The following is a 72,089-nucleotide window of genomic DNA, read 5'->3' on the forward strand; positions in this document are numbered from 1 at the left end:
AATCAGTTATTTTCAGCTCTCAAGGCTGCTACACAGCCGCATCAAGCCAAGGTATACTGGCCCTCAAGGCCGTAGCGGGACTAATACTCAATTATCTGACCTGAGCCTTAACACGAGCATCCACTCTTCTCCTGTTGTTGAAAAGGAGGAGCCTATGCAAGTCAATAGGTCTCGGCTGACTCCTGCTAAATGGAGTTGGCACTTTCAGAACAAACTTTGCCTATATTGTGCCGCTCCAGAACACATGCTCAAGAATTTTCCTCTGCTTGCGGGAAACGCGAGACCTTAACTGAAGTTGGGACTATTCAGTTAGGGTTGGTCATAAAGCCATCCCAGTTCATGGATAGCTTATTATGAGTATCCTTTTCCCACAAGTCTAGGACAAAGAACCTAAAAGCCCTGGTGGATTCCGGTACTGCTGGAAATTTTATTTTGAAGTCCTTGGTAAAGGTGCTAGACATTCCAGTTATCCCTCTACCCAATAAATTGGCTCTTTCAGGGGTAGATGGCAACATAATTCTAGGGAGTCCATTTCCTCTGTTACCACACCAGTGTCCCTCAATGTTGGGTGTCTTCATCAGGGGATGTTGGAGTTTCTAGTCTTACCTAGGTCCTCCTACGGTTAGTATTAGGGTTACCTTGGTTAAAGCAACACAATCTTTCATTGAATTGGTCTAATATGGAAATTCTTGCCAGGGGTCCAAATTGCCTTCACCGATGTTTGTCTTGTGTACAGTACTTCCTATATGTACTCAGCAAGTTTCTTCCAAGATTCCTGTATCACAGCAATTAAAGGTATCCCCGGCTCTCTGCCTACTAAAGCCTTACCAGGATTTTTCTGATGCCTTTTGTGAACAGGTTGCAGACAAGTTACCTCCTCACCGTCTTGGAGATTGTTCTGTAGAAATTATTCCTGGAAAGCTGCCACCTCATGGCCGAGCTTACCGCTTTCCTTTCCGGAGACTGCAGCAATGTCCGAATACATTAAAGAGAATTTAGCCAAAGGGTTCATCAGACCATCCTCTTTGCCTACTGGAGCTGGATTTGTCTTTCTACAAAAGAAGGATGGAGGTCGCAGGCCCTGCATAGATTATCGTGGCATTAACGAAATCAAGGTAAAGAACCGGTATCCTCTTCCCCTCATCTCTGAACCTTTTGACAAAGTTTGTGGAGTTCACATTTTCACAAAACTGGACCTCCGCAGAGCATACAATTTAATCCGTATTAAAGCTGGGGATAAGTGGAAAACTGCATTTAATACCCGGGACGGGCACTTTGAATACCTAGTGATGTCCTTCGGGTTGAGTAACGCTCCTACAGTTTTCCATAGCTACGTGAACAAGATTTTCAGAGATGTTCTTTACAAGTTTCTCATAGTCTACCTAGACAACATTTTAGTTTTTTCAGAGGATCTACGATCACACCGAAGTTATGTACGAGAGGTTCTATCTCACCTTCGGAACCATAGTCTATATGGGAAACTTTCCAAGTGTCTGTCTGAGCAATCCTCTGTACCATTCCTGGGACATATTATCTCTGGGAAATCCTTGGAGATGAATCCAGACAAGCTGACTGCAATTTGGAACTGTCCTCAACCTAACTCTCTGATAGCTACCTAATGGTTTTTGGGATTTTCAAATGATTACAGGAGGTTTATTTCTAATTTCTCTTTGCTGGTTGCACCCATTACAGCACTCACAAGGAAAGGAGCTAATCCTTGCCATTGGACTCCCGCAGCCGTTCAAGCGTTCTAAGATTTGAAAACAGCTTTCTGTTCCGCTCCAATTCTCCACCAACCTCAGCTCGACAAACCGTTTACTCTGGAAGTGTACAGGACTTTTACATCCTTTAATTTTGAACCAGTTTCAGCACTCATCTCCTAAGATGCCTCAAGTTCAGACTCAAGAAGGTGTCGAGTCAGTAGTAGTGGGAGCAGTACTGTCTCAAATGGCTGAGGATGGGAAAAACCATCCATGTGGGTCCTTCTCACAAAAGTTTTCCACAGTAGAGATAAACTATACTATTGGTGACCAGGAGTTATTGGCAATGCGCTTGACACTGGAGGAATGGCGATATCTTCTGGAAGGGGCTAGATTCCCTATCACCATTATCACAGACCATAAGAACCTGGTATACTTACAAAATGCTCATCGTTTAAATGCCAGACTGGCCCATTGGTCTCTTTTTTTCACCAGATTCGATTTTAAACTCCAATACCGTCCTGGTGTTCTAAACAAAAGAGCTGATGCTTTGTCTCGGTCCTTCATGACCACTCAGAAAGAGGAGGATCAATCCCAAATCTATCCAATCCTGGATCCTCTCATGTTTGCACCCACTCAGCTGCTGACTCCTCCACCTGGCAAAATCTTTGTTGCTCCACAACTACGTAAGAGCTTACTAACTTGGGCTCATGCCTCATTCTTTGCTGGACATTCTGGTATTTACAAGACATACAAGTTTTTACAACAAACTTATTTGTGGCCTATCATAAGAAGTGATGTTCGAGACTTTATTTTGTCCTGTGTTAAATGTGTCCAGCACAAGGTACCTTGCAAAAAGATTGTTGGTCCATTACGTCCTTTACCAATTCCAGTTGCTCCTTGGACTCATGTATCAATGGACTTTATTACGGAGTTGCCACCATCCCAAGGCCATAATACAATTTGGGTAATTGTGGATTGCTTCTCAAAGATGGCTCACTTTGTTCTTCTGGTCAGTCTTCCTTCCGCTCCACAATTGTCAAAAACTTTTTGATCTTTAGATTGCATGGATTACCTAAGGAAATTGTCTCCGATCAGGGGGTACAGTTCTTAGCAAAATTTTGGAAGGCATTATGCGCTACCTGTGCCATTAAATTGAAATTTTCTTCTTCATATCATCCACAAACGAATGGTCAAGAGGGTGAACCAAGAGCTGGAGACCTTTATTAGACTTTGTGTCCTCTTCTCAGGAGATGACCTGTTGCCTTGGGCTGAATTTTCCCACAACTTTAGGTATGATATGTCTTCTGGTTCCACGCCATTTTTTACAGTCAATGGTAGACACCCTCGTGTGCCTGACTTCCAAAAGCTACCATCCATGGAGGTACCAGCCATGACTAATCTGACAAACTCATTTGCAGATTTATAGAAAAATATTCATTCGTCATTGAAGAAAGCATCAAGTAGTTACAAGAGGTTTGCAGATAAAAATGCCTTGCTGTTCCTCTTCTAAGAGTGGGGGATAGGGTATGGTTGTCATCCAAGAATATTCGCTTTAAAGTACCCAGTATGAAATTCGCCCCGCGGTTCATTGGTCCATACCGCATCCTCAAGATAATCAATCCTGTGGCGTATAAATTGGAACTTCCACCTCAGTTGAAGATTTCAAATACCTTTCATATTTCTCTTTTACATCATTTAATTTTGAATCAGTTTCAGCACTCATCTCCTAAGACGCCTCAAGTTCAGACTCAAGAAGGTATCGAGTTTGAAATAAATAATATTCTTGATTCTTGGTATCATTTTAATGGCCTCCAGTACCTCATTGACTGGAAGGGATATGGCCCCGAAGAAAGAGCATGGATCAAACCTTCAGATGTTCATGCTCCTCAGCTCATTGAAGCTTTTCATAGGAAATTTCCTGATAGACCTTGTGGGTGTCCAGAGTCCACCCTGAAAAGGGTCCTGTCAGGGTCCAGCCTAGGATCGGCCATTGCTCACCTCTGCGCCGGCTTCCCCTGACTTCTCGTGTGGTCAGACGTCAGGTGTGGCAGCGGGTGACACATTGAGATTTCTTCCTTAGGCACTGGTAGACTTACATGAGCGGCCCTGTCTCTTGGGTATTGTGGTTCCCATAGAGAAAAAGAAGGAAATTCCGCACAGGAAAATAATTATAAGATACAGTATATGAGAGAAACCAAAGATAAACACAATTAATGGGTAAATGACCCTACTATAAATGAATTTGGTGGTGCACCCCAGGAATAAGAAATACTCAAATACGTTCACCTTTTAATTACCCTTTACAGCACGATAATAAAGCAGACTCGCGGGGGCACTCTTATATGAAAATATTAAAACTTAACTTTTATTAATATATTGCATATTGCAAAGCCAATTACAAAACATACTCACAAAAACGTATATATATATGCCTTAAGGAATTAAATTTCCTAAGTATAATTAAAGGAATGTAATTCCAAGAGAGCGAAAAATCTCTATTCCCATAAAAATTTATGGGTGTAGTTCAAAGTCCGGTAGCTCCTTTCCCATGAAAAATCATAGGTAATAAGAGAATTTCGGCGAGATATCAAAATCAAAAATTAAATGGATATGTTTCATCAATATTCATACAATTTACAGGCTTATCCGGAGACGAAACATAACTACCAAATTCTGGCATCAGCAGAGTAAATAGCACATCGATTTGAGAATATCCAAATTCATGACAGCAACTCTATACAGGGCAATTCTATTAACACAACCACATCTATGGTATTTCCACTTTTATATACCTTCTCTCTACCTGCATTGAGTTTAAACCAATGTGCTGTATTATATATTGAAATCGTGATTTCTGCAGTTTAAACATTCATAAACACAATGTGGTATATTTGTATAATCCACCATGGATAAGTTAAATGAAAAATCACAGCGCAGCTAACACCGCGTCGCATCTGGTTTTCTGCAACTTGATTTAACATAGATTGCACAATGAGAGTACAATTGGGTGTTCTAGTGCTGAGAAAGAAAGTAAAGAATGCTTCTGCAGACTGGAAAGCGGCAGGGCATGCTGTTGTTTACAACATAGCAGCGTGTCCCCGACAGGTTACGGTGCTGTGAGAGAGCATGGAGAAGAGGAATGTCCATGACCACTGACTAGATGACAGCGGGGGGTGTGATGTGGTTAGAGCTTTCTGACGCCAGTTCGAGACCAGCCGTGCACGGCTGACACTCCCTCCTTCCTGTCCTGGACGTACATTTCGCCTGTCAGCTTTCTTAGCTCCCTACAGATCAGGTCCGGATCATTACTCAGCTTGGAGAAGAAATTACCCATTATTTTATGAGGAATCAAATGGGAGATTTTTGAGGACTCCAAACGACAGAAGACCAGAGAGAGAATGGATGCTTTATCCAAATTTGTACCTCTCCCCCAGGGTCAGAATACCACTCTCAAGTAGATTTGATCCACTTAGAGATCACGATGAAGGAAATAAAGTTCTTTTAACACCGGACCAGAAAAAGGAATGTAAAAAGATAAAACCAAGAAGGGGAAGACGGGGAACAATTTCTACTAGGGAGCATCACAAGAAACATAATAAAATTAGAAGAGAGAGAAACTATATGAAAAAATTAACAGATAATGAAGAAGTTATAGAACATAATAATGATCACCACAAACATAACCAAGACTTTATAGAATACACAAAGACTTACAACCTCAGTAACCATACTTTGACAGACTATGAGGAAAATGTGTTAAAAAAGGAACTTAAATATGCCCCTTCTAGTAAACCAGATAGAATTGAAGCATTTGTAGACCTACAGCGGTTTATAAGAAAATTACCTTTAAAAAAGTTTTTTCATGATCAGGAGAAAAACACATCTGAAGAAAACTTACCAGGAACATCGTTTAAATCTAAATTTATATTTTTTCCTGCACACAAGAAGGGGTGCTTCATTGAATCGTTTGAAAGGATGGTGAAAGAGGATACTGAGAATAACAATTTTAAAAGAGTCCAGAAACCAAATCTTTGTAAGAAAGAAAAAGAGGCACTACATAATCTGAAAAACAGTAACTTAATAGTAGTGAAACCAGCAGATAAAGGAGGAGCAGTGGTCATCCAAAATACTACCAATTACAAAAAAGAAATACAGAGGCAATTAAATGAGGAGAAAACATACAAAAGATTGAGAGGGAATCCAGCTGATAAGATAAATTAAAAATTACTTAAATTGTTGGACAAGTATGACAGAAAGAAAATTATTACAGAGAATGAACGATAATTTGTTATAATAGCCTATCCTTCTGTACCAGTTTTATACACACTCCCATAGGCCCATTGTAGCAGGAACAGAATCGATAACCTCCAATCTATCTCACTTTATTGATCATATCCTACAGCCACTGGTTAAAAAGACACCATCTTACTTAAGGGACTCTACAGAAGTTATTAACAAATTAAAAGACATTCAATGGGAATCTGGCTAAATTACATATTTTTTAGAACAGGAGAATTTTAGTGAAGATTTTAAAATGTTTGTTCGTGAGAGCATAGAATTCATTTTGTGCAATATTTTTTTTTAGTTTGATGATGAATATTATCTGCAACTTCATGGGACAACAATGGGCACCAGGTTTGCCCCAAGCTATGCCAATTTATTTATGGCCCAATGGGAATCTGAAATGGTATATGACAGCTCGGAACTTATGGCAGACCTGGTGCTATGGACTAGCTATATTAATTACATGCTCTTTGTCTGGAGAGGAAATCAATTATCTTTGGAAACATTTTGTAGAATACTAGATTTGGAAATCTTTATTGTAGATGAGATGATCCAAACAAAGACATATGTCTAACCAACAGACTGTAACTCCTTTATTCCATCTAATAGCAATCATCACACCCAATGGCTAGCATTGGTCCTGAGCAGTCAATTCCACAGAGTTAGGAAAAATTGCTCAAGATTGGAAGACTATCATGTACAAGGCACTATGTTGAAAGAACAATTTATGAAAAAAGGCTATGATCCAGTAAAATTGGAATAACCATATGAAAAATATGCAACTAGTAAAAGGGAAGATATTCTAGTTAAGAAAAACATGCAGAAGTAAGAAATTACTAGTACAGTATACCCTTTATTACAAAGTATAATAGTCAATATAAAGATCTCAAAAACATTATTAAGAAACATTGGGGACTACTAACGAAGGACTCTGTAATTAACAAATACCTTCCAGAAAGACCAAAATTTATATACCGGAAGGCCGATAATTTAATGCCGCAGATTGTGAAAAACACATTAGACACGGAAGGCATGAATAAGAAGAAATCTATTAAATCAAAAGGTTTTTTATCGTTGTGGCTCTTACATAATGTGGAGGAATTGCAAGAGTGACACCTCTACTATTACTACATATACTTCTGATGACAACAAAAGAGAAAATAAAATGAATGACTTTATAACATGCCACAGTAAGAACGTAATTTATTTATTACAATGTACATGTAAAAAACAATATGTTGGGAGAACCACTCGAAAGTTAAGAGACAGGATGGCAGAACACCACCGAAATATTAAGAAAGGGTCAATGACTCATGGTGTCTCAGCTCATTTTAAAGAAAAGCATGACTGCAAAATCTCTGATCTGATGTTTTTCTGTGGATCAAGTTAGCCTCTCAAAATTGGAGAAAACACAATATAGAAGAATGATTGGCGAAATTTGAAATGCGGACCATCTTTGATTTAGGAACTCTTGTCCCAAAGGGGTTAAATGTAGATTTTGAAACCAAGTGGTTCCTATAACCCATATTTATGTATAAGAGTCTTTCTTGTTATCGTACTTCTAGGTTAGCCTAGTTTGTTTGTTTTAAATTTATTATCTCCTTTTTAACATATTTTTATGATATTTTTAAATCAGGTATATTAATTACAATATTGTTAATTTACATGTGTATTTTGGGATTATGTGTATATCATTCCTAACATGTGATGTTTCCGTAAGGTGTATATGTATTAGCTAATTACACCATTAATTATATACAAACCTATGTAAATATTGCCACATGATAGAAGGGTGAGCCCAGCCACTATATGAGGAAGGAGGTTCTTCACCCATATATGTTTTGGAACGCACGGCCTATTGGTGTCCGGGACATGTGTATAATAGAAGCTTGGATGCCTTAGGATGAAAGGAAGATTAAGGTGTTAGAAAATTATTTTTATCAAATTATTTTTATCATTTTTAAATTTTTTAGTAATAGATATTGGTAGTGGTGGGTTATTATACCTATTTTATTTGGATTATTATATATTTGTTGGGAGATTGCTATATGACTAGAGGGTTATCCAAGCCTCTATATGAGGAAATAAACATTTGTCCCCTGTTTTATCTGTTTGGAATGCACGGCCATATTTGTTGCCCGGAGAGTAAGCGCAATAGAAGCCGGGACCCCTCAGGACGAAAGGAGGAGAGGAGCATCATATCTAGAGTGTGCTGGGTTATTTCTTCCCCCAGAGAATAGTGGAATCCTCCATCCTGTCCGTGGCATGTGTGCAGGGCCGCAACTAGGGGGGCTGGAGGTGCACGTGCAACGGGTGCACTGCTGCACCCGGCGCCAGTGTCCTCCAGCCCGGCGCTGCAGAGAGGCTCCAAGCCGGATGCCCACTGAGATGTTATTACCAGCGGGCACCCGGCTCCTTCTCTGCAGCGACGCAGTGTAGCCGGAGCCGGAGGCTGGAGTTCTCTCCTGAACTCCAGCTTCCGGCTCTCCCCACGGGCACTATGGGAGAGATATCATGATGTCTCCCCCATAGTTCCGAGGAGCAGCTGGGCGGACTGGACGCGGCGCTGGATGCAGGAGCAGGGCTCAAGGTAAGTATTTTTTTTTTAATAAGCTGCACTACAGGGGCATTATTATGGGGGCATGGACATTACCACAGGGGCATTACTATGGGGCATGGCCAATACAGGGGCATTACTGTAGGCACTATAGGGGCATGGGCACTACAGGGGCATTACCACAGAGGCATTACTATGGGGGCATGAGCACTACAGGGGCATTACTGTATGAGCACTCCAGAGGCATTACTATGGGACCATGGGCACTATAGGGGCATTACTATGGGGGCATGGACACTACAGAGGCATTACTGTATTGCACTACAGGGGTATTACTATGGGGACATGGGCACTACAGGGGCATTATTATGGGGGCATGGGAATTTCCACAGGGGCATTACTATGGGGGCATGGGAAATACAGGGGCATTACTGTATAGGCACTACAGGGGCATTACTAATGGGGCATAAGCACTACAGAGGCATTACCACAGGTACATTACTGTGGGGGCACTACAGGGGCATTGCTATGAAAGCATGGGCTCTACAGGGGCATTACCACAAGGGCATTAATATGGGGGCATGGGCACTACAGGGGCATTACTGTATGGTGGGTACTACAGGGGCAATACTATGGGGGTATTAACATATGGCCATTACTATGGGGGCATTACAATATGGGCACTACTACAGGGGCATTATCATATGGGCACTACTACAGGGGCACTGATGCAGGGGGGAATTACCAGGGGGGCGCCAAATTACTGCCTTGCCCCTGGTGACAAAAATCCTAGTTTCGGCCCTGCAAGTGTGGACCGCCACAAATGAGGAAGGAAACTCCTCACTTTTGGTGGAAGTGTATGCGTTCCATACGTGGAATGCAGATTATGAAATCCCCGCTATTAACTTCTTCTACACCTCTGAATAAACACTAATTTGGGGGTTTATCACCATTTATGTATATAGATAATGTAAGATGTATTTATTTCCACTATAGGATAAGGTGGAACCTGTATTTTTACTTTTTGGGCTTTACCCCGCCCCTAATCAAGAAGGAGGGATTAGCTAGGGCATTTAAGCTGGCCCTCTAGTCCCATTATTTACACCTTGATAAAGACTAAGGTCGAAATGCATTGGTGGATGGACTAGAGAACGCTTATACACCTGGATCTTAATTCCCTGTTAGCATGACAGTCCGGATCTGTTTTCACATTTCAGGTGATTGTATTTTGTTCCATCTACTCCATATGTATATGGTGACCATTATTTTATTGGATTTTAAGTGTTAATATTAATAAAGTCGTTGAAACCTGCTCTGTTCCTAACACAAATATTTCATATAAACTCGATATATGCTTCATGGAAATGAGGTGAATAAGAAAATATGTGGATGGAGAGATGCTACAGGGACTACATAAAGAAACTTTGATACGCTTACCACAGCATATCCTATTGTGAGTTGGGGTACGCCCATCATCTTGTCTACTATTGTTTATAGATTCCTGTATGGGTCTAGAATTCCATTGATTGAAAACTTAGTGCCATAAAAAGATAAAGAAACCTTTTTGTGTGGTATAAACTCCATTTCTTACGTGAGTATGGTTATTGACACATTGATGAATTAAAGTGGAGGATTGTTATTTAATATACGATCACATGTATATATGAGATATACTATACCATTGTTTTTTTCTTCTTTTTTCTTTTTCCCTCTCTTAAGGATATTTGATATGGAAATCGCAATTTGAAGATAAAGACTACCTACAGGATTAAAGTTCAATATTGGTCAGAGACACAGTTTGGAATCAACTGAAATAAGTGACTTTTATACCTCCTACTTATGTTGGTTTATGGGAACTCTTACTATTATATCATTGTGTGATTATAAGAATATTTAGTATAAAAGCTGTGCGCAGGAATGGGAGTACTTCACTTTTGTTTTATTGTACCCTTTTTGGAGGTGGATGACCTCCGTTTTTAGTACTCCCTAACTGCTGCCGCTAGTGTGCGCAGTAGACTCTGTGACACAGTCAGGATAGGGGTCCCTCTCCTGGGGTAGATGGACTCCCTCTATACACACAGCAGCTGTAGAAACAGGTTACAAGTCAGGGGTTCTCATACAAACTGGTTGGCGCCAGTCTTTATTGTGCCAAATGAATATAAACATAAACAAAACATAAACATAAGTCCTAGACCGGCTGGGCACTAGCTACACAGCAGATTCCCACTCTATAATAATGGTAGGGCCTATTGCCCTCACCATCAACAAAACACGTGCACAGTACTTACAAGGATTATCACCAAGTGTCTTTGAACAGGCTAGTCTGCCTGCTGTCCCAGGTGTGAGACACTCAGCCACAAACAAACCCAGCTTACATTAGCCATTTCCAGCTGTTACCAGGCTGAAAGGCCCAAAACGTGGAGTAGCCTGTGGATGGAGCCCTCCCTCTCCTCACATCCACACCCCCAGGACCCAAACTGGCTTTTACAAAAGCCGACACTCTGGTCTGCTTACAAAACAGACTTCTCCTGGGGTTTTTTCGAACACATAGGCCAAAAACCTAGGACAAATGTACCTGCCATTGACCACTTTACCAGTGCTTCTATCACAACTCCTTAATCTTTTTGTTTATAAGATTCTGTCTGTCTTATTGGCTGCTGTGCTAAAACAAACATGTGTAGTGCTGCGGACCACACATGCCCTCGACTGAGCGCCACAGCGCCAGGGCATGTTCCCTGCTCGATCCCCCCATGTTACGCCACTAATGTCCTGATAATTGTTTAACTACTCTGGTCCTGACTGTGTGCCCACTTGTTGAGTGCAACCTCAATGAGTGCTAATTTACTTCCTACTCTAGATTTTGAACAGTGATTTGATGTTCGATTTTGCATGTTCATGTACAAATGGAACACCAAATCCCACTTCAAAATGAACTTCAAAGCCCCAAATGAATAGAACTGCTTCATGCTTTCATTTTCAGCATGAACAGTTTGTTTTGACATAGATGCATGCCTGATAAAATGCCTGTTAAGTGTTAATTTTATTTAAAAAAATGATGAGGGGCCCCCCCCCCCAACCCTAAATACTCAACCAGCCCCAGACGTTTCTTAGCCAGTCCTGGTTGTGTAAGTACAGGGAAAAAATTGCATAGGGTTCCAAGTACTTAGCACAACCAGCACTAGGCTCTGATCCGGTCCTGGTTCTGGAATTACAGGGGGAAAAATGCATAGGGTTCCCCTATAATTTCCACACCCAGCTCTGGACCAGAAGTTCACAACCAGCACAGGAAGTCAATGGAGAGCCGCAGGGTTACTAAAGGTGATTCTGCGGTTCCCACCATTGACTTCAATGGACGGAGCCGTTCATTGGCAGGGGCTTCATTCGGGAGGTACCAACCATCGTGGTTGTTACCTAGTTCGTGGGTCTGGTATTCTAATTTTTTTATTTTACCAAGACCATGGATACCTACAGGGAGAAGGGGACCAGTCCAGGTAATGTAGGTGAGTATGTGTTAATGTGTATGTATACAGGGCTGCCATCACTACTGTCCTGGGCCCAGACATTATGACAGAGAAGGGGGGCCCAGCCTGCTCCTGCCACCTGCCCGCCGCAGCTACAGCCAGTCTAGGTGAAAGAGTCATACACCCACTGGCGCCACTACTGACCGCGTTAATGATGTATATGGGGCCCCCGGATGGTCCGCTCCCCAACCTGCCACTAATACTGAAAGGAGCCTGCCGTGAGAGTGATCCTGGTCATGCTGGCCGACGTCCGTCCCCTCTGCAGTGCCGCTGATGCACAATAAAGTTTATCCAACGTGTGTGACGTCATGACATCACCGCACATCACTGAAAGACTAGGAGAGAATAGCCACGGTGCCTGAGGAGCAGCAAGCAGGAACTCACGAAACAAGATAAGATTAATATGGTGGCTCAGGCCGGCAAAAGAGGCTGCAACACCAGTGTGAGAGTGAGGCAGAAGGGGGCTGGGAAGAAGAAACATCAGGGTGCAGGGCTGGATAGGTGGCTGTATATATATATATATATTATATATTTACATATATAGCTGTTTGGAGGCATGTCATTTGCACCTAGCAGTAACATGGCAGACACAGAAAGGGTTTGTAATGCCAGATGTCGGGATGCCTCCTGTCAGAATACCGACAGTGACATCCCGATGGTTGGTATCCTGACAGGGGTCGGGTATGTATACTTACCCTTCCCCTCCTAGCCCTCCCTTTTAGTAGCGTAACCCTCCCCACCCTGCACCCTCCCTGTTAGTGCCTAAACCTAACTGCCCCCCCTTCATGCCTAAAACTAACCCCCCCAGTGGAGACTAATCCTCCACACTAGGGGGTGCCTAACCCCCCCCAAAAAAACCTAACATTAATCCCGCTACGCTCCCTAAACCTAAAGCGCGGCTAAAGCTAAGGGCGCCCCGGGCTTACCTCGTTCAGGCTGGCATTCCAGCGTCAGGATTAAGACAGGCGTCGGAATTTTGATGCGTATCTTAAGTCCCTTGTCAGGATTCAGCTGTTGGTATTGAGACCAGCGGCATCACGGCGCCAGTCTCATAACTAAATCCCGGCAGGCACATATGCTGCATGGGCAGATGCAGTTGTATCTTGAAGTGCATCTAGCTGTGAATATCGATATACAGGGCTGTAAGGAGAGGTGGGACTAGCCGTACATACCGTCGGCTGCAGCTCGCACCCTCCTTTAGCGTTTGGTTTCTGCACTGTGTGTGTGTGTCGGGGGGGGAGCCCTGCCTGTTTGATCAGTCCCAGGCTCCACAATTTCTGATGGCAGCCCTTTCTGTATGTATTAAAACTAAACAGTCATGGTGTGTTTTTATTTTGTTAATTTAAACATTTCTTTACAGGTGAACTACAGGTACCAGCAGGCCCTTAATGTCGCGCATGCTGGTACTTGTGGTTCTCCAAGTACCAGCATGTGGGGGAGGCTTGCAGGGCCTGCAGTTCTCTTTTTTTACACTACATTTACACTATCAACCCACCACCAACCACCCAGGGGTGGCGGGGATAGCCCTGAGCTTTCAACCTAGGCCTGGTGTGCCCTGGAGAGGGGAACCTCTATATAGGGGGGGTCTCCAACTCCCCTGGCCTGGGCTGACCAGCGGTCAGGAGCAATGTTTTGGCTGGGGAACCTGGTGATAGTTTCCCTGGCTGTGACATTACCCTCCCCCCTCCGCTAGAAAGCGCCTGGTGTTGGTTGTGGAAATTACAGGGGAGCCCTTTGCATTTTTTCCCATGTAATTCCAGAACCAGGACCAAATCAGAGCCTGGTGCTGGTTGTGCTTGTTACAGGGGAACCCTATGCAATCTTTTCCCTGTACACAACCAGGAATGGCTATGGAAAGTCTGGGTTTGGTTGTGTATTTAGGGGGGGACCCCGCGTAATTTTTTTAATAAAAGTAACACTTAACAAGCTTTGGACAGTAAGATAAATGCATGCATCTCACTGATGTATGCATGTATCAGTGTCAATTCGACTGCTCATGCTAAAATCGCAAGCATAAAGCAGGTCTATTCATTTAGGGATTTGAAGTTCTATCTTGTGTTCGATTTCAAATTGAATAATAGTAAATTAGGGATTTGTGTGGTGGTCTATGTAAAAGTACCGATGTGTTTTCGATGCTCGATTTTGAGTCGGATTTGAGTGAAATTCGGTTTTATGTTCCATTTGACATTCTATTTTACCTTTTGTAAATCTCCAAATGCAAAATCAAATGAAAATCGAATGTGAAATCACAACAAAATCAAAATCGAACCTTTGTAAATATACCCCTAAGTCTACAAAACCAAAAGTGCATTCATTCAACAAGTAGGGGTCAATCCAATTAAATGAGAAGGGTACGAGTTGCCGTTTCAAAAAATGGCATTTTCAAAAAATGTCAACATGACACACCCCTTTATCGTCACTCTGAATATTCCTTTCCATATGCAACTTAACCCCAGTAGTGCCCCTTATACAGTGCCCTCAGTATGCAATGTCCCCAGTTGTGGTCCCTCTTATGCAGGCCCATAGTAGTGCCCCTTATACAGTACCCCCAGTAGTGGTCCCCCCTTAAGCAGCCCCCTATTAGTTCCCCTTATACAGTGTGAGGATCTGGTTTTGTTGTGGGCCCAGGTGGTAATAGGAGCAGACACTGAAGCAGATTTAAAAATAAGTTTTTAATGAGTGGCTTAACAGATATGAATGTGATAAAACAGAAAGTGGGGAAGGCAAAAGGAGGAGGCAGTGGGATAAGGCAGTGGAAGTCCAGCAGGGTAAGGAGCAGCTTAGGCGAAGCAGGCTTAGGCAGAGATCCAACAGGCAGGCGGACAAGCTCAGGAACTCTCTCTCAGCTTGCACTGAGAAACACGTTGCACTGCAATGCAAGGGAGCTCTGAACTCCCTTTTATACCCAGTGCCCAGCCGTGAGTGGTCAGAGAGTGACTATGTGACCCAGCGCCCATGCCAGAGCGGAACGGAATCACCGCCAGGCCTACCCAGCACAGAGTGACAATATGCCCACACAGGACTGCGCACAGCCAATGCTCCCCACCAGTCACCAGCACCACTACCAGATGCCCCCCGCCATAACATCCGCACACGTAACACCCGCCGACACCATGCCGAGAAACCCTGGTCGTGACATACAGTACCCCCAGTATGCAGTGCCCCCAGTAGTGGTCCCACTTATGCAGCCCCTCATTAGTTCCCCGTATTCAGTGCCCCCAGTAGTGGTCCCCCTTATGCAGGCCCCCAGCAGTGATCCCCCCTATCCAGTGTCCCCTATACAGGACCCCTGTAGTGGTCCTCCCTAATTAGTGCCCCCAGTAGTGGTTCCCTAGTAGTAAGCCCCTTATATAGTGCCCCCAGTAGTAGTTTCCCTCCCAGTAGTAGTCCCCAGTAGAGGTTCCCCTCCCGATGCAGTGCCCCCAGTAGTAGCCCCCCCCCAGTAATGGTGCCCCCAGTAGTAGCTCCACCCCCATAATGGTGTCCCCAGTAGAGTAGCTCTCCCCCCAGTAATGGTGTCCCCAGTAGTAGTAGCTCCCCTACAGGAATGGTGTCCCCAGTAGTAGTAGCCCCTGCCCCCCCAGTAGTGCAGATACACAAGTTACAAAAAAAAATAAAAATACACTTACCTGAATCCACGCTCCGGCTCCGGTCACTGCTCCCGCTGCACGTCAGTCCTCCCGGCCTTATGGGAGAGACGTCATGACATCATGACATCTCTCCCATTACCCACTGCATGAGCCAGAAGGCGGAGCTCATAAGTGAGCTCCAGCCCGACTCTTGCAGTGGGCGCTGCAGCAGTCAATGAGAGTCTGTCTGACTCATTGGCTGCTGATTCACACACACATCGCTGCCGCTCGGTGGTAATTGTGTGTGCAGTAACAGCAGCAGCCAATGAGAATCATCTGACTCTCATTGGCTGCTGGTTAACACACACATCACTGCCGCGCTGGTGGCGATGTGTGTGTTAGCACAGCCGGAGCCCGCCTCACACCCTCCTCCTGGCGCTATTGGGTAAGCGCCCAGGGGGAGGGAAGGGGCTCGGCTGTGCAGCACAGGACCGGCGCAGTGAAGCCTAGCTTCACAAGCCTCTTACATGCCCTCAGACCTCCCTCCACATGCCCCTTAACAATAAAAAATATTTTAAAACTGTGAATAAATGTAAGTGTTATCATCAGCAAAAAAGCCCTGATGATTATTTAAAAGGAAATGTTGCTTATCTGACATCATTAAGTTGATTATGTGGTGTTGAACATGGATGTGCGTCCGTTCCTCGCTGCCACTTCTAATCAGCAGCCTTTTTACAACATCCTACCAACAACATCCAGAAAAGTAGAATAGAAGAAATGGAGAAGTGGAAAACTAAGGGAGGAGAAGGTGTGCCATAAGAGGAGAGTGAATGGTGGGGGCAGATGGGAGAAGAAGGGGTCAAAGGGAAACATGCATGCCAAATCTAAGAGATAAGTCACACATAGGCATGTGGGGTAAGGGAAATCATGAGCATAAGAGGGCTGAGGCATACATGGGGCAGAGGCAGAGGCACACTTTGTAAATCTCCTCACCACCTTCTGTCTCACCAGCCAGCACCCCCTTCTGTCTCTCCAGCCAGCATCCCTTCTGTCTCTCCAGCCAACCACCTTCTGTCTCACCAGCCAGCACCCTCCTATCTCTCCAGCCAGCACCCTCCTGTCTCTCCAAATAGCACCTCCTTCTGTCTCACCAGCCAGCACCCCCTTCTGTCTCTCCAGCCAGCACCCCCTTCTGTCTCTTCAGCCAATACTCTCCTTCTGTCTCTCCAGCCAGCACCCCCTTCTGTCTCACCAGCCAACCACCTTCTGTCTCACCAGCCAGCACCCTCCTGTCTCTCCAGCCAGCACCCCCTTCTGTCTCACCAGCCAGCATCCCCTTCTGTCTCTCCAGCCAGCACCCCCTTCTGTCTATTCAGCCAATACTCTCCTTCTGTCTCTCTAGCCAGCACCCCCTTCTGTCTCTCCAGTCAGCCCCCTTCTGTTTCTCCAGCCAGGCCCCCTTTTGTCTCTCCAGCCAGCACTTCTTCTGTCTCTCCAGCTCCTGGACATCCAGTACCTTACAGACACTTACCTTCTCATGTCTTCTGCACTGCAGCTGGCTCCTCTGTCTGACAGCGGTGCTGTGCGTGTGATGCGCCTTGTCAGGTGTAACAGAGTTACACCTGTGGCCCTGATTCAACTCCCTGGCCAAGGGGTCAGCACCTGGTCAAGATTTAGATACACCCCTGCCCCAATGCTTCAAGTGCCTTTGTTCATTTTATGCCCCAAAGTAGTGCCTAATTAATGTTATTGCCAATAGCATTGCCTAGTTACTTTTATGCCCCATAGTAGTAGCCTAGTTCAATTTATTCACCATAGTAGTGTCCAAGTTTATAATGCCACCATTTTACAATATGCCACACCAGAGTGCTGCCAGTATACATTATGCCAAACAGTGTCCCCAGTTCACATTATGCAGCCTAGTGTCCTCAGTACATATTATGGCACACTGAGTGCCCCCAGTTCATATTATGCCACATTGTACTGCCTCCAGTTAATAGTATGCCACATTACTCACATAGGGCCTGATCCAGTACGGATCGCAACTGCGATCGCAATAGTGATTACGCACGCAGTCTCATTGCAAAGATATGCTAATGATTGCAATCACAATGCCATATGTAGCCCATATGCAGCCTAAAATAAGGACTCCCAGCAAAACCATCTGTAACATCGAGTACCATCACAGCCTCACGCACACTTGCACAAGGTCTGACCTTACTCAGAAGTTGCTAACCTCAATGCACGTAGTGAAAACCCAAGCTGCGCAGTGGCTAATTTATGCACGCCCCTTCGACAGCGTTTAAACGCACTGGCACGCCTGCGTTTTGCCGACCACCCTCCCATCACCATCCAAAATGTTGCTTCCTATCAATCACTCTGTGATGGGTCTGTGTAGTCACTGCGATCACAGTGGAGTGTTTGCGCACAGCACTGTGATGCCATCGAATGTGCAGAATGCAACAATCAGCCATTTGCGTGCGGAATTGCGATCGCTACTGCATCAGGCCCATAGTCCCCAGCTCACTTTACAATGGCTGTAATCAAGGAGAAAACCTACGAATATATTTACTAAACAGCAGGTTTGTAGAAGTGGGTGGAGTTGTTACCCATAGCAACCTATCAGATTCTAGCTATTATCTTCTAGAAGGTGCTAGATACATGATAAATAAAATCTGATTGGCTGCTATGGGCAGGAGCATATCTTTCTATTTGCCTACATGGGCCTTGCCAGGAGCGCATTGCCGACTAAATGATCTCCGGTCCCCTGTCACCAGTGCCCAGCAAATGATCCCTGGTTGTCTTCTGTCTCCTATGCTCTGCTCTTACCAGTGTCCTACAGGCGTGTAAATTGAATTACCCCCAGTGTGAGTATAGTAAATTTATTTTCTCTCAGTTTGAGGGATTTGCTGTGAAGTTTGTAGGTTATGGATACTTCCATGTTGGGGAATAGGACTTCATCTTTATGGACAGTCCTAATTCTTGTGTGGGTTCAGTTGTCATCCTAGTGAGTTTTAATGTGAAGTTGTTAAAAAGCATAGGCCCTCATTCAGAGCCGTACGCTATTTGCGGTCGTTCGTTTAAAAACAAGGGGTGGCTATTCAAATGATCCGTACGCACATTGCAGTCTGTTCACGCCTCTAAGTCTGAACGAGCGAGCAAAACATACGCTCGTTTATTTGTTAAAAACGCCCCCTGGCCGCACGCATCCTACGTCATGTCCGCTATTTATTAGATTAATCGAGTACATCGACCAGCGTATGAACTGCTCGCTATTCTTGTGGTTGGTGTTTGCTACCACAAATTTGCGTGCAGTTCGGGCTATAAAATAACCCAGTGACGTGGTCAATGACGCTGCTGTTTTAAATATACACACCCATAAAACGCCCGTTTTGACCTTTAAGCACGCCTGCGTTCGGATCTCCACTCCCCATTTTCAAGCACCTTCCCCTGTTACCACCCACATACGCCTCATTCTGTCACTCAAAATAGCCGGCACTCGCTATATAGCGTACAAAGGATTTTCGGCCGCACTGACTGGTTCGCGCATGCGTACTAAAAAGCGTACGCATGCGCAGATGTGCAAACATCGCTCGGAACGAGCGTACTGTTGTTAACGTGCGGCTCTGAATGAGGGCCATAATGCAGTATAGATAGACCTATTTGAATATATGTAAATTACTTTGCCCATAATGCATTTTGTTTGTTTTTGATGCTATGTTTTTAGTCTTTTCCTGTGTTTTTTTTGCATAAATTAATAAATAGTGGGTTGCAATAGAGTAAGTATATTCTCCCTATTTCTACAGGTGTGTTAATTAAACTATCCCCAGTGTGTGTTAGTTTTTTTCCAGTAAAAGCAGTCATCGGAGGGGGGTGCCAGTTCCTTGGTTTGCCAGGGGCGCTCGGACCCCTAGATACACCCCTGGCTATGGGAAACAACTGCACTTCTGAAAAACCCGCACTTTAGTAAATATCCCCCTTATTGTCTTACAGTATAAGCTCACTGATTAGCTCAGTTGTGCCTGTGAGGGTGAAACAAGAGGATGAGAGATGGATCATATCAGTGTGGAACTTTACTGAGAGGGAGAGATAGAGGGCCTGATTCAGCAAGGAATGTACAGGAGAGAACGCACGCACTTGGCCGATGTTTTCACACTGTGCATGCATATGCATCACAAAGCGCATGCGCGAACTAGCCAGTGCGATCGGGTTAAGGTACGCAGACTACACACAGTGTCTAGCAGACCCTACTGAAATTGATTGACAGGAAGTACTGTTTGTGGGTGGTGACGGGGGTTGGTCAGGCGAACGCAGGCGTTGTAACGCCGTTATAGGGGTGTGCATAATTAAGGCAGTGCGGCGGCATATGCAGCCATACCACAAGCTGTACACAGGAAGCGGACAAATTCCGGCGGCAGCTTAGGTCAACAACTAATATGCTAATGACTCCGATGGTTCTCGATGTTACCGATGTTTACGCTTTATTGCATACTGATCAGGCTGTGAGTAAAGGGAGATGGGGGGCTTAATATGCTGCTGGGCATCTGCATCTTGTGCTGCAGTCTCCGTGCGTATGCATTGATTAGCATATTCTCGCAGCGGACGGGTGCGTGTGTTCTGTCCTGTGCATTCCTTGCTGAATCAGGCCCAGAGTTCCCAGGGGAGTATTTATAATGGGTGCAGGGTGTGCGGGGCACATGGGCCCCTAGATCCAGGGGGGCCTGCCCCGCACACCTTGCACCCACATTATGCTTACCTCTCCGGAGTCCCATGTCGGCGCCGGTGTCAGCGCTGTAAAACCGCCTGGAAAATGGCTACCGCGGAAAATGACCTGCACATGCGCTATAGACTCTGAGCACACTTAAGTGCCCAGAGTCTATCAGTGCGGTGCAGCACTCAGTGGGCTGCCGCCCGCCGTTGTCAAAGGGGGGGGCCTGTAGCGGTGACTGCACACGGGCCCCCTCCTCTCATGAAATGCCCCTGAGAGACCTCCACCTATATGAGCACTCTTGAGTTTCTATTTTCCGACTGAGCAACTGGCCAGACACAATTAATTGCTTAGTGTGCAATTCCCTGAACTTGATAGACAACTATATGACCTGGGTCCTGGGCCCCCTAAACCTCTGGGTCCCATGGCAATTGCATCCCCTGCATCCACTATAACTATGTCAAATGGCGGAAAAAGGGACATAACTAGGGGTGTGCGACCGGTGTGGCCGCACAGAGTGCAGGGCTGAGGAGGACTGTGGGCTGGCTCCTGGCTGCAGGGGGCCTGGAATTGCACCCTGCAGCCAGCATCCCTGCAGCAATGCTTCCTGTAGCGTCTATTGGACACTAAAGGCAGGCACCTTGCCATAAGTATAGCTGCCTGGGGCATCTTGAAGATGCTCCGGGCACTGCTGCAGTTTCGGGTTGATGGCCCTGCCCCCTTATGCACAACGTCATGACATTGCGCGAAAAGGGGCGGGGCTGGCACAGGGCCCTGTTAGCCCTAGTTACGGCCCTGGCATAGGGATGACCATCGATGGGGTCTCGATTGATGGTTACTATCGATGGGTCCATTGGTGGTTACCATTGTTGGCACAAACACCATCTATGGTCTTCATGGCCACTGCTGCAGCGGGTGACAGTGGGCTGCGGGCCCAGAAAAAACAATGGCAGGGCTTAGTGTGCGCTGGGGGTGTGTGGCTAAGCTCTGTCCTATCCAGAAAAAAGAAATCGGTTCCCACCCATCCATCGATGAACCACTGGCTCTCTGCCATCGATGTTAAAACCATTCAACATCAGCCATAAAGCATGAATGATTTCAAATCGATGGCCATCCCTAGGCAGAAGAAGCATAGTGAAGTTAACATTTCATTTGCTCTTTCCCCACCTCCTTAATTGTGCTCTTTTGTCACTGATGTTATTGGCTACAAACTGCTTCTCAGTCATTGGACTGTCTGTGAATGAGAAGCAGTATCTAGCCAGGAACTTCAGAGCCTCATCAGCTTGGACCCCTGACATTTGTACTCTCTGGGGGTCGATTCAGTCCCGGATGCTAGGCTGCGTTCGCTCGTAGCTGACTGAGTTTCTCTTTCTGCGCATGCGTATGCATCGAATTCCGCGTGCGTGAGCCAGACATAGCGAGCGGGAAGCGATCGCATGCCAGCCTTTTTTTGTTCTCTAGGTTGAGTGACAGATAGTACCGTTTGTGGGTGGTGACAGGGGCTGGTCTTTGAAAACGGGGGAGTGGATTTGTGAACGCAGACATGCCTGTGCATTCTAACAGTGTTTAGTAGGTGTTCATAATTAACATGGAAGCATCATTGTACACGTCTCCTGGTTGTATTTCAACCTGCAGTGATCGCAGTGCTTGCAGCAGTGTAGGGTCGCTCTCAAGGGCTGCAAGCAGCTCCGATGGCTCTCGATGTTACTGATAAAACATACACTTCCTGGAGATGACGTGTGCTGCGAAGGAAAAGTGTGCGTCTTTAGACTGGCGTGTGTTCGCTCTGTCGTCACTCTCTAAGACATAGAGGTCATGCTTATGCCTTGCCGTGCAATCGCCTGCCTTGCCGTCACTTAGACGAATTTGCATACTCTGCGAATGTGCGTTCGCATCTAGCGAGCGGGTTTGAATCAGGCCCTCTGTACAACAGCCCTGCCTATCCCAGGTGAAAATTACCAATAACGCACTTTGGGGGTGATTCAGCTGTGGATGCAAGTGCTATCGCTGCTGCTAACATGTTAGCAGCTGCGATAGCAATATTATGTTAATGCAGCAGGTGGCGTCACACCTCCTGCATTCATTACTTATCTGAGATGCGTCCAAGGACGCAGCACCGGATAATCTGTGATCACAGCAGCTGGCTGACTGATCCATGGAGTCATGCAAGCCGATCACTGCATATGCAACAAAAAAGCCAGGAAATCTCCATCAGCTGACAGAGATTCTGGCCTCTTCCCTCTCCCCCAATGGCGGCGACATGCCTACGTTTTGGGAAACTGAGGCCGTCGCTGCCCCCTCCCTGCCCACAAATGGCAGCAGACTGTCAATCACTGACAGTCTGCTGCTGCTTTGCATGAGATCACAGGACCCGTACTGCACATGTGCAGTATTGGCTCTGCGCCTGTGCAGGATGGTTTAGAACCAGGGTTTCCCTCCATCAATGAAAAAGCATAACAAAATATATATATTTTTTTACATGGTGCAGGGACACAGAGCATAGCTCCGCCCCAACACCCGCTAAGCGACGCCCCCGGTTCTGATTGGCCCACGGGCCAATCAGTCATAAAACAGGGATGACCATCGGTTGGTGAGATTGAAAGATAAAATTGTGAGAGATAAAGTACTAACCAATCAGCTTCCAGTTTACATTTTGCAGGCTGTGTTTAAAAAATGATAGTTAGGAGCTAATTGGTTGGCAATTTATTTGTTACAATTTTATCTCTCTCTCAGCTTTGATACATAGGCACCTTAATGTTTAACAACATATTACATTGATGCTGCCAAACTGTGTTTAAAGCAAACATGTTTTATTACTAGGGAAATTATCCAGTCAAATAAAACTGAATTCTATTTATTTACCTGTGTGATTCTCCGGTCTGGGATTAGGTTACCTTCACCTCTCTGCCAGGGAAGAAAGAACCTGTTGTGTTTGAAGCAACCTACCCAAAATACCGGATAACAAAGGTGGGTGCCACAGATAGAACTGGCCCGTAAGATAACTGGAAGACCCAAAGGTGGGCTTTGGCCAGATTATTCTGCATTTGTGGACTGTAACATGACAGTTGGGAGCTGAGTGGCTGGTCAGTTATCACTCTCCAGTTTATCACTTTTCAGAGCTTAGTACATCTCCCCTCTAGACTGCAATGTACTGTAAAGGATAGCATGCTCTATTGTAATGTGCTAATAATAAGAACTGAACTGCATCACATGTTAGGTGCTAGTCCTTATATGATGCACATTATTGCCAACATATCTTTAAATAGTATTAGCAAGTCTCCATAAGTTAAATATGAAATATCTTCAATTGTGAAATGCCAATAGCTTATTTATAATAGGGATGTGCAGGCTCGGATAGGTTCGAGTTTGCACGTGGAGTTCGGATTTTTCCCTCCAAAAAAACGGAACTCAGAACGAGGCAAAACGTCATCTTACATGGACGAACATCATCATTCCTGGTCTTTTGTCCAGGAATGATGATGTTCGTCCATGTAAGATGACGTTTTGCCTCGTTCTGAGTTCCGTTTTTTTGGAGGGAAAAATCCGAACTCCACGTGCAAACTCGAACCTATCCGAGCCTGCACATCCCTAATTTATAAAGTCACATATAAGACACAAAGTGCAAGGTTGCAGCATGTACACATTGCAGCTGTACATTTAGGGGTGGTTTCCTTTTTTCCAGATCCCCTTTTCCCCTAGTTACACCATTGTTTCACCCCAGATTAGCTTTATATAGTTTTACACGCATGAGACTAATCTGACTGTAGCGCCATCTTTTCACAATACGGAATTTAAGTGGCCTCATATAGGTGGTGCCAACACAAACATAGGTGGGGTTAGCATATCATTAGCACATGCCTGTCCCCTGTCCTGGACATACATACTATAATAAGGAATTTAGTACTCTCCTGGACATACATACTATAATATGGAAATTGGTACTCTCCCCATACATACTATAATAGGGAATTTGCAGCCTTCTGGACACATCCTCTCCGTTAGGGTGGGTCATCTCTCACTTCTAGATCAGAAATCTGTAGCTGTTATTCTTGTATACCTAGGCTATTGTTTCTCCTGAGATATCCAGTTCTCTTTTCTCCTAACTAATCTATGACATCTGTAAATTGTTCAGGGAGTGGTGGAAGACTTACCATCCCTTCCAGGAGGAGTAACAAGTGAATAACTAGTCTGTAACCTCTAGGAGTGGCACATTAGTATTGTACAAGCACTGTAGCAGAATAGTGCAGATCTGTCTGTTCAGTTACCTTTAGACTTTGCAACATGGCATCAACCACTGCGGCACCTGTGTATGGGGATACCTCTGTACTGCCATCAGGACTGAAAACTGTGTCTACGTTTCCTGACTATCTAATGATACTTGAATTTGTAAGTATTAGTATTCCCCAAGCTTATTCTTTATGTTGCAGGTCCCATTAGGAAGCATTTGGGTTAAAATACATTTCTTTCCCTACAATGTGTCCCATTACATTCTTTGCGCAGGAAACTCTGACACTTTTTAAACTCGGCAAATGTAATAGATCCGAGAACATACAAACTCACATGTTTTTAGACTCAAAAAACTCTCATGATTTAAATTCTCATCCAGATGTTTTCCCATTTTGAAGATAAAACTCCACCAATGTGAGAGATTACAGCTAAACTCCCACATTCTCTAAACTCTCTCCCTATTACATTTGGCCCAAGGTGTTTGCATTGTATTTTGCTTATTAGTTTATGTCTTGTGTGGATTGTTTAATTCTGTCTGTTGGTTTGTAAATATATATTATAAGCACATTTTAATTATTTTATGTGTCTTGTTTTGTTTAGTGAGTGTTCGGTATATAAAACGAAAGTGAGTGATATAAAATGAAAGTTTAAACTTGTGTAGATAAAGATGTTGAAAAAGCAGAAACAATTTATCTGAGCACAAAAAAACTCAATTACAAAGAAAAAAAATACACATTTCTTTCTTAAATGTTTTTTACTGTTATGTTACTGTTTTTGACAAAACAAAAAATAACCGAATAACTATTCTATTTCTATTTTTAAAGATCCCTTTATTTTTGTAATTCTGTTCTCATTTTACTAATCTTTTAAATATATGCAAAACATTGCACTGTTCCAGCTACCTCTTGACAACTGTGATGTTAAGCCACACAGATACTGTAGTCTTACATAGTGAAAATATTTAATATATTCTACAACTGCTGAATGAAATGCTCTAAATGCATCATAATATCAATTGCGATAGGACAGAGGACTTAGCAGCAGCACGGTGCACCTGGCTATTCCCAGGATTGGATGTCTGGGTCACATCCTACTTTGGGACACTCACTTTGGCCAGGTACATCCTATTCCTGCTGAGTCCCCTGGGAAATTGCAATGTGTCTGTGGCTTCCAACACCTTAGGGTAACTGCCTTCTTCTCTCAGGGATATAGTAACAGAACATTTGCATGGGCAGCAGGGGCGAAGCTAGGCTTTCTTTCATCTGGGACAAAGACTCAGCTCTAACACACACACACACACACACACACACACACACACACACACACACACACACAGTCACACGTACACTTTGTTAAAGGGTATACAGAGTGTAAAGCTTGCACAAATCACTGGCACTCAACAATAGTAAAATAGACATTGGTCAAGTTGGGAATTATGGATTTAATGGCTGGGGGCCTCTTAGGCCACAGAATCTCTATTTTGATAGTTTCAGGTACTTTTTAACACTATATTGTATAATATGAGTTCCAGTCTATGGACAGTAAGAAGGTCAACAGGTACAAAAGGACGACACACTAAAGGTCGACATGTAAGAAGGTTGAAAGGTACACATGGTTGACACAAAAATGGTCGACTCATGATATATATTTTTTTTAAGGGTTAGGCACTTACCGGTTAGGGTTAGGCACCAAAGGGAAGGTTAGGGTGAAGATTAGGTCTAGAAAAAAATTGTGGTGACCATATATGTGTTGACCTTTTGACCCTGTCGACCATTTGTACCTGTCAACCTTCTTACATGTTGAACTTTAGTGTGTTGACCTTTTGTCCCAGTTCACCTATTGACAGTCTAACATCTGGGGCCAAATGTAATAGGGTGAGAGTTTAGAAAATGTGAGAGTTTAGCAGTGAAACTCTCACACTAATACATTGATCGAGTTGTATTTTCAAAACAGTAAACACCTGGATGAGAGTTTAAATCTTGAGAGTTTTTTGAGTCTGAAAAACATGCATGTTCTGTGACTTTATTACATTGGCTGAGTTTAAAAATGTGACAGTTTTCTTTCACATTTTGTAAACTCTCATCCTATTACATTTGGCCCCTGGTGTTTATCTAGACACTGTTGCCCTTTTTACTGTCTGTCTATCTGTTAATCCACACCCGTATAACATATTCAATTAGGTGTGAGAATAGCAAAAAAAGTTTTTTTGCGGTTCAAACCTCGCTCCCGATTGAATATGTCCCATAGTTGTAGACAGATATAAGAAACTAACCAATGGAAGCTATCTGACACAAGAGTCTGGGGGTGGCCTAATCTGTGCGCCTGTCAATCACACAGAGACCCAGCTAATCCTTTCCTGGCAGCAGCCTTTGGAGCAGACTTAATTTTATTGTTTAACCAGAATCTCCCCTGGCAGTTTTGGTAAGGGCTGCTTTTTTATTGAGTCCTCAAATACTGGACAGATTTATTTTTATCTGAAATTTTAATTTGCGTTTGGACACAGACACTCCCTAATCTAAATCTCCCTGCACATTTTACATCTTCTCTACCTACAGTGTTACCTGGTTTTATCAAGGTACAAAGGTACTTGTTTCTTTTGCTTTGCTCCCAACAGATCATATTTTAAAAATCATAAAATATATGTCTAAAGACTCTAAAGTATATAGGTTGTGATGTACTAAGGTTGCGGTGAACATTCCGCCTGTCGCGAAGCAGCCGACGCCGCGTGACGAGGTCTCTGTGGGACCCCGACCCCTCCGAGCCTCGTGAACTTCCTGTTGATGACCTGTACAGGAAGCCCCAGGCTCGTCCTCCTAATCTTCTTCCTGGTGCAGGGAGGAGGCAGAGGACCCAGGAGGAGCACAGGCCGGTGACCAGGACACTCAGGTGCGTGGGGGCCAGTGCTGGACAACTGCGGGGCATCGGCGAAGCATCGGGTTCGGGATGCGGTAGGAAGCCCATAGGCTTCTATAGGGTAACGCCAGATTTTTCTGGCGTTACCCTCTGCACCGTTAATAGGGCAGGCGGGGCTTACTTCATATGGAAATGCGGTAAAACCCCAGAAAACAGGGTTTTTACCACATTTTTCCTTTAGTACATCCTGCCGATAGTGGCATACAAATCATATTACTCATTACATCACCATTCAATGTAAGTAATGTTTTCCCATTTTGTATCCAACATTTATGATTTACATTTTGATGTATTACACTGATAATTCCACGCTTAAATCCATTCCTCTTTTCTCTCTAAGCATTGTGATTTGATTACCCTTTTAGGGTCATGAATGTTGATACAAAATCAATAAAATAATGTGATGGTTTCCTTTCCTATTTTATTGCAATGTCTTTATGTGAAAGCTCAATGTGACAAGAGTCATGCAAGTCTCATTTATTAATAAGTCTTGCTTCATTCACTCAGTCTGTTTGGCTTAGATCAGCGATACATGGTCATTTTAAAATCAGGAATATTCTGATGTTGATTAGAATTGTTGAACAATGTCACCAAGTGCAGGGGGGCGGTACTGATTACCCAGGCCCAGGTTTGTCTGGGAAGCCTGGTGGTAGCCAAGCAGGTAGTGTGAGATCCAGGGGTTGTATTAGCGAAGCAGGTAGTGTGAGGTTCTGGGGGTGAGTGAGAGAAGCAAGTATTGTGAGGTACAGAGGTGGGTGAGGGAAGCAGGAAGTGTGAGGTATAGGGAGTGGGAGAAAGAAGCAGGTAGTGTGAGTTGCAGTAGGGGGTGGATGAGAGAAGCAGGTAGAGTGAGGTGTGGGGGTAGGTGAGAGAAGTAGGTAGTGTGAGGTGCTGGGGGTAGGTGAGAGAAGCAGGTAGTGTGAGGTGCTGGGGGTAGGTGAGAGAAGCAGGTAGTTTGAGGTGCAGGGGTGGGTGAAAGAAGCAGGTAGTGTGAGGTGCTGGGGGTAGGTGAGAGAAGTAGGTAGTGTGAGGTGCTGGGGGTAGGTGAGAGAAGCAGGTAGTGTGAGGTGCTGGGGGTAGGTGAGAGAAGCAGGTAGTGTGAGGTGCTGGGTGGGTGAGAAGCAGGTAGTGTGAGGTGCTGGGGGTGAGTGAGAGAAGCAAGTAGTGTGAGGTACAGAGGTGGGTGAGGGAAGCAGGAAGTGTGAGGTATAGGGAGTGGGAGAAAGAAGCAGGTAGTGTGAGTTGCAGTAGGGGGTAGGTGAGAGAAGTAGGTAGAGTGAGGTGTGGGGGTGGGTGAGAGAAGCAGGTAGTGTGAGGTGCTGGGGGTAGGTGAGAGAAGTAGGTAGTGTGAGGTTCTGGGGGTAGGTGAGAGAAGCAGGTAGTTTGAGGTGCAGGGGTGGGTGAGAGAAGCAGGTAGTGTGAGGTGCTGGGGGTAGTTGAGAGAAGTAGGTAGTGTGAGGTGCTGGGGGTAGGTGAGAGAAGCAGGTAGTGTGAGGTGCTGGGTGGGTGAGAAGCAAGTAGTGTGAGGTGCTGGGGGTGAGTGAGAGAAGCAAGTAGTGTGAGGTACAGAGGTGGGTGAGGGAAGCAGGAAGTGTGAGGTATAGGGAGTGGGAGAAAGAAGCAGGTAGTGTGAGTTGCAGCAGTGGGTGGATGAGAGAAGCAGGTAGAGTGAGGTGTGGGGGTGGGTGAGAGAAGCAGGTAGTGTGAGGTGCTGGGGGTAGGTGAGAGAAGCAGGCAGTGTGAGGTGCTGGGGGTAGGTGAGAGAAGCAGGTAGTGTGAGGTGCTGGGGGTAGGTGAGAGAAGCAGGTAGTGTGAGGTGCAGGGGTGGGTGAGAGAAGCCGCTAGTGTGAGGTGCTGGGGGTAGGTGAGAGAAGTAGGTAGTGTGAGGTGCTGGGGGTAGGTGAGAGAAGGAGGTAGTGTGAGGTGCTGGGGGTAGGTGAGAGAAGCAGGTAGTGTGAGGTGCTGGGTGGGTGAGAAGCAGGTAGTGTGAGGTGCTGGGGGTGAGTGAGAGAAGCAAGTAGTGTGAGGTACAGAGGTGGGTGAGGGAAGCAGGAAGTGTGAGGTATAGGGAGAGGGAGAAAGAAGCAGGCAGTGTGAGTTGCAGCAGGGGGTGGATGAGAGAAGCAGGTAGAGTGAGGTGTGGGGTTGGGTGAGAGAAGCAGGTAGTGTGAGGTGCTTGGAGTAGGTGAGAGAAGTAGGTAGTGTGAGGTGCAGGGGTGGGTGAGGAAATCAGGTAGTGTGAGGTGCTGGGGGTAGGTGAGAGAAGCAGGTAGTGTGAGGTGCTGGGTGGGTGAGAAGCAGGTAGTGTGAGGTGCTGGGGGTGAGTGAGAGAAGTAGGTAGTGTGAGGTGCTGGGGGTGAGTGAGAGAAGCAGGTAGTGTGAGGTGCTGGGGGTAGGTGAGAGAAGCAGGTAGTGTGAGGTGCAGGGGTTGGGTGGAGGGAAGTAGGTAGTGTGAGGTGCAGGGGTTGTGGCAGAGGGAAGCAGCCAAAGTGAGGTGCAAGAGTGGGAGAGGCAGGCAATGTAAGGTGCAGGGGTGGGAGAGGGAAGAAGCCTGAAGGGGTGGGAGAGGGAATTGTTGAACAATGTCACCAAGTGCAGGGGGGCCGAGAGATAGTGGGGTACTGATTACCCAGGCCCAGGTTTGTCTGGGAAGCCTGGTGGGAGCCATTGGTAAAAAGCCATGATGGAGAAGGAATGCGTCCTACCATAGAGAACACTAATATTTCTATATATTTTATTGAGCAGGCGTGGCTACTCTCCTGTGTATGGTCATGCCCCATCTAACACCTGGGCCCTCCGTATGTCTCAGTGGCCCTGACTGTGCTGACTGCACTATGGGGGTCATTCAGACCCACTCACAAGCGGCAGTATGCTCGCAAGTGGGTCGATGTTCCACACTGCGTCGTGCGCATGCGCGAGACCCAGCGAGCGACGGGGAATCCGTTGCTCGGAGTCTCGCACCAAAGGGGGCGTGCTGTCGATGGTGACTGACAGCATGCCCCCTTTGGTGGGCGTGCCTGGGGCGTGCCTGCCAGACGGAGGCGTTCCCATTGGAACGCCTACCGTCTGAAGCCGGCCCCACTGACATCACTAGTGATGTCAGTGGGAGTGATTTTGGCTCTGATAGAGCCAAAATCACTCCAGGGCTTGTGGCTGAGAAACCCGACCGCAGGGTTTCACTCGCAAGTCCGATGGTCGCGATGGTCAAGACCATCGCGACCATCTTTTTAGACGCTCGTATATGCTGTGGGTGGTGACCCACAGCTATACGAGCATCCAGGAGGACGCTCCATTTTAATGGAGGAGGGCCCTGATTCAGAGTGAGCGCTCTGGTCAGAGCGTCCGGCTCTGAATCCGGGCCTATGTCCATAGGATCTACCCATTAAGGACATACTTGCCTTAGGTGGGTGCCGATGGGGACGGGGCTTGATGTGCTGCGTCATTAAGCCCTGCCACCTTGTGGTAAATTGCTGCATATTTGACTAGGGGGCGGGGCCAAATGGCGCAATTCTTGCAGAATCGCATCATTAAGCCCCGCCCCCGACTAGGAGACCCCCCCACCACCGTGGGAATTCCTGCCCATTTCAGTAGGAAGTAGGCAGGAATGCGAGAATAGTGCTTACTCTACCGGGGGTGCGGGGTGTTACCCAAAAAATCGGGAGCCTCCCGTGACTTTCTGGGGAATAGGCATGTATGATTAAGGACCAACTCTGATAAACTGTATTAGATTTGGAAAATACATGGGAGCCAATCAAAAGGCAGGAATTCATCACATCTTGAATTGAATTAACTAATGGAATTTGGTATTCTACTGTACATGAGACATTAGAGCTGTGTTCTGTTGCATTATAATATGATACATAATTTAAAGAACATAACATTTATTTTATAATTATCCCTGGTATTCACAGACCAGAGGTTGCAGAAGTATTGTTACTTAGGGGTCTATTTACTAAGCAGTGTTAGGAAACAAAGTGAAAGGAGATAAGGTGCCAGCCAATGACCTCGCAACTGTAATTTTTCAAACACAGCCTGTGACATGGCATTTTCGAGCTGATTGGCTGGTACCTAATATCATTTCACTTTGTCTCCAAACATTGCTTAGGTTTTTTTTAAAAGTTGGAATAATCACTTGTACCACATAATTTACACCGCCACATACCTGTCCCACATCATTTACACCATCACATACCTGTCCCACATCATTTACACCTCCACATACTTGGCCCACATCATTTACACCTCCACATACCTGTCCCACATCATTTACACCATCACATACCTGTCCCACATCATTTACACCTCCACATCCTTGGCCCACATCATTTACACCGTCACATACCTGTCCGACATCATTTACACCTCCACATCCTTGGCCCACATCATTTATACCTCCACATACTTGGCCCACATCATTTACATCTCCACATACTTGGTCCACATCATTTACTCCTCCATATACCTGTCCCATATCATTTACACCTCCATATACCTGTCCAACATAATTTACACCTCCACATACCTGACCCACATCATTTACACCTCCACATATTTGGCTCAAATCATTTACACCTCCACATACCTGTCCCACATCATTTGCACCACCACATACCTGTCCCACATAATTTACACCTCCACATACTTGTCCCACATCATTTACACTTCCACATAAATGTCCCACATCATTTATACCCTCACATAATTGTCCTACATAATTTACACCTCCGCATGCCTGTCCTACACCATTTACACCTCCACATACCTATCCCACATCATTTACACCCTCATATACCTGTCCTACATAATTTACACCTCCACATACTTGTCCCACATCATTTACACCCTCACATATCTGTCCTACATAATCTACATCTCCACATACCTGTCCCACATCAATTACACCTCCACATATCTGTTCCACATCATTTACACCTCCACATACCTATCCCACATAATTTACACTGCCACATGCCTGTCCCACATCATTTACACCTCCACATACTTGTCCTACATTATTTACACCCCCACATACCTGTCCCACATCATTTACACCGCCACATACCCGTCCCTCAACATTTACACATCCACATACTTGGCCCACATCACTTACTCCTCCATATACCTGTCCCACATCATTTATACCTCCATATACCTGTCCAACATTATTTACACCTCCACATACTTGTCCGACATAATTTACACTGCCACATACCTTTCCCACATCATTTACACCTCCACATACTTGTTCCACATCATTTACACTTCCACATAAATGTCCCACATCATTTATACCCTCACATACCTGTCCTACATAATTTACACCTCCGCATGCCTGTCCTACACCATTTACAACTCCACATACCTGTCCCACATAATTTACACCCTCATATACCTGTCCTACATAATTTACACCTCCACATACTTGTCCCACATCATTTACATCCTCACATATCTGTCCTACATAAGCTACATCTCCACATACCTGTCCCACATCATTTACACCTCCACATATCTGTCCCACATCATTTACACCGCCACATACTGTCCCACATAATTTACACCTCCACATACCTATCCCACATCATTTACACTGCCACATGCCCGTCCCACATCATTTACACCTCCACATACTTGTCCTACATTATTTACACCCCCACATACCTGTCCCACATAATTTACACCGCCACATACCCGTCCCACATCATTTTCACCTCCACATACTTGGCCCACATCATTTACTCCTCCATATACCTGTCCCACATCATTTACACCTCCATATACATGTCCAACATAATTTACACCTCCACATACTTTGCTCACATCATTTACACCTCCACATACCTGTCCCACATCATTTACACCTCCACACACTTGTCACACATCATTTACACCTCCACATACTTGTCCGACATAATTTACACTGCCACATACCTGTCCCACATCATTTACACCTCCGCATATTTGTCCCACATCATTTACACTTCCACGTAAATGTCCCACATCATTTATACCCTCACATACCTGTCCTACATAATTTACACCTCCACATACCTGTCCCACATCATTTACACCCTCATATACCTGTCCAACATAATTTACACCTCCACATACTTGTCACACATCATTTACACCTCCACATACCTGTCCTACACCATTTACACCTCCACATACCTGTCCCTCATCATTTACACCTCCACATACCTGCCCCACATCATTTACACCCTCACATATCTGTCCTACATCATTTACACCTCCACATATCTGTCCCACATCATTTACACCGCCACATACTGTCCCACATAATTTACACCTCCACATACCTATCCCACATCAATTACACTGCCACATGCCCATCCCACATCATTTACACCTCCACATACCTGTCCTACACCATTTACACCTCCACATACCTGTCCCACATCATTTACACCTCCACATACTTGTCCGACATAATTTACACTGCCACATACTTGTCCCACATCATTTACACTTCCACATAAATGTCCCACATCATTTATACCCTCACATACCTGTCCTACATAATTTACACCTCCACATGCCTGTCGTACACTATTTACACCTCCACATACCTGTCCCACATCATTTACATCCTCATATACCTGTCCTACATAATTTACACCTCCACATACTTGTCCCACATCATTTACACCTCCACATACCTGTCCTACACCATTTACACCTCCACATACCTGTCCCACATCATTTACACCTCCATATACCTGCCTCACATCATTTACACCCTCACATATCTGTCCCACATAATTTACATCTCCACATACCTGTCCCACATCATTTACACCTCCACATATCTGCCCTACATCATTTACACCCCCACATAACTGTCCCACATCATTTACACCTCTACATACTTGTCCTACATTATTTACACCCCCACATATCTGTCCCACATCATTTACACTGCCACATACCCATCCCACATCATTTACACATCCACATACTTGTCCTACGTTATTTACACCCCACATACCTGTCCCACATAATTTACACCTCCACATACCCGTCCCACATCATTTATACCTCCACATACCTTCCCCACATCATTTACACCTCCACATACTTGTCCCACATCATTTACACCTCCACATACCTGTCCCACATAATTTACACCTCCACATACTTGTCCTACATTATTTACACCCCCACATACTTGTCCCACATCATTTACACCTCCACATATCTGTTCCACATCACTTACATCTCCACATACCTCTCCCACATCATTTACACCTCCACATACTTGGCCCACATCATTTACACCTCCACATATCTGTCCCACATCACTTACATCTCCACATACCTCTCCCACATCATTTACACCTCCACATACTTGGCCCACATCGTTTACACCTCCACATATCTGTCCCACATCATTTACATCTCCACATACCTCTCCCACATCATTTACACCTCCACATACCTCTCCCACATCATTTACACCTCTATATACCTGTCCCACATCATTACATCTCCACATACCTCTCTCGCATCATTTACACCTCCACATACCTCTCCCACATCAACTCCCAGGAAGTATGAGGTGTAGTGAGTGAGAGAGGGAAGCAGGTATTGTGAGGTGCAGAGGGTGGATGAGAGAAGCACATAGTGTGAGGTGCAGGGAGTGGGTGCGAGAAGCAGGTAGTGTGAGGTGCAGGAAGTGGGTGAGAGATGCAGGTAGTGTGAGGTGCAGGGAGTGAGAAGGAAGCAGCTAGTGTGAGGTGCATGCGGTGAGAGGGAAGCAGGTAGTGTGAGGTGCAGGAAGTGGGTGAGAGATGCAGGTAGTGTGAGGTGTAGCGAGTGAGAGAGGGAAGCAGGTAGTGTGAAGTGCATGTGGTGGGTGAGAGAAGCAGGTAGTGTGAGGGCCAGGGGTTGCATTAGCGAAGCAGGTAGTGTGAGGTTCTAGGGGTGAGTGAGAGAAGCAAGTAGTGTGAGGTACAGAGGTGGTTGAGGGAAGCAGGAAGTGTGAGGTATAGGGAGTGGGAGAAAGAAGCAGGTAGTGTGAGTTGCAGCAGGGGTGGATGAGAGAAGCAGGTAGTGTGAGTTGCTGGGGGTAGGTGAGAGAAGCAGGTAGTGTGAGGTGCTGGGGGTAGGTGAGAGAAGCAGGTAGTGTGAGGTGCTGGGGGTAGGTGAGAGAAGCAGGTAGTGTGAGGTGCTGGGGGTAGGTGAGAGAAGCAGGTAGTGTGAGGTGCTGGGGGTAGGTGAGAGAAGCAGGTAGTGTGAGGTGCTGGGGGTAGGTGAGAGAAGCAGGTAGTGTGAGGTGCTGGGGGTAGGTGAGAGAAGCAGGTAGTGTGAGGTGCTGGGGGTAGGTGAGAGAAGCAGGTAGTGTGAGGTGCTGGGGGTAGGTGAGAGAAGCAGGTAGTGTGAGGTGCTGGGGGTAGGTGAGAGAAGCAGGTAGTGTGAGGTGCTGGGGGTAGGTGAGAGAAGCAGGTAGTGTGAGGTGCTGGGGGTAGGTGAGAGAAGCAGGTAGTGTGAGGTGCTGGGGGTAGGTGAGAGAAGCAGGTAGTGTGAGGTGCTGGGGGTAGGTGAGAGAAGCAGGTAGTGTGAGGTGCTGGGGGTAGGTGAGAGAAGCAGGTAGTGTGAGGTGCTGGGTGGGTGAGAGGCAGGTAGTGTGAGGTGCTGGGGGTGAGTGAGAGAAGCAGGTAGTGTGAGGTGCAGGGGGTGGGTTGCAGAAGCAGGTAGTGTGAGGTGCAGCGGTTGGGTGCAGGGAAGAAGGTAGTATGAGGTGCAGGGGTTGTGGCAGAGGGAAGCAGCCAAAGTGAGGTGCAAGAGTGGGAGAGGCAGGCAATGTAAGGTGCAGGGGTGGGAGAGGGAAGAAGCCTGCAGGGGTGAGAGAGGGAAGAAGGTAGTATGAGGTGCAGGAGTTGTGATGGAAGCAGAGTCTGATTTTCATCGTCAAAATCCCCAAGGCTTGTGAGTGAGCCTACTCTCTTGGCTGAGAAGCAACCCCACACATGAATGCTCTCAGGATGCTTTACTGTTGGCATGACACAAGACAAAGACTTTTGGAGGTTGGCCTGGTGTCAAGAAGGGCAGCAAAGAAGCCACTTCTATCCAGGAAAAACATCAGGGACAGACTGATAGTCTGAAAAGGTACAGGGATTGGACTGCTGATGACTGGGGTTAAGTTATTTTCTCTGAAGAATCCCTTTTCAGATTGTTTGGGGCATCTGGAAAAATGCTTTTCCAGAAAAGGAAAGGTGAGCGCTACCATCAGTCCTGTGTCTTGCCAACAGTAAAGCATCCTGAGACCATTCATGTGTGGGGTTGCTTCTCAGCCAAGGGAGTGGGCTCACTTGCCTAAGAACACAGCCATGAATAAAGAATGGAACCTAAACATCCTCCAAGAACAACTTCTCCCAACCATCCAAGAGCAGTTTGGATGACGAACAATGCCTTCTCTATGATGATGGAGCACCTTGCCATAAGGCAAAAGTGATAACTAAGTGGCTCGGGGAACAAAACATCTAAATGTTGAGTCAATGGCCAGGAAACTCCCCAGAACTTAATCCCATTAAGTATTTGTGGTCAATCCTCAAGAGGTGGGTGGACAAACAAAAACCCAGAAGTTCTGACAAACCCAAGCATTGCGAAAAAATTTGGTAGCTGCACAAACTCCAAGCATTGATTAGGCAAGAATGGGTGGCCATCAGTAGTATGTGGCCCAGAAGTTAATTGACAGCATGCCAGGGCAAATTGCAGAGGTCTTGAAAAAGAAGGGTCAACACTGCAAATATTGACTCTTTGCATAAACTTAATGTAATTGTCAATAAAAGCCTTTGACACTTATGAAATACTTGTAATTTTACTTCAGTATACCTAGTAATATCTGACAAAAAGGTCTAAAAACACTGAAGCAAACATTGTGAAAAACAATACTTGTGTCATTCTCAATACTTTTGGCCATGGCTATACACTAGTGTGGAAGCATTGTGTAGAGCGAGACATTCGTCAATGACTGAGGACCACAAAAGCAGCTCATAACCTATAGTTAGATTGCCTTCATCAATGACTAAGGGGGAGATGTATATATTTTATATGGTCATTTATATTTCTTTGAAACATACATTTTTTGGGGGGAATAACAAATTTTCTTATTAAATCTGACAAATCCCAAACCAGGACAATTTTTGTTTCATCTCTTGCTGTGTCATTTTCTAAGTCGCTGTAATGAACCAAAACAACATGTATGTTTCTTTCATTTTAGGTATTTGGTGGCCTGGTGTGGATTTTGGTCGCATCTACAAATGTCGCTGGACCACTACTTCAAGGATGGGTTATGTTCGTTTCTGTTACCTGCTTTTTATTTACAACCATTCTTATGCTGTTATACTGTGTAGGAGTCCACGGGGGAAAGCCATCTTGGGCAACTGTGGTAAGATAAAGCAATATATTCTATTAATGATGTAGCCAATCACCTTCGTTCATATGATTTTATAACAAAACAATACATTTAAATTATACCGGTAACCATGGTAATCAGGGTATTAGTACATTTTTCCTGGTTAGTGACCTTGATAACTACCAAATTACATTTTTGCACAATACTTTACAGAGCCATTGATATCACAGTTAGAGAGTGGTGACAGGGCCAGATTAACAACGGGGCGGATAGAGATACAGTGCCAGGCGTTCACAATAAAATAGGTCCATCATGGCAGCATGGTAATAACCAGCCATAAATCATATGTATAAGAACTGTATTTCTAGTTTTTTTTTTTTTGGGGTTGTCCTCAAAATTCAGCAATTTTTTTATGTATTTACTAAGGAGACAGTGGGGCTGATAGTGTAGTTGATGTACACACCCACGTGGCTCTGGCAATACCCACACAGCACTGATCACATCTCCCGTTCTCAGTAAAGGCCTTTGAGCATTTTCAGACCTTAATCTGGCCCTGACAAGTGGTAAAATGTTGCTAGTAGACAATACCAATTAGCAAGGACTAAGCTGTGGATACAGTATGTTGCAAAATGCTTCTGCTACAGTTGATGCAATTTAATAGAACCCTCATCTTTATGAAAAATTATATGGTGCCCATGGTACAATCAGAGCCATCTCTTCCATTGGGCTTGTTGGGCAATTGCCCAAGGGCCCGAAGCTTTTAGGGGCCCACCAACCCGCCCCCCTGCAGCTGCGGCCAGTTAGTAAATTTGTGATATTTTTATAAGCCGGCCGCCAGTGCACTGTATTCCGATCTACCCTCCCTCCCCCCCATCATCCCCCCCCACCCCACCCCCCCAGTGACGAATACTCACCTCAGTCCCAGTTTCATTTCATCCGCCGGCTTTAGACCAGTCAGACAGAGTTTCTCTGCGTGTGTGGGAGGTCTGATTGGCATGCAGGAGAGTTCCATTTTCTTGCCAGTGCATTGCTTTTTCCAAGGTCCACACTGCTGTTCGGACAACCCTGGGTACAATACCACGTTACTGGAAAAAAGACAATTCTAGAGTGTCAATTAAATTAGCTGCAAGTCGACTAAGTCTGCCATGTGCCGCACTTATGGCAAGTGGCAGATTTTGTTTGCAGCCCTATACAACTTAGTACTGATTATGCAACTATGGGACGAGTTGTGTGCTTGAAAGAGCTTGGTAGCCTTTCCAGGAGCACAATGGGAACATGCTAGCTAGGTATTAGTTTGCCAATATCCTATGAGTGCAGTAGGTTTTAAATGGAAAAGTGTTGTTTCCCCCTTTCCAGAGTCTCTAATAGTAACATCTCAGCTTGGGTGATCAACACTGTACAGATTGAATGACACAAAACTATTTTTTTGGTCATACAGGCATAAAATAAGTGACATTTTAAGCATGTGCCATCAGTCAAAAGCCACAGGACTTAGCTTCTTCTTTCTAAAATAATCAGTTTAGGAATGAAAGAACCTAATGAGAGCTCCACTCCCCCACAGATTACGCATCTACAGATAAGTGAAACTCTGCACAAATGGATTTCTACTAATAAGTTCAATATTACTGGGACAATCCTTTAGTCTCATTTCCACTTGCTCACCTCAGGAATAGAACATCCATTTGAATTATTTAGATCACAGTATGGATGCATGCTTGCCAAGGTCTGAGTAACACAGGCTCTCATGCATGTGCGCTGTCCACCTCAGACATGATAGAGCATATGGAAAAATACTCACATAAGGTGGTAGAGCAAATGAAACCCACCTGTTCTGGTAATCATTGTTTTCTGGAATGGTGCCTGACATAAATGATATACACGAATACAGTAAGCAAATGAACAGAATAATAAATTATTATTATTATTATTATTATTATTAGGGATGTGCGTCGACCCCCGTGTTTTGGTTTTGGATCTGTATCTCCTCGTGTTTTGGATCTGGATTTGGTTTTGCCAAAACCTCCCCTTGCATATTTTGGTTTAGGTTTTGGATCTGTATTCTTTTTTCAAAAATGTATAAAAACAGCTAAAATCACATAATTTTTAATTTTTTTTTCCTACAGCATTATTAATCTCAATAACCTTAATTTCCACTCGTTTCCAGTCAATTTTGACCACCTTACAGCTCACAATATTGTTTACATCCTGTTTAGGCCCAAAACTTGCACCAAGCTAGCTGGCTGACTAAGCTAAGTGGCAGCAGTGGGCGGCACAAACACGTGGCAGTTCAACTTCCAACATGGCACATAATGAAACAAATGTTTTCATTAATCAAGAGACCTGAGGGAGTTGGAGTATGTATGTAGTTGAAGGCAGGGACAGGAAGGGTTGATTGGTGGTAAATTTATTTACATTTTTTGATTCTGAAGCAAATTTATGAGGGAGGAGGGAGCGCTTGAGTGAACAATATGTTCCATGTTTTGCCCACAAAATCAACTTGGTGTTTCTGAATATATTTTTAAAATTAAAGGGGCATGCAGGAGATGCTGTCTGTGGCCATAAACATTTCTGGACATTTTTGGTATTCAGCAACTGCATGTCAAAGATTGCAGCAGCAGTATAAGTTCAACTTCCAACATGGCACATCAGAAAACAAATGTTTTTATTATTCAAGAGGCCCTAAGGAGTTGGGGTATGTACGGTATGTAGTTGAAGGCAGTGAAAGAAAGATTTGATTAGTAGTAAATGTAATTAAATTTTTTGACTCCAAAGCAAATTTATGAGGGAGGAGGGGAGGCATTTACAAAAAATATTTTACTCATTCACATCAGTCCTTGGCCAGAAGAATCCTTGAGTGTTATGCCTGCTGTTGCTGCTGGGAGTGGATTTTCATCCCGGAAAGAGACCAGGAAGACTACTAGTAATACTTTAAAAAACAATTGACTGTTAAACAATCCTTTGCAAGGGGAAGCAAGTATGAGAGCAGTCATCCAGTTTCATAGTGGTTCTCTGACGTCATAACATCTATGCTGGTATTAGATGTGCATCAAATATCTGCCAATAATTCAGTGAGTTTTAGACAGTTAATTGAGGTCCTGTGTGCCAGCTACCAAATCCCATCAAGATTCCACTTCACTAGAAAAGCAATTCCCAACTTGTACAGGGACTTTAAAAAAACTTAATTAGTGGCCTCCAAAATGCTGTTGTACCCACTGTCCACTTAACCACAGATATGTTGACAAACTGAGCAGAGCAAAAGCAAGATTTAAGATATAAGATTTAAGTCATATGTTGCGTTCTTCCCAACGGACACAGATCTTTTGGTAAGCAAATTGTCAGCTCAAGTGGCACGTGATGCAGCGATGGCTTCTTCTTCAGTTTCTCCAGCAAGTACATCTGCCGAGAATAAAATAAACTTTCCCAAAAGACCCACTGGTGATGCAGATGAGTCAACACAATACACAAAAACTTTTTGGATGGATGTGTTGCAGATGACTTAACAGGGAGGAGATTCCTAGATAGTTAAGGTTCCTACCTCTACTTACTCTGGCTTTACATAGGGTACAGATGACTTGACAATTGTTGTCTGGATTTGGGTAGTAATAATTCCACACATAAGAAGTGGATTTTTTTGTCTTGTGCCCAGGCATGTCAATGGGCTTTTCCTTATCATGGGCAATAATTGTTTCTTTCACTGATGCCTGATTTACACAAACAACATCCTCATCAACAATATCCTTATTAGCGTCAGCTACACAAATATCCTGCTCATCCTGGTGCACTTCCACAGAAGCATCCTCGATTTCTATGACCAAATATTATTATTATTATTATTATTCAATTGACAATAAATCACATACAGAAATATTCATCTTCATACATGATAATAGACATACGAGGATGACAGATAGTGATATTAGGGTTACCATCTTTTCATTTTCCTAATTGCAGACAGGGAGGGTGGCCAAGACCACTGTAGGATTACAGCCATTCTATTTTTCAGATTTCAGGCCCTCACATGCCCTTTTATGTAATTTGCTTGATATTGACCCATTGTACGCCATCAGAGCCCCTTCATGCCCATTTATAGCTGCCCATCATTTTTGAGGTGATTTTCTACAATTTTCTATTAAGTGGTTTGTGGGGTTGTTGTATAGATGAGTTTGAACTTGCAGCTAAGGGTTAAATGTGTTTTTTTTTATTTCAAAGTGACTTAAAATTACATAAATATCCCCTTATAGGCAATTTAATGTATCCCAAATTCATTTAATAGAAAAATACTTGCTTAATATAACTTTTCCACTGCTAATAAATAATGCAAGAATCAACCATTTGACTATTAATAAAAGCCCCAAATAATTTTGCTCATGGCCACTAACAGTGTACCCTGCCATCTTATTGGTCACTTTTTGTGGTTCAGGGTGATATCCACATGTCGGCCATTTTCCGGTGTTTTGTGCAGCACTGAAACAACCTGTCACGGGACCTCAGAGAGGTTAGTGTTAGATAATATGGTTGAAGTGTGTGCGGAGAGGGCCCCCCTCGATCCAGGGGCCCGTGTGCACTGCACACCCTGCACCCATTGTAGATACTCCCCTGCTAAGCAGGACACCGATTTGTGGCTCCCCCTTAGTGCTGGAAACACTCACCCTAATACATATGTATGTAGCAGTCTGACAGTGAGTTTTGCAAGCACAACCAGGAAATCAAGAAACTATGATAAGAAAAGAGCTGGAAGCAATGGGAAATCTTAACGCTATCACACCGCTTTCTAGTTCAGGCCCCGGCACACACTGCGCATGCGTGGCTGTCGGCTGGTGCATGTATCACCGGAAGACGACAAAGAGGAAGCAGGAGGCTCCCTCTCCAAAATACTTTGCTAATTAGTAGCCCATAGGCTACTATAGTGTAACACCATCTGGAGTTGTTATCCTCCATAATACCTCCTGAATACTTTGCATACATCTGACAGCTTCACGGCCCCCATAGAAACTTATGGAGGCTGTAGCTGCTGTTGGATATGGAGAAACTGAAATCGATATCTCCAATATCTGCTGCGGCCTATCCTTAATATTGGCGAGTATTCTCCGAAAATGCGTATTTGGGGGAATATCAGGCAAATATTATTTGATAAATAGGCCTTTAAATAACCAGAAAAAGGGTAACACAGCATACCTTCCAACTTTTAGGTACCCTGAAGAGGGACAGTTTGCTCGCCGAAAAGGGGGCAGAGCCTTGGAAAAACAGGGTGGAGCCTCACTGCACCCCCCCTTTACGTCACTGTGGGGGCGTTCCCAGCACTCTCCGAGATGCTGGGCAGCCCCCAGGCTCTCCCTACACTGGTGAACAGATGTTGTGCGCATGCGCAGGGAATCTGTTCTCCTTCTGCTTATGGGACTGTCATCGCTGAATGTGGGATAGTTGGGAGATGCCAGAGTTAGGGAGTGTGTACACGTTGGCCATAAAGCCATAAAGCTACAAGATAACTGGTTAGGAATGCCATGATAAGAGATATAAGAGATATTGTAGTAAACACACCGTGAATTCCAAGGATGACCCCCAAACAAAAAGTCCAACGTCATGCCTGCTGCATGTAATAGATGCAAAGCACACTTGTTCTTCTTATTAGTTAGAATTTAAATTAGAATGAATCTACCCAGCTGCTAGCAACAGCCTGACTCGTCTACAAGTTATACACTCAAGAGTGAGCTCGGGCTGCCGCTGCAGGGAGCCGTGCGCCTGCTGGTAAAATCTCAATGGGCGCCCGGCAAATGAAGCCTCCCTGCAGCGGCCGTGGGTAGAAGGCGGGAAGGAGTGTGGTGTGGGTGTGGGGGGGAACAGGAAGGAGTGTGGCGGAGGGAGGGTACCTGTATAAGTTTGGTCGCACTGGGGATTGAGCGCCCTCTGCTGGCTGGTGTCCTACGCACATGCGTAGCCGGCGTAACAGGCGGGCTGGCCCTGCGTACGCCGGATCATAAAGTGTGTACCCAGCTTAAGGGTGTCAATAACAGTCTATCTTTATTACTTCAAAATAAATGGGGACAGATCACCGATTGCTGATGTCACCTGGGAATGCCAATGGATCACCCTCTCTTTTTGGCAAGACTCTGGACCATTCCACAGAAAACACTCTGCAGCAAAGCAAGAAGCCCAGTATCCACTCTAACACCCAATATGGTCACCAGCAACCCATGCTTTCCTGCCACAGCCAGAATCTAAACCCCACCAACAGCTGAGCCTGAGCCCTAAACCCATCATTCCTAAAAAGGAACACACTGTCTAATAAATAGATCTAAACCCTGCTTACTTAAGTGCACCATGTTGCCTATACAAGTGGAAACAGAATTGTAAGGTGCCTAACACATTTTCTCTCCAAGGGCTCTATTTATTAACATTATTTTGACTAAAATAAAGTGAAAAAGGGTGTTTTCACACCCTTTTCACATTATTTTAGTATCACCTATAGTTATTACACAGGGCAATTGGAGTAGAATTCATAAAATTCTACTCCAAGCCCTAATTGTCACTTATTTTTAGTAATCAGATTGCATTTCCCATAATTGTAATGGGAAATGTGATCCGGCCAAAGTTACTAAAAATAAATTGTAAAAAAATAACGGGGAAAGCCCTGTGATAATAACGCCACCTGGAGGTGGCGTTATCCAGGGTCTCCCCTGGTTACCGGACTCCTGCACTGCTCTAACAGGGAGAACAGAGCCGGGAGTCGGTCCCTGTAATCAGCTGTGTGGTCTAAACAGACCACAAGCTGATTACTGTAAAAAAATAAAAAAAAAATGACTTACCTGACTCCAGGGACCAGTGATCGGGCCTCCGGTGATGACTCCCCTCCAGTCAGCTGGTCTCCCATAGTGCACTGCTACCCGGTTATCAGGTTATCGGGTCCCAGTGCAGTATGGGAGATCACCTTACCGGAGGCATGGAGAACATCACCAGAGGCCCGGATCATTCAGGTAAGTGTAATTAAGGGAGGGGGGGTCACGGGGGGTCCACGGTCATGGGGGTGGGGCTTAGCACCGGGGGGCAGGGCTTAGCGTCGGGGGGTAGCAGCGGCGGCCGGTCGGCGCATGGGCGGGCACTTTGTTATGATATTTTTGGTGAAAATGCCGTGATAAGGCTCCGAAAGGGATTCGCAGGGACAGAGCTTTCTCGCAAGCTCTGTCCCTGCTAGGGATTTGTAGTAAATCCCTGTAATATTGCCTGAATTCACAATGCGAATTCAGTCATTAATATCACTCTACAATCTGCATTCAATATGCGGATTGTAGTAAATAGAGCCCCAAGTGATAAAACATGGTATGAGACAGTCTTTTTGACTTTTTTCCTCAAGCCATCCCAAACTACCCCCTTGAATACCTCTCCGAACCCAACTAGACACATTTTCAGACTAAACCTTGTTAACATGAAGCCAGCGTGCTGAGATGGTAATCAGTCATGCATGATTACGTCAATGCCTCAGCTCACACCTAGCTCATTCCTCTCCACGTGAAAAATTACATCAGATAAAAAGTCATCTCATGGTATGGATCCACGTGACTCCAGGAAGGGTGCTTCCATGCTCTCCATGTGGTGTTCGGACCAGAAAATAAAGAAATGGACAACGAATCCCAGGGAAAACTTGTAACAAAAACAATCTAAACAGGAGACAATAAACACACAAGTGACTAAAACAAGAAGAAAAACAAAGGAAGGTAGAAGGAAAAACTGATGAATGTGAAAACCCCCCCAAAAAAACTTCATGACCATGGCCAGTCAGCCTCCAAAAGAGGGAAAATCTGGGAAATCTCTTCACAACTCCAAATGGTGAGTTGCAAGTTGTGCTGTCTCACAGGGAAACACAAACCCATTGTGACTTGGTTAGAGGAAAACCATCCTCATGCACTAGCCACTACACTCTGGAAGGAGGCCAGACCATCCAATATTAGCAGCCAAGCGCATGGGGCAAATAACACATGGTGCATGCTGCAGAACCGTTACCCACTTCCCCAACCTAACTGATCAGTCTTACCCCTGGCTGTCTTGCAAAGAACCTGACCTAAAGTGACTTAAACATGACATGAGAGAAGACAGTATTTAACTAACTGACTTCTTGCTTGAAGCCAAAACACCATTGAAAAAACTAAAGGTCAGCTCAAAAATTGTTCCTAGTAACACGAACTGCAGCTTCCATCAAGAAAAACAGCATATCAATGTCAACAGGCCTACGACTATTCTCTGAAACAGCCACTCCCGAGCACATCATTGAAGGGCCTTTAATAATAGATACAACTTTGTAGGGTCCACTTCACATGAAACTTGCCACAATGGAAGCCATTGCCAACTGCGACTGGCCTATAACATAATGGACCTCATTCAGAGTATCTCGCTAGCGCTGTGCGCTCGCAACCGGCGTGATGGTTTGCATACACGCATGCTTCGTTCTGCTCATGCGCAAACTACTCTGTGTGATCACAGGCCGCTCGCTCGCCCAGCAAAGACAGCCAGGTGAAGTGAGTGACAGGAGAGGCCGTTTGTGGGTGGTAACAGGAGCAGGACACTAATAACGGGGGAGTGGAGGTGGAGTGGAGGTGCAAACTCAGGCGTGCCTGAGTGTTTCATTGCTGTTTTAGAGGCATGCATACTTAACACGCAGCATCATAGTACACATCACATGCCTGTTTTTTACACTGAAGTCCTTGCAGTGCTTGCGGTAGGGTAAGGCAACCACAAGCGCTGCGATCGCATCCGATGGTGCTCGATGTACCAATGTTTTAATATGCTTCCTGGAGATGACATGTGCTGGTGGGCGGCTCTGCCTGTGCGAGTGGGCGTAGGCTGGCCGCTCGCTAAGACATGGTGGGCGTGCTTATGCCTTGGCGAGCGATCGCTTCCCGTGGCGTCACTTTGACAAATTTGCATATGCTGGGGGCGAGTGATCGCATCTAGCGAGAGACTCTAAATGAGGTCCAATGTCCCCAAACAAAAATGAATAGTTTTTGCAGGAGGGACCTACCAATCTGGCCACACCACTGAATATTTATTCAAAGTGGCTGCAGCCAAGGCCTTCCATGTCAGTTTTTCTTTGCTGGCTTCATAATCTGCCAAACATAAAAAGGACAAGTTGACCCATCCACTCTGGCGCATGCGCACAAAACTTATCCCAATTGCCTTGAGACTTATCACAATTATCCACCTCATGGACATACTTAGCCAGAAAGTATATATTCTCCTGCATACAATGCACCACTGTGCACAACTAAGCCCAGGTTATCACACCAGAAAACAATGGGTTTTCCCCTCAATCGACCCACTCAAGGTTTCAATGCAACAACTATAGGGAAAAGATCCTATAGTAATAAATTTACCATCAGATCTCCTCCGCAAATCCACCAAGGGGAAGCACACCATGCTCCCCAAATTAGGATCCAAAACCAACCAACCCCACTACATCTGTAAGGAGCTGTAGGATCGAAGAGGCCATCACTAAGTGCTGCCAAATTAGGGTACCATTAAACATCTCAAAGAACATACCCTAAATCTGTAAATCCTTCTATATCTCCTTGGACAAAAGTACAAAATGGTGAGGTGTTTTCACCAATCTTAATGCACCAAAGCAAAAATGAACTAAAATAAAAAACTATTTTATACCCACTTCAAACTGAAGAAATCAAAATAAAAAATCAGACTCAATGTCTACCTTGCCAACACTGCCCTTTCACCAAAACCTCTTACAATATCTAGTACCTGGGATTTTACACAGCACTCTGAATCATTGGCATCACTGATTGAATGTCCTGCTGGGTATAGAAAAAGGTGTTGGATCATTTGTAACATACCCGGGACCATTTTAGGAATAGCGCCAAGAGTTGTTATACAAAGATGTTCCACAGGTCTGCAAATGCACACCATCGTATATTCCTACCCGAACTTCTGCAAATCATAAACAGAATTCTGCATGGAATCCACTTGAACAACCCTTTTAGAAGATAGCTGTTCAAGCAGATAATGCTAATAAAACAATGGTGCGTTAAGAAGTCCTGGGCTCTGAATCACTACGGGACACAAGTCCCACAGCAGGGCGCCTTCCTTTGCATAAAGTACAGATGTGACAAAACCAAAACAGCGTTATTAAATGCATGGTATTTTCTACTGCTGAGCCTATAAACCACAAGTTTCAGTGGCACCCCTGAACTTTTTCAGGAAATGGCTTAGCTGGAGCCTTACGTAGTTAGTTCACCTTCAGCACACCGCCACATCTTTTACTCCAACAAATTGAATTAATTCTGGCAAGCTTTCTCCACAATTGCTCATCATACAGATGCCAACCATTACATCTAGACTTGACGCACATGCTATTTCACGATGTCCATGAGTTTGGCTGGATGAGATTCTAAGTAACATGCTGCAAATACCTGCAGGTCAAACAACCAGTTAATATGTGGATGGAAGACAACGTCCCCTATGCCTCCTGAGCCCTTGGCTGCAACCAGCACTTTCTTGGCCTCCTCCATTATGCTAAGCAAGTCAACATAACAGGTTACAGTGATCACTAGGCAATTACTTCTAAGGATATGCAGTCAGAATGTCAACACCAGAATGTTGACATGGTCTGAATGTCGACTTACAATGTCAATATCAAAAGTAAAAATGTCGATACACGATTTTATGGTTAGAGTTGGGGTTAGATTAGGGTTATCATTAGGCTGAGGTTTAGGTTAGATGAAAATTGTATATGAAACTGCATTTTCATCATGTTTTCGACATTGTGAATGTGGACATTTGGCATGTCGACATTAAGACCATGTTGATACCCTGAACGTCGACACCCACTTCTAAGGGGCCAAAACACTTGAAACAGGATATTCCCCACTTTAAAATGAGGATGCCACTGAGCTTTTTGAAGCCAAGATGGGGGAGATGTACAGTACATAAAAGTTACAGTACCATCTACATTCTATATATAGTATAATGATAGGCTCACTCACATACTGTACATACATATATTTTATTATTTATTTCAGGATGCCTTTTATCACTTTGCTGCTGCCCTGTCCTACTTAAGTGCATCAGTGCTGCAGGCCTACACGACGATATTAACCAAAGGAATTGGACAAATTTATCAAGAGAACATCGCTGCAGTGGTAACTATGACATAAGTATTATTGTATTTCATGAATTAATTTCATGTATCAGTGATTGTGACCAATATATCTTGTTTCTCAATACCAAGCACATAGCATTTCATTATATGTATTTATTTGATGAACCTTGACGTAAAGCAATGTAATCCAAAATGGTCTGTTGTGTGTGTTAAATATTATAAAGATGATCTCCCTATATTCGTGTAGTGTGTATGTAAAAAAATAAAAAAATCTTCCAATCCTGGGACTACAGTAGTGATCACATGCACTGTTTAGATTTTCTTTTATGCCAGGCAACGCTGAGCACCTGCAGCACTCAATCAGACGCTGCCCGGCTGCCTCGGCCCCTGGCTGTGCGCAGTCCATGCCGCCCCATCCCGGGAATTGCGTTGCCTTTTTGTAATCCAGTAACTGTGAGGTTTAGATTTGCCACCCCAGTTACAGCGTACATGTAGAATAGGAGCAGTCTCTGGACTTGTGTGCTGGTCTCTGGTTTGTGCAGTATTTTCCACTACAACTAGTGCCTTTACTAAAACAATAAAACTGTCTTCACAAATTGATCCGTCTTCACTAACCCCAGGGGCGTATCTATCTATAATGGGTGCAGGGTGTACGGGGAACACGGGTCCCACACCACACACCCTGCACCCATAATATTACTTACCTCTCCGGAGTCCCACATCGGCGCGGGGGTCCAATGCTGTAAAACGACTATAAAATTACCTTGGTGGCCATTTTCCCGGTGACCTGTACATACACTATAGACTTTGGGCACACTCTAGTGCCCAGAGTCTATAACTCCAGCGCTGGCCGTGCACAGCTTAGTGCGCTGCCGGGTGGAGAGGAGGGGGCCTGTGTCGGAGACTGCACACGGGCTCCCTCCTGTCTAGAAACGCTCCTGACTAACCCCCTCCCTCCCCAGCCACTTGCTTGTCACTTCCAGGAAAGACCGTCACCTTCCTCCTTATTTTAGGTAGAGATAGCAGTGCTCCATGGTACGGTGCCCAGCCCAATGTGTGTGACTCCACTCAACTGGGTGCCATCAGAGCTCAGTGTGGAGCCTCAGCTCCCACCAATAATATGGCCATCTCTAGTCCAGTCTAGGCCATACTTGCCTTCTCTCCTGGAATGGCTAGGAGGCGCCTGAAAATATCCTGCACACCCATAAACAAACAGTCCTTCAGGGGGGAAGGGTGGCCTGACAAGATTTGTGCTGAATCGTGTAATTGTCGCCCCGACCCCTGCTTCACAATGACGATAATCTCGCCAGTATGTAGTGGGGATGGGACCATGATGATGTGAGGTCATACCCCCACTCCACCCCAATGGCACTTCAAGTGTCCGCAACACCCCCCCATATGCCACGCCCCCTCCCCCGCTGTGCCAACCTGGCTGCCCCCTCCAGGAGGGGGCAGTCAGAATGTTGCCAAGTATGGTCTAAGTGACACATTTTTTAAATGGCTTAGGTTCACATTAACATATATAATGTATCAGAACTGTAGCAGCACTTTGCGGGAGGACAGAGTTTTCACTTCTACTCGCACAGGGGGTGAATCTTTATGAATTGAATTATAAAATATTGAAATATCGATATGATGAAATATCCTTTGAGAATTATTATTGAGAATTATTTATTCTTTATAAATAAAGCCCTTAGTATGATAAAAAAATGTTGAATGTTTCTGTTTATATAGCACAGCTAAATGATTTCCTCACAGCTTACATGTGGCTTCCTATTGCAGGTGTTTGCCTATCTTGCTACACTGGTTTATGTGATTCATGCAGTGGCCTCCCTATTAAGATGGAAGAAATTCTCTTAAATCGAAAATCTTTAACAATGACAAAAGATCTGGGAATCATACACAAAGCAATATATGCTGTTTATTTTATTTTATATGAAAAATATTGCTGATACAACATCTTGTAACATTCACTGATATGTATTTAAATTGTATATATGTACCATAAGTAACATCATTTTGTACTTTCTATTTCCTGTTCAGCAACCTGCTATATAGCAGCATAATGTATTGGGACATCATCAAAGCATTATCAAATGCAGCATATCATCTTAAATGAACATTAAACTGCAAAATTGTAATTGTCAGATATGAACCATAAGTAAAATACTAAATTATACTGTTCAATGTTACCCTGACATCTCTCCTTCACCTATGTTATGAAGTAAAGTATGACCGCCTCACTCCACAATAAAAATATTAGTTGCTAACTCTTTCCCTTTTATCAGTTAGCACCCGAGTAATGAACATATTCTACACCAGCCATGTAAAACTCGTGGGCCGTGGGCCACATGTGGCCCGAATGTACATTTTATGTGGCCCGACATCGAGGGCTCAAATATACATATTTTGCAGCCCAGCCTGCTCCTAGCGCCCACTACTACGCCTCCTGGCCCACGGTGGCAGACTGTGACATGCCAGTGACAGGCCCTCCCAGGGGCCTGCTCCTACCAGTGTGCTGCGGCTGCCAGCGCCCTCTACTTTTCCCCCACCCGGCACCATCGCCCCCACCGCATAATAGTGAGTCAAGTGACTCGCTCCACATCCCACCGTACCTATGCCACATTGTCCGGCATGCCCGCAGTAACATTTTTCATGTGAGCACTGAAGCCTAACATAAAGCCGCACCGGCTCCAGTGCTCTTAAGAAAAACTGTATTGCGGGCACGCACGCTGAATGAGAGGAGCCTCCGCGGGTGGTGTCAGAAGTCTGAGCAGATGCTGGAGCAGACAGAAGAAGGAGCGGGCGAGGTAACTAAGGTAATTCTTCTCTTGCATGATTGCATTTATTGCAGGCAGCATGTCATTACATTTATTACATACAGCATTTCATGTATTGCAGGCAGAATCATTACATTTATTGTTAATTTGTTTTCATTGTGTATGAATAAGGTTGTAGGGGAAGGGGGTGGAAGGGCAGGCAAAGCAGGAAGGTTGGAGGGCCCTGCCTATTTTGCCAGACCCAGGCCCCACAATTTCTGATGTCAGCCCTGGTGTCACGTGATGCCTTTTTTTTTTCTTGCGGCCCACACAGTTGTGTTTGACATGCCTGTTGTACACCGTAAATGTGATTTTAATTGGACTGACTGTCATTATATAGTGAGTTCTTTATATGCAACAATGTGTTATGTTTATATGTTCATCACTGGTATGTGAAAATAAGTTACATTTATCATGTTATTTGTATGATCTTTTGAAACTTTTCACAAATACCGTACATTGTTACTAAAGTTTACTGTGGAAAGAAAAGTAATAAATAAAGAAATATAACGTGTAATAGATCTACATATTGCTCAAAGTTTATTTATGTAAATGCTATAGTTGAGCATCTGCCGCAACGCAGATCATACCTATGCCCAACTATGATCATGCAATCTGGTACAGTGTCTTCAGGAAGCGGGTTATTTTGTTGTTCTAAGTAACATTTTCTCCATCTTAGTTTTTTGTAGAGATAAAATTGTCTATGTCCTACATGCTTTTTAATAATTAAATATACTGTATTCTCTTTCACTCCTTCCATCTCTCTCTATCTCTCATTTGATATTTTAAATAAATATGTATTTCCATAAACAGTTTAATTAGTCTAATTTATGTAGTAGTAAAACATTAGAGCAAGTTTTGACAAAGCATTACTCAGCATTGCACAATCACACAAGTACTAGCATACCTCCCAAATTTAAAGCTTCAGGAATCAGGACACTGGCATGGCCACATCAGAAGTGCAGTGGTCAGGACATACATCCCAACTCTCTGACCTGCAGAACCAATCTGTCCTGATTGGAACGTTGGGACAGAGGCACTGATTCAGAGCCGGACGCTCTGACAGAGCGCTCGCTCTGAATCAGGGCCGGCCCTCTGAATTTAAGAGCGGCCTCCTGGCCGCTCGCATAGCTGTGGGTAACCACCCACAGCTATAGCGAGCGGCCAAAATGATGGTCGCGAGGGTCAAGACCATCGCGACCATCGGGCTTGCGACGAGACCCTTATGGTAGAGTCTCGTCTGCCGCAAGCCCTGGAGTGCTTTTGGCTCTATCAGAGCCAAAAGCACTCCCACTGACATCACTAGTGATGTCAGTGGGGTCGGCCCCAGACGATAGGCGTTCCCATGGAATGCCTCCGTCAGGGCAGCCACGCCCCCGGCACGCCCGCCAAAAGGGGCGTGCTGTCAATCACCATCGACAGCACGCCCCCTTTGGTGCGAGACCCATAACGACGGCTTGGCCGTCATTATTCGGGTCTCGCGCATGCGCACGACGGAGCCGCCTCCGTTGTGCACGTGCGCACTTGGCCAATATCGACCCGCTTGCGAGCGCTCGCGAGCAGGTCTGAATCAGGCCCAGAGCTTCCATATTGGGACTGTCCTATGTAAATTAGGATACTTGTAAAGCCTAGGCTAGTGGTTCTATGGAAGTGGAGGAAAATGTGATGTGCGGGTAGACACTGCATATAACATCCAGGCCAAGGCATAAAGTGTCAGAATTGCTGGGAGGCATGCCCTTGTTTTTAACCAAAATGTTGGTTTAATACTATACTGTTATATTCTTACATACAGATACTGTATATGACTTGTGGAGGGTGGAGTATGGATCACTGTGCTGATTGTAGGGAAGGGGCAAAAAAAAAAATGTTGGTGTTGCTGATATTTATACAGAACTGAGGTTCTATTTACTAAGCCTTGGATGGAGATTAAGTTGACGGAGATAAGGTGCCAGACAACCAGCTTCTGTCATTTTTCAAACACAGCCTGTGACATGGCAGTTAGGAGCTGATTGGCTGGTACTTTATTTCCGTTCACTTTATCTCCATCCAAGGCTTAGTAAATAAACCCCTAAGGGTTATGCTTGGAAATGTTGTAGACCGCTTGCATGTGACAAGCAGTTGATTGGCAATGGTCTTTTTGGGTTACAATCCTCTGGAGTGGTTAGATTGATGAACTCAGGGGTGGCATAACCACAACCCTCTGTGATGAAACGATCATGCCTCCCCAGTGCATAGTTGTATATGCAACAAGAGGGCAGTGGCATAACTAGGGGGGGTCGAGCAGAGCTTGTGCCCTGGGCTCCATCCTACAGGCGGTGCGGGTGGTTGGGGCGCTGCTGGCCGTGGTCCAGGACACTGTGGTCAGTGTAGTGCTGACCGGACGGAGTTCAGTCAGCACTACACAGTAACAAACATGCCAACATTGGTGGCAGTGTGCTTATTTTGATTAGCAGCCAATGAGGGTCAGACAGACTCTCATTGACTGCTGCAGCCACTGCCGTAGCCAGCTCCATCTTCCAGCTCCCGCAGTTGGTGATGGATGGGAGAGACATCATGACATCATAATGTCGCTCCATAATGCAGAGCGGGTCGGCCCGAGAGGACGGAGGAGTGGACATCGGCGGGAGCATAAGCCAGAGCGGGGATTCAGGTAAGTGGGGTTTATTTTGGTTTTTTTTACATTTGTGTCTTTGTCTGCCCTACTGGAGGCACTGCAACGGGGTGCGGGGGGCACTACTTGGGTGGGGACTACTGCTGGGGTCACAGCATCGGGGGACCACTACTGGTAGGACTACTGGGCGGGGAGACTACAACTGGGGGCACTGCTTCAGGGGACCACTACTGGGGGCACTGCATAGGGGGGACTACTACTGAGGGCACTATATAAGGGGCACTGCATAGGGGGGACCACTACTGGGGGCACTGCATGGGGGGGACTATTACTGGGGCACTATATAAGGGGAACTGTGTAGGGGGACTACTACTGGGGGCACTGTATTAGAGACTAACTACTGGGGGTACAAGGGGCACTGCACAGGAGCAGGGACGGCCCTAGCCCAAATTTTTTGGTAAGTGAGTATTTTTTTGGCGCCCCACCTATGCAGTGCCCCTTTTACAGTGCCCCCGGTAGTGGTCCCCCCAGTGCAGTGCCCCTTGTGCCCCCAGTAGTAAGCCCCTTATATAGTGCCCCAGTAGTACTCACCCCCCCAGTAGTGGTTCCCCCTATGCAGTGCCCATTATATAGTGCCCCTAGTAATAGTCCCCCCTCTTGTAGTGCCCCCAGTAGTAGCCCCCATTGTAGTGCCCCCAGTAGTATTCCCCCTTGTAGTGCTCCCAGTAGTCCCCCGTTGTAGTGCTCCCAGTAGTTCCCCCCTTGTAGTGCTCCCAGTAGTCCCCCCCTTGTAGTTCTCCCCATAGTCCCCACCTTGTAGTGCTCCCAGTAGTCCCCTCCTTGTAGTGCTCCCAGTAGTCCCCCCCTTGTAGTGCTCCCAGTAGTCCCCCCTTGTAGTGCTCCCAGTATTCCCCCCCTTGTAGTGCTCCCAGTATTCCCCCCCTTGTAGTGCTCCCAGTATTCCTCCCCTTTGTAGTGCTCCCAGTATTCCCCCCCTTGTAGTGCTCCCAGTAGTCCCCCCCTTGTAGTGCTCCCAGTAGTCCCCCCCTGTAGTGCCCCCAGTAGTAATCAACCTCCCCCCGCAGTAGAGACATAATAAAAAAAAACCCACTTACCTGACACCCGCTCCTGCTCCTGACACCGAGATCAGCTCCTCCGTCCGCCGCTTTGCATTATGGGAGTGACGCGTCATGGGAATGACGCGCCACCCCCATTACCCACTGCGGGAGCCGGAAGATGTCCGGCTCTGGCAGTGGGGAGCAGCAGCCAATGAGAGTCTGACTCTCATCAGCTGCTAAAGCAAACACACAGCTGCCGGAGCCGGCGGCTGTGTGTTTGTGCTGTGTAGCGCTGACCGAACTCCGTCCAGTCAGCGCTACACACGCGGTGCAGCTGTGTCACAGAGACACAGTCTGCACCGCGGCCCGCATGGTATGCAGCTGAGGCGCCCTTCACTATGTGGCGCCTTACGCAGCTGCGTACCATGCGTAACGGGAGAAGCGGCCCTGCACAGGAGGGACCACTACTGGTGGCACTGAATAGGGAGGACCACTACCGGAGGCACTGTATAAGGAGCACTGCATAGGGGGGATTACTACTGAAGGCCTGCATAAGGGGGACCACTACTGGGAGCACTATATAAGGGGCACTGCATAGGGGGGATCACTAATGGGGGCCTGCATAAGGGGGACCACTACTGGGAGCACTGTATAAGGAGCACTACTGGGGGCCTGCATGAGGGGGACCACTACAGGGGGCACTGTATAAGGAGCACTGCATAGAGGGGACCCCTACTGGGGACACTTAATAGGGAGGACCACTACAGGGGGCACTGTATAAGGGGCACTGCATAGGGGGAATTACTACTGGGGGCCTACATAAGGGGGACAATTACTGGAGGCCTGCATAAAGGGGGACCACTACAGGGGACACTGTATAAGGGGCACTGCATAGAGGGGACCCCTACTGGGGGCACTGAATAGAAAGGACCACTACAGGGAGCACTGTATAAGGGGCACTGCATAGGGGGGATCACTACTGGAGGCCTACATAAGGGGGACAATTACTGGGGACCTGCATAAAGGGGGACCACTGCAGGGGGCACTGTATAAGGGGCACTGCATAGGGGGATCACTACTGGGGGCCTGCATAAGGGGAACCACTACTGGGGGCCCTGTATAAGGGTAACTAATGGGGGACGGCATAAGGGGGATCACTACTGGAGGTACTGTATAAGGGGCACTACTGGGGACCTGCATAAGAGGGACCATTACTGGGGGCATTGCATACTGGGAGTACTGTATAAGGGGCACTACTGGGAGCCTGCATAGGGGGACTGTATAAGGGGCACCGCATTAAGGTGCATATGGAATGGAAAGGAATGCCCCAGAGTGTGAAGAATGTCACTCATGTTGACACGCCCCATTTTTCAGTGGCCACGCCCCTTGTGACCACGCTCATTTTTCGATGTGCCTGCAATGCGCGCACTTAGGAGAGGGGGCTCCATTTTTCATTTTGTCCTAGGCTATAAATACCCTAGTTACACCACTGCAAAAGGGTGTGTGCCCCTCCAGTAGCCACAATCTGCAGCACCCTGCAGCCCGAAGTCTTGGCGGCCCTGTATGTACTGTACCACAGGGAGGGGAAAGGGTGGTGGGAAGATTGATGTGTTCCTGCCTATTAATTGCCCAATGTTGATTGGAAGTGATAAAATTGTAGCTGCTGATACACTGTCAACCTCTTATCCCCAATCCCTTTATCCTTATAGGGAATTTAACAAAAAGAAGATACAGTATTAACTACTAGCTTCTTGTTGGGGAATATATGTAGGTTATACTACCTCCTAGGTTGTAGTAAAATAATGCAGATAAGTTAAGTGGTAAAATACAGATTAATGAGATAAATCCGCAGTTAAAATCTACAGGTTTGTGAAACGACATTCCAGGGGAGGAGTTATACAGTAGAAGCAGAAGGATAGGAGACAACTTCATCACCTCACCTGCAGGGGGCATAAAGATATGTTCACAGAAGTGGAACTAGCTGGCTCATACAGGATGTACAATTTCCCATACAGGGGTCTATTCACGGAGCTGAGAAAAGCCCAGTTTTGCGTTAAACAGGACTGTTCTCTAATTTCTAATTCATAAAGCAAGTTACTGTGGAGAAGCTTGTCTCTTCTTCTGGGTTAAAAATGGTTATTTAAGAGAAAAGAGTATAATATTCTTTCCTGTGAGTTGACTAAGAGGCCTACTCATTATGTTATTTATCGGTGGCCAGGCAGCCCCTGATAATTAACATTCTATCTTGCTGTAAGCACCGGAGCAATTAATCATTGTTCCGACATGGAGACAGCTGATCCAAAAATCAGCCATCTCCAGGACGAAGCCTTTCACTGCTTCTTCCCTATGGATCCCTCTTAGCAACTCGGGACTCCTTCCCATAGCAAAGGAACAGGATGTTGGATCAAACGCCATCTGAAGATTGTGAATGTTCCTGCAGTCAAACTTCAAAAACATTGTATTTTCAGAGCTTGATGCATTTAGGTCTCCATATTAGTGTATGGCAGCAGGCAAGATCGGGGCTGAAAGGTAAGCAGGAAATATCAGTTATGATAGATATCTAATTTATACAAATGTAGGTGAAAATGTTAATATTCACCTGCTTTCGTATAACTTAAGTGATGATGAATAGATCCCTAAATCCCCTTCTAATGCATGACCTGACCAGCAGAGGGAAAAAAGGTATGTTCACTATAGGGTACTTAGCTGGTTCATGCAGAGTGTACTGTTTCTCATAAAGTGGCCTTTTCATCATGTTAAAAATATGTGCTGTGTTAATTAGGATCAAACTAGCCGTTATTAATAGTGATTAATAGTGAGTTTGATGTAAATATTGGAGGCATTCATCGTGCCTCATTTACACTTGAGACACTTCCCATGCTGCTCTGATGTTTGGATACCAAACTGGATTCTGTTTTTTGGGGGATTGGATCGGGCTTCAGCAGGGTGAAAGGTCACATTTCTACAGTCACCTTTTGCAATAGACCCCCAGAAACCGGAGATATCTGCACTTCAAGTTTGAGTCCCTGTACCTGTATGTCCCATTCCCTGTATCCCACAAACTAGCGTGATGTACCCTCTAAAAGCTGTGCATCTCCCCTTTCCAATGAGCCCATGCACATCTATTTACACCACTGCCAATGGGCGCTACAGCCGCTCACCTGCTTCATGAATGGCAAGCTTGAATGTTGACTCCGGTTCTGAACTGGTTCCTGAGTCCCCAGAACCTAGCCAGTGCACCGCTTGGTAGCCCAAGCTTTTCAACAAGCACCACCCATGACCCGAGATAGGTTCCCTCGGGCCCCCTTCAACCCAACCAGATGCACCCAACAATTCACTGGTATTAGCAGCTGTGAAAAAAAGAGGAAATAAGTGCAGAATCCAGGAGCAATATCAGGGACAGGGAAGGAGATGGGTAATAAATTCAAGGTGCAGAGAAGGTGAGGGTCAACAAATCCAAGGAGACCTCTGGCCGGGCTGAGAAATTGCAATGGTACTACATGGCCTCATTTCTGTCACCTTGCGGACATGCCCAGCATCTGCCCCAGGCTCACCCCCACACTGCTTAGATACCAAAGGGGAAAGTGCATATAGAAGCCCAGAGCCGTAACTAGACTTTTTGGTGCCCTATGCCAGAGAGAGCATTGGTGCTCCCCCCCTCCCTATTTTTCAAATAGGGCCATAAGATGAAACACCCAAAAAAATGGCCATGGCCTCATGGGGAAGGGTCAGAGAAGAGATAAGGGAGGCCAGGGGATGCTGGGGATAAAAAAAGATGAAGTTACAATTGAGACTGATAATAAATAGAAAATTGACAGGCCCAAACAGTGCCCCCTGCCCTGCAATGCCCCGTGCCATGGTACATGTTGCTCCACTCTAGTTACGGCCCTGAGAAGCCCGCCTTACAGACTTATTGTACTACAAGACACCAACCTGCAGGCTGACACAGGAAGATAGTGACATGATCCCCTTTATCACAGCTGCACACCCCCTCCCCACTGTAACATGACAGAATTTAAGTCATCGCATGATGACACAATTTGCATCATCAGGCACCACCTACTGCTGCACAATGACGCTTAGCCTGGGATTTGGGAGGGGGGCCTACTTTCCATATGCCCAATAATTCGGGTGGTCTCCCACATATTCTGGGGATAGGCACTCTTTCTTCTTAATAGACTCATTTCATACTAGCCCTTATAAAGGAAATAAACCCAACCAATGTACGGTGAATATAGTGAGGTAGTTTTTATGTAATTGTGGACAGATGCAGAATGACAAGGGATGAATTTATATCTATTCAAATTGTATTATTTACAGGTGCTTGTAGGAAGGTGCTAATATACAGTATCATGATGATGTTGCCAGCACAATTGAACCACTTGTAATTGGTGGATTTCAAATATAATGCTGATGCTGATAGGGGCTTTCTTCATTGCTAACGCAATCTTTTTTCTCATATGCATGATGGAAAGTTACTGTATTAGAGAGGTTTTTAACTTCTATTGAATGGATGGATATGGGATCCCAGTAGTTGCGATGCTGGCAGTTAGAATACAGACAGCGGCAGCCTGACAGTCAGATGCAGGTAAGTACCCTAACCCTCCCCCTAACCTTTTTCGCAGCCTACCCCAAACCTTCCCCTCCTCCGCAGCATAACCCTCACACTGCAACATAACTCTAACCCTCCCCCTAGTGGCTAACCCTAACCCCTAACCTTAAACCTAACCTAACCGTCAGAATATCAGCAGTCGGGATTCTGACCGCCGGCATCCTGACTGTATTAGGGTTAGGGTGCTTCCCGAGTGCCAGATGCTGACTACATCCCCTACTGTAGTCTAATCACAGCTTTTTAGTGCATTTTACCCATGCGATTTGGTGCAAGTGCATTAAAACTCTGCATCAAAGTGTTTCATAGACCACATACAGTACCTTCATGGATGTGATCTTTGTGTGTATAGTGCTGCAGTGAAGGGGAGGTGGTAGCCTTTATCAAGTAGTCCAGTAATGTGAAGGTCTTGTACTGGACTCTCTATGCTAATGCACACAGGGTTTGAGCTGAGCCCTTGTGCTGAGACTTATTATGCTATGCTTCACATCTCAAAGGAAACTAAATTGAGTAAATTTGTTATGTTGTCTCAATACTGCAGCACCAACAATAATTAAACAAATTAATTCACTGATTATTTTCCTGTGTCCTGAACTCTACAGATGTATCTTGCTACATTTTTGCTCCACACAGCATATAGCGCGTCATGCTAGGTGCACCCTGCCATGCTGCTGCTTGGCGATGTATATCGCAGCATGCTGCAGTAAGGCTCAACGTAACGTACTGAAGTTCTGGAAAAGCCAGAGTGTGTAAAACAACTTTCTGTCCACCAGATGTCGCTTTTCCTAAACGACACAGCGCATGTGTCAAATAGCCAACAAAGCTTTTGTAGCGCTGTCTGCTGATTGGCTGACAGAACCTGTCATTCATCACACTATACAGTAGTACTGGACTGCATTTTGTCATGAATGCAGGATTAAATAAAGTTCAATATTCTTAAGGAATTCTGCTGAACCCCATAAATTGCTATCAGCTTCCCACCACCTGTCATTTCTATGCTACTGTATGCCACCCAGCTGCATTTTATGCTAAACTGCTATTGACATTGTATTCTACACTTTACCTGCTGTAAAGTCACACACTTAACATCACATACAAAACAGGTGTGGTTCTTGATATGGTTGGTGTGTGTGGGCGAGTGATTAAGGTGAGTGTCTTTCAGTGTGCATGCCTCGAACCTCAGTATTTTTTACATATATTTTGTTTTTAATCTTCACTACAGGATTAAATAAAGAATAAATCATTTAGTATGTGAGTTCTGTACTTTATGAAAATACATATCTGTGTTGCCCAGAAGATGCACACCCAGCATTAAATAAAGACAGAGCAATTCAAGTTCTCAACTTCCCACCACCTGGTATTTCTATGCTACTGTATGCCACCCAGCTGCATTTTACGCCAAACCAGTATACAGCAGATATTGTATTGTACAAGTTACGGGGCGTCCTGCTTCCTGCCATCCTGATTCCTACTGTGCGTACTCATTCATGACTATATGGCAGCGCCAAATAGACCATAATCTAGGGGTGAGCTACTCATCCTCGGCGGGCGTATATGAATGCTCACAGTGACATTATGTATAAATATGGCTGGCCTTGGACGGTGTGCTCCCTTCAAAGGAGGTAATGTGTACAATACAATGTCAATAGTGGGCCCAGCATGCGGTGGCACTGAATAGAAGTAAATAATGGTGGGGGGAGGTGGGTGAGCCATACAGTGAGCTCAGTGAGATTGAATAGTAATGAGTGATGGTGGGGGAAGGTGGTAAAGGAGGCCTAACACAGAGAGGAAGGGAGGGGGAAAAGTGCAGAGTATTTTAAAAGTATTGAACCTGAAATGATCTCTCTTTATGAATAACTTCCTGTGCATCGTACGGACGGCCCTGTAATATGTACAATGTCTACTTTATAGTGGAAATGCCAGGTGGTGGCAATTTGAGAGCAATGTATTGCGTTTGGCAGAGTTCCTTAGGAATATTGAACTTGAATTGATCTGTCTTTATTTAATGCTGGGTGTGCGTCTTCTGGCCAACACAGATATGTATTTTTATAAATGACAGAACTCACACACCAAATGTTTTGTTCTTTATTTAATACTGTAGTGAAGATTTAAAAAAAATAAAATAAATACTGATGTACAAAATGACATTGTCCCTTTCAAGGCCCGAGGTGCCCATGCTGTAAGGCACTCACCTTAACTACACACACCAGCCATATCAAGAGCCACACATGCTGTGTATGTTATGTTAAGTGTACGACTTTACAGCAGGTAAAGTGTACAATACAATGTCAATAGCTGGATGTCATAAGATGGAGATTAAGGGATGAGGAAAGTGCAGAGCAATGCATATAGTTGAGCATAGTACTTTAATAGTATTGAACCTAAAATGATCTCTCGTTATGATAAACTGCCCGTGCGTCTTTAGTAGCGACAGTATACAGTACGGACAGCCCATAATGAGTATAATGTCTATAGCGGTTTATTCTTGACACAAAGTGATCTTTTGAAGCACCTCAGGAGTGACTGTTTACACTGTCTGAATGTGATTGGCCAGCCTCTCTCGAATTACCATCCACTGCTACAGTATTGCATTCAGTACTGTAGTTTTCATTCGGGGAGCATTCGCCACCCAGCGGTTAAACTGTGTACGGCATGACATGTAGTACATCGTGGCATACAGTATGCCATGCCACGCCATATCGCGCATATCTGCCATAACTCGTATTGACATGCTGCTGCAGGGAAGCCAGAATGCAGTGCTATGAGCAAAGATGTAGCAGGACACATCTGTAGTGATAAGAATGAAGTATTATACCAAAATAAGATGCGAGTACTGTGTACCTGTGAGTAGCATCAGGAAAAAGCATTGATTTTGCCAACTAGTACAGATCCCAGGATCAAGTCAACTGGGTTACTTTCCATCAGTTACCCCTAGTACCATGTTGGAACTCAATTCTGTTGGAATATATGTGTACAACTGGTGGTGGTATGACAGAGTGTAAGTACACACCAGCAGATGCCCTGAGTCAATGAAGAGCCGAGTACTTAACCATTGTGGTGGTTTATTCTGCTACAATGAGAGATGTACAGTCATACTCACAGTTATGCATACACAGACTCATCACATGGATCGGAGGTTTCGCATAGCATTCACGGCACCAGCTGGTGATTGTATGTGGGTAGCAGTGCCGGATTTAAGCAGTACCAGCGTCTCTAGGCATTGTGGATCAGTGGTAACAGCGCGTCTCTCTGAGCTACGTGACGTCCGTCTTCCAGTGTGGCATTCCAACATGGAGCAGTGCAGGTGCAAGGTTGGCTGCCATCTTGGTTTGGCACTTGAAGCCTCCCTGTAGGAATCAATATGAAGTATGCATAGTAGCGCTCTCCAACTTCAACAAATCCCATCCCAGGCACATATTTATATAAAGGAAGGTATTAAGAAGACACTACAGCAATTATAGAATTAACAGGAATATAATTATATTGCAAGGATGATACACAATGATATGCAGTCATCTTGTCGACATCCATAACAGGTAAGCAGATAAGCAAATACATTTAATAAAGCTGAAATAGACAAATTGTAAGTATAATTACAGTAAGTAAATGAACATGGTGATAAACAGATACCTTGGTGCTACATGGAAAAGTATAAAAACAATATTGTAACCAAAAGTCTACAAAACAGACAAAGAGAATGGTACATGCAAGGGGAATAGTGTCATATAGAAAAACCATAAAATAGACATATGTAAAAATCCATAGGTGATCCAATAATGGAGTTCCAATGTGACTTACCCCTTAAAGGGGAAGGAGGAAAAAAAATTTGAGACATACCCATTATAAAAGATTACATTTGCCTTTGAGAGTGTGAAGTTATAGGTAAATAGAGCTTCAGGAACAGATCCTAGATAGTGGCTTTTTAAAAACATATTGTAGATATTGAGCATTAAGCGGACTGGGATCACGAACGTCACCCGTACCAGAGGGGACTCGGCCCTCATGAGAACCATTAGCTGAATGCAGGACTGAGATCAACTTTATGTATTATGTGCCTTATAACTTTATCCCTCTGGTAGGCAAGCCATTTGTAATATATCCACAGTGTTTCAGTTCCTTCTTTTTATGGTTTTTTATAATTGTAAGTGAAATTAAATAAATGTTTTGAGAGTTTTTACAATGTTGCACTATATGTGTTTTTTTTTTTTTCCCCCCATGGTTTCCCCATACGATTTATTTATGTATAAGAGGTGGATAAAAGAAATATGAAAATATACTGAGAGGAGCCTATATTTCCTTTACTAAAGTAAGAATATTTAATTCACCTATTTGTAGTGTGGACCATCTTCTGCACCTTGATGTCCCGATTGGGCATGTGCCAGTGTCCCAAATTCAACAGTTCACATTCATCTTGTCATGTCCGTTCCATAGTGGATACCTGGGTCAGATGATCTGCAATAGCATTTTGTAAAAGTCCAGTGTGTGCATTAACGTGTCCAATCAAAATGATCCTGCTCACACTGCAGCTGAATGTTGTTTCTTCCAAGCACATAGCCACAGCACGCAGCTCTGCATGTTGACTGGACCCTCCATCACCTGATTCATGTAGGATGGTTTCAGCACAATGCACAAACAAATAGACCTGGCTGTGAGCAGCGTGTTTGTCAGTGGATTCATGGTTTGATTTGACAGCAGAGTCTATTGTAAATGGGCCAAATTGACTGATCTCGCTCATGACTGAAATCGCTGAGTAACAAACATTGAATGGAAATAGTCAGTCAAATATGCTGATTAGTAAATTTGGATCTTTGATTGTGCCGGCAATGTCCAGCGATTATGTTTAGAAGTCAAACTCGATTCTTAGTAAAGTTGCCCCTCAATCTCTGTAAGCTCCTTAATGTTTATTCTGTGCAACTCATGGTGTAATCTATTTACCTGAGACTAATAGGGGTATTCAATATGGAGAGAAAACGCAGTTTCTGCGAGGTTTTCACTCGGATGACATCATTTTCGCCGGTTTTATTTTTACACCGTATTCAATTTCGCCAGTGCGAAAAGTATATTGCATTCGACCCCGCGGAAAAGTATCACCAAGGAATGGGTGGCGAAAAAAAGTGCAGAATTGGGGTTTTGGGGTGCAACATTTCAGAAACCACCCTGCAACCTTCAGACAGTCCCCCAAAGGTAAACTGTGTAAAAAATTTTTAATAAAATACCTCAGAGGACCCCAAAAAAAGCACTTTCATTTTGGGGGCATTTTCGACGATTTCATATTGAATACGGGTATAATCGGGGGCGCGCGTGATACTTTTTTGCCGGCAAAAGCTCCGATGTGCGGCGAAAACTTTGACCCGCATAGACGGCGAAGTTTACGTTTCATATTGAATACTCCTATATGGGGTCTATGTACTAAGCAGTGTTAGGAGAAGTGAAAAGTGATAAGGTGCCAGCCAATCAGCTCCTAACTGCCATCTCACAGGCTGTGTTTGAAAAATGACAGTTGGGAGCTGATTGGCTGGCACCTTATCACTTTTCACTTCTCCTAACATTGCTTAGTACATAGACCCCTAAGGGTTAAAGTGGACCAGAATGGGGCGTCACTTCTATTTGGAGACGGAACCAGTTTCGCTTCTTCCGACCCACCTCAGACCGGCGCCACAGGGAGGCTCCATTTGCTGGGTGCCCGCTGAGATTTTGTTACCAGCGGGCGCCTGGCTCCCTCTCCCATAGTTCAGCGAAGCAGTAAGGTGAACCGGAAGCATTGGACGCAGGAGCGGGGCTTAAGGTAAGTATTGGTTTTTTTTGTGTGTAAGTGGCTTCATATTGGTGGCAATACTACTGGGGGCATTTACTTTGGGACATTACTATTGGGGGCACTATTACTGGGGGCATTTACTAGGGGGCATTACTATTGGGTACACAACTACAGGGGGCCATTTCTATTGGGGTAACTACTACAGGGGGCATTACTTCTACAGGGGGCATTACTACAGAGGGCACCACATCCTGAGGACACTGCATAAGGGACACCACTACTGGGGGAACTGAATAAGAGGCACTACCACTACTGGTGGCACTGCATAAGGGGCACTACCACTACTGAGGTCACTGAATAAGGGCAACTACCACTGTGGGCACTGCATAAGGGGCACTACCACTACTGGGGGCACTTCATAAGGGGCACAACTCCAGGGGGCAATGCATAAGGGGCACTACCACTACTGTGGGCTCTGCATAAGGGGCACCACTACTAGGGGCACTGAATAAGGGGCACCACTACTGGGGCACTAAATTAGGGGCACCACTACTGAGGCCACTGCATAAAGGGCATTACCACTGTAGGCACTGCATAAGGGGCACTACCACTACTGGAGGAACTGCATAAGGGCCACTACTACTGGGGTCATTGAATAAGGGGCACTACCACTACTGTGGGCACTACATAAGGTGCACTATCACTCCTGGGGGCACCTCATAAGGGACACCACTCCCGGGGATACTGCAATGGGCATTGCAAAAGGGGCAATACAGCTGTGGACATTATGTGTAAGGGGCACTACTGCTGTGAGCATTGTATAAGGAGCACTACTACTGTGGGCATTATGTGTATTAGGGGCACTACTACTGTGGGCATTGTGAATAAGGGGCACAAATGTGGGCATTGTGTAAATGGGGCACTGCTGTGTCTCATACATGAATAAGGGACACTACTATGAGGTGTAGTATGAATCAGGGGTGAATCATAATATTGTTTGGTTTGTTCATGTTGCAGCACAGGACAATAAGTCTAATACAGAGGTGGACGCTAATGCATGTGTGGCTGTGCTTTATTTCAGATTTGCAGCTGGGATAATATGCATCTGCTAGTCTCAGCCTTCCCCCTGTGTACTTACAAGCACTGGACACTGCAAGCCCTGAAACGCCCACTTTCAATATTAGTTGATAGAGCACATCCGTCAATGATCAGCGACTTAGAAAACATGCCCCTAAGTAAATCTACCCCAATATTTTTAATGGAATTTACTTATTTAAAAAAATGCTAATACTTTTATACCTAACTTAAAATCTATTTACTTTGTAACTGTTTGCCATTACACAATTTGTGGCAAAGTTACCATCAGATTTATGTATTTGTAAGCAATTTGAATGAATTCTATTTTATATTTTGTTAAATAATGTAGCTGAGGGGTAATGTATGGTACTTGCATCATTTTTGTCAAATCTCCTCACTAGCTATGGCCAGTGAATTAGTCCTTTATTGGTCACCCTCAGAGTCTTGTTTGCTAAAGGCTACATATAATCATGTGTGTAAAGAAGGAGACACAGGACACAACTGTATGTACCACAAGCATCTCCATCTCTCTCTCCTTTATTTTAACAGAGCAGCCCACATTTATAAGTTCCGTCTAACACATCTGGTATTCATTATCTGCAGTGAGACTATAGCTCTGTTTAAACATTGTAATCGCATACCTTACCATATATGTACATATGCTTTTCTGTGCACATATGACAGGGTCTGTACAATGAATTAACTCCATCCTGTCCTGTGCACCCACCCTCCATGCATACATGGCATACAAAATGGATTCTTATTCCAAAATGGCTTCTACATTTTATAAGTATCAGTTATTAATATGGGGCCTGATTCAGAGATGTATGCTAACATGATGGTTAGTGTACAGTACATCTCTGATAGTAAGTGGTCTGTGCATGTGCAGAATGGGTCCTGCGATCTTGCACGCAGACCCGCCCAAGTCAATCATGCTGTGGCTTTTGGGGGCGGGTGTGTGGCTGGCCACCATTCCCGGAAATATTGGTGGATGCAGATTTCCTGGCCTCACAGCAGCTTCAGCTACCGCAGCCTGGCCAAAGGAGCAACCATTTCAACCCTCGGTCGCAGCCCTGGGATTGCAGATGCAGCAAGGAGTTGTCTGTTTTCTACATACACCTACTGCTGCATTAGCCTTTTATATGGACAGAATTTCACAGCTGCTTGTGTGCGGCTCTGCAATTACGTCCATCTCTGAGTCAGACCCATAGTCTATTAGGGTGGTACCTTGGGATGATCCCAATTAAGTGGCAGCAGATGTGAAAGACACTGCTGGGCCAGTCCTTAACAAGCATACTAGAAATGTTAAGGTGCTGGTCAGTCCACACTTTTTTGCATATATAAAATATTTGACGGAGAAAATAAAAACACAAAAATATATAAAAGAGGTGGAGAAACGCGTAGACTAAGTGCCCATATGTGGAGAGGTCGTATGGAGTTAGGGGTGGTGACAGATGGAGTGGATCGCTGGATTGATATGAGCATTGTTTCCAGCTGGTCCAATTGGTACACCACCATCTGCCGGTAACGGACCAAACTGCAGCTTAGTAAATTATGTGGTCTTGAAAGCAGTATATATAAAACTTTTTTTGAGTTTAAAAAGCTCCTATGGGACCCCATTAGGGATTGAGTTTTGGGATGGACATTATTTTGCATGCATGCTGCTTGATTATAATTCTCCCTGCCACCCACACCCAATAATCCACAGCTTTGCTATTGTAAGCCTGACTACCTTATTGAAACTGTATCTACTTTTCTACTTTTTTCCAAACAAGGACACAATATTATTTTTAAGTGGATACAAATCTTGACACTATGAACATTTGTGTTATTCTGCAATCAATATCTGTCAGCTTTTATTGCCCTTTTTTACCGCTGTGTAGTTTTTACTACTGCCATTGTTATTCGTTTTGATAGCAGCAATCTAAGTCATGGTACTTTTGCTAATTGATGCACTTTATTAGTAATCTTTATTAGTATGTCTCTGTTTAGGTATTATATGTTACATTTGTGTGAATTACTTGTCTAGCAGCTTACAGGGGCATTTCATACAGTACTTACTGCTTAGTCAGAAGTATAACTAGGTGTAATATACATTTGTATATATACATATAGTGCTTCATTTTTTATTTTATGTATTTTTGTCTTTTAATGGACTGACCAGCGCCTTAACATTTCTAGTATTTTTGTTTCAATATTTGGGATACCCAGTATTACCCAATCTGTGCGCGGGCAACTGTCAATCAGTGTGTGCTAATCAGCAATCTGAGATTATATAGATACTATACACACAGAAGGTCAGCGACTTGTTTGTTTTATTGATTGTATTACCTTAACAAGGATACTGGGTTTATTGGTTAACAGCAGTAATACAGGAACACAGTGGTAATGCAGGGTTTAACAGCGGTAACTAGCAGTGGTATTGAAAAGTGATATTGCAGATAATAGGTGTCTCACTAGCAGGAGCTAAGTGATGTGCAGAAACACAGCACTGTATCACTCTATACAGTAAAATGGCTGCAGTCTGCAATAGCATATCAGGTCAGAGGTCGCACCTCCTTGCAGACTCTGGGTCTTAGTGCCCAGCATGTTTGCACAGAGAGGAGACAGTAGGAATGGCCATCGGTGGGTCGGTTAACTATCGGTGGTACCATCAGTGGTTAACCTCGATGGTATGAAACCATCGGCTGGCAACCAATGATGGTTTCATCCACCGATGGTCATCCCTGCTTTAATAATTGCTGGGCAGCGGTTCACTCAGGGAGTGGGGGCAGGGCCTCACAGGTCATGTCGGGGCTGGAGCTATGCTCTGTTTCCCGGCACTTGAGAAAAAAAAAAAATTCTGTTACCCTGTGCAATCAATGGCGGAGAAACATTGGATCTCCACCATCAATGGCAAGACCATCAGTTTCCAGCATTGATGGTCAATGGCCATCACTAGAGGACAGAGCAGAAGTGCACTGCCCTCTAACATCAATTATAAAAGTGTAGATATTTTCAGTATTAGCCTCATTTATTATTATTATTTACTACCAGTTATCTATATAGCGCACACATATTTTGCAGCACTTTACAGAGAATATTTGGCCATTTACATCAGTCCCTGACCCAGTGGAGCTTACACTCTATATTCCCTATTAAAAATTAAAATTTAGCTTTTAATATGATCCATTAAAATTAAACCTCAAGGTATACAAAAAACAATACAAGACAGTACAATACAAAATTTCTTATTCTATGTTGCTATCTATTGGTGTTGTGTCCTAAGATTGAAAACAAGATTGAAAGATTGAAAACAAGAAGTGACAAGAAGTGTCAAATTCGACAGGATGTCCTTCTATTGATTTGGTCCTTCTATATATGATGTTACGTATGTGTCCTGGTGGTGTATAACCAAACCAATAGAAGGACATCCTGTCGGATTTGACACTTCTCGTTTTCAATCTTAGGACACAGCACCAATAGATAGCAACATAGAATAAGACATTTTGTAATTTACTGTCTTGTATTGTTTTTTGGATACCTTGAGGTTCAATTTTAATGGATCATATTAAAAGCTAAATGTTAAATTTAAATTTTTAAATTTAAATTTTTAATAACAACACATTAAGAGTGCCCCACAAAGAGAGCCTTCTTTTCTCTTTTCCTCCATTTACGCAAGTGCATTTCGGCTCTGGGGAACACCACCAACAACAGCTACTTTCCAGACCCAATATTTTTTTGGTGTCAATGGTTATTGATGTTGGTAATTAACATATGGTAATATAATTATATTTTTCTGTGCGGATACAACCCTCTTTTCATTCCAACTCTATATTCCCTACCACAAATACGCGCACATACTTAAACACTAGGGTTAATTTTTGCTGAGAGACAATTAACCTACCAGTATATTATTGTGGGAGGAAAACCACACAAGCACATGGGGAATATACAAACTCCACACAGTTAGGGCCGTAGTGGGAATCAAACCTACAACCTCAGTGCTGTGAGGCAATAATGCTAACCATTACACTGTCTGTGCAAACCAGCTGGCCCACATTGTAAAACTCTCTATGGTGTGTTCTGCAACCCAATTTGTGCGTCAATATTCTGCTGAAGGGTGTATGGTGATATACAAGAAATTACCGAGGAGCAAACGATTTCACCAGCCGATGGGAGCAGTGTCACAAAAGTGAGGCCATTCCTAACAGGAAAAACACTGCACTTTAGTTTTACAAGTAATGCAAAACTGAAAATCCATTTTGAGGAGCGCAATTATTGAAATGAGATTCAGGGGTGAGAGCATAGAGTAAGGATGCACCGTGATGTGCCCAGCTAGGCAAAGAGGTCCTAAATAAACTTGCTCCAATTTAAATTGGAGATCAAGGTATAAAATGATATACATGTGCAGACCTTGTTGTTGTTCATTAATATTATTTCAAAAGTGGTTTTATATTTACTTATGTAGTCAATTACATACACTGAAAGCACTCATATACAGGACATAACATGGGAGACTATATTTTTTGCATCCCTAACCATATCATACCTTACTACCCTTCAGAATAGTAATGAGCATCGTAATTCCTTTTATTCCCCAAATTTACTGTTTGTTGTTGGCATTTATATAATGACGTGTAAGAGCATCTTGAAAGGAACGCAGTCGCCATTTTTAGATGTGCTACACTGCTAAATCCAAATTAGCAGTTATGTTTGTCAAATAAAGAACAGTTACGTTAGCGTCCAAATAGGCCACAAATAGCCTCGTATTTTTAGGAATTATGAATATATAAAAAAAACAGGTAGAAAAAAAGAAAAACTATCAGCTTCTTATTTCATAGTTTTCGGTACCTGTCCCTTACCGGCTCCCCAGATTTTGGTAATTCTATTGCCAGTTCCAGCCACTCCAGAAAGTGACTATATTAAACATGCATGGACACACTGGTTTGCTTATACTAGAAGACATGTAACAGGTGATATGGTACACAGACTTATCAGGGCCGTAGCTAGGGTAGTGCGGCCGGTGCCATCGCACAGGGCACCACAGGTCAGGGGGCGCTGTTTGGGCCTGTCAAATTTCTGTTTATTATCATTCTCACTTGTAGCTTCCTCTAACTTCATCCCCAGCATCTCCTGGCCTCCCCTATCTCTTCCCTGGCCCTTCCCTATGAGTACATTCCCCTTTTTTTGGGTGCATTATGTCCCTTTGAAAAATGAGGG

General features: G+C 44.8%; 1 protein-coding gene across 1 annotated transcript; it reads left to right on the plus strand.

Moving 5' to 3' along the window:
- Positions 1 to 24,530: 24,530 nt before the first annotated feature.
- Positions 24,531 to 52,294, plus strand: LOC148518415 (myelin and lymphocyte protein-like). The gene is made up of 4 exons (XM_088477611.1): positions 24,531 to 24,728; positions 37,726 to 37,893; positions 48,879 to 48,998; positions 50,741 to 52,294. Exons 1-4 carry the CDS (start codon positions 24,624 to 24,626, stop codon positions 50,816 to 50,818), a joined length of 471 nt encoding a protein of 156 aa, XP_088333737.1. The 5' UTR covers positions 24,531 to 24,623; the 3' UTR covers positions 50,819 to 52,294.
- Positions 52,295 to 72,089: the final 19,795 nt, after the last annotated feature.

The sequence above is a fragment of the Taudactylus pleione genome, unplaced genomic scaffold (genome assembly GCF_031769625.1).
Source record: "Taudactylus pleione unplaced genomic scaffold, aTauple2 ptg000201l, whole genome shotgun sequence".
NCBI lineage: Eukaryota > Metazoa > Chordata > Amphibia > Anura > Myobatrachidae > Taudactylus > Taudactylus pleione.

What these genes read in the sequence shown, in the direction of transcription:
- LOC148518415 (XM_088477611.1), top strand. Translation starts at nt 24,624, where the DNA reads ATGGCATCAACCACTGCGGCACCTGTGTATGGGGATACCTCTGTACTG. An exon ending in ATCTAATGATACTTGAATTT is followed by an intron (nt 24,729 to 37,725) that starts GTAAGTATTAGT and finishes CTTTCATTTTAG; the next exon opens with GTATTTGGTGGCCTGGTGTG. An exon ending in AAGAGAACATCGCTGCAGTG is followed by an intron (nt 48,999 to 50,740) that starts GTAACTATGACA and finishes TTCCTATTGCAG; the next exon opens with GTGTTTGCCTATCTTGCTAC.